Genomic DNA, 72,089 nt, shown 5'->3' on the forward strand with positions numbered 1-72,089 from the left:
TAGAGTATAATATAAGTAATTATATTTAATTAAAAATAAATAATCTTAAAACTATATAAGTAAATAAGAAACTAGATTTTAAGTAGATTAGTCCTTTTAAAATACTTTATAAAATTAGATATTTATATAAGCTAGACTTACCCTTTTTAATAAAGTATAGTAAAGTATTTTATATAAAACTCCTAAAGAAAAATCCTAATAATCCGCTCCCTAGATAGATTAACCTAAAGCCTAAACCTATTATTATTAATAGTAAAAAGGAATATAGTATAAAATATATATTATAGTCCTATTATTGAAAGCTTATATCTAGTTCAAGGGTATTATATTATTCTTTTCTAGAAAACTAATTAAAGTAATATATATATAAACGCTAATACTATTAGTGTATTGCGCAATACGCTATATATATAATAATTGCCCCTATTAAAAAAAGCTTGGCTATAAGTGCAAAAAACAATATCGAAGTAAATATTAAAAATTCCTTTTAAAAGGGTTAATAGTATATTTATTTTAGGAAGTTAATAGTAAAGTATTATTTGCAATAAATAGTAAGAATTCTTATCTTTTATTAATTAAATATATTTTCTATAGGTTTATTATTATTAGGTTTAGCTTTAATTATTGTCCTAGGTTTTTACTAGTATTTAAGTTTATTTAATTTTTATAAAAGTAAAAATAGTAGTAGTAGGTTATAGTTAAATTATAGTAGCTATTTTTAAATAGCTAAAGATTCTAGCTAAAGGTTTTATTTATTATATTCCTTTAATATAAACCTAAGCTATAGAAATTTTTAAATAAATATTTTCTTAGTTTATAAACTACTAGCTTAATTTTTTTATAATTTATCTAAATAATTATTAAACTTATTTTTAAAAAGATACTTATAGCTTTAAAAAAGCGTTTTAAAATTAGTATTTATAAAATTATTAAAGTTTATTCTTATTATATAATTATTTACTCTGCTTCTATCTATAGCCTTAGCTAAATATCTTATTATACTAAAAAAGTATTAGATTATTCTAATTAACTTTTCTCTATCTATATTCTAAAACTCTTTTATATTATAAATAGAAATAGTTATAAATTATATATTCGTTGAAAACTCTAAAAACTTTTTTAATAGAAATTAGGACTTAATAAGACTTTTACTTATTAAAAACTTTAGAAATCCTTTTAAAAAAATAGCTATATAAGAATTTTACGCTAAAGGAGTTAGAGAATTATATTATATACTTATAGCCGCCTATTAGGGTACTAATCTTTATTAAAAATATAGATTTTATCTTCCTAGAAGCGGAGGATTATTAGATAGAAAATAAGATATAATAAAATCTAGATTTTTTAATAAAAATTAAAAAACAAAATACTTTAAAACTAAATAATTTATAGCTGCTTATTAAGGTATTACGTAGTCTATATATTTAAGGAATAAGCTTTAGCTTTTTTAAAATAAAAGATTCTGCTAATATAATATTTCTATATTTTATAATATATATTTCTAAACTAATTATATTTTATTATTAGAATTTATAAAAAATAAAACCTTTAACCTATTTATAAGATAGTAGTTAAACCTAGGGTTAGTTTTTAGTAAATTTGCAAAAACGGTTCTATTAATTATATTATTTATTATATTTTCCCTACTTTCTAGGAAATATATTAAGTTATTTTTAACCCCAACTTTTTAACTTTTAAAATAATTAAAAGGGAAAACTTTTAATAGGTCTAAAAAAGTAGCTTTTTTTTTATTCTAGCAGTATATATCTTTAGGGCTAGTTTTTAATAAGTCTATAAAGGTACTTTTATTAATTATATTATTTATTATATTATTATTGTTTTTTAAGAAATATATAGGGATATTTTTAACTATAATAAAATTTTCCTATATTAATAATATTTTTATTAAAATAATAATTGCCTACTTAATTTTAATTCTTTTTTTATTTTTTTTCTTTATAGTATTAATAGTAGTTACAACTTCTATAGCTAAAATAATATCGAGTTTATAATCTAAGTAAAACTATTTAATTAGTATATATAAAAGTAGGGGGCATTGTACTATATAGTATATTTTTGGCCAGATATTAGCTATTATATTAATATTTTTATAAAAAAATAGTTATTTATAATAATTTTTTAGCTTAAGTATTTTTATTTCTAAAGTATTAATAAGTATTATAATAGAGATAGTACTATATTCTATTTGCTCCTAGTGCTTTAGCTATATAACTAATACTAATAAAAAGTTTAATTAGTATTAGTCTATTATTATTATTAAATTAGAAGTAGTAAATTTTTCGAATATTAGCTAAATTATATATTAAGTAATAAACTATTTAATTATTTATTAAAATATTATAAAACTTATTAATAATTTCTAAGCCTATATTTAAAACTAGCTAGAACATAAGTAAAAGCACTTTCACTATTTTTATAGCTTTTATTTATTTCTTTTTTTAACTTTTAATTCCTTTAAAATATTTTTAAGATTTTTAAATAAAAAATAATATTTTTTATAGTTAATATTATAAAGATTTAAAGTTATAATAATATTTACTTGCTAATAATACTTTAATATTTTATTATAATATTTTAAGAAATTATTTATAAATAGCATTAATTATTTAATAGCGAGCAGTAGAAGCTTAAAAAAAACTACTATTAATATTATTACTTATTCTTTTTAATAATATTAATTTCAATTTTCTTATTTATTAAAAAAAGTTTACTTATATTTTCCTAGCTAAATAAATTTATAATTTAATTATAATATAGCTACTAATTAAAGTAGTTAAAATATTTTAATAAAGTAGAATAGCTAAAAAAGGTAAAGTAGTTAAAACTTCTAATAACTTTTTAGAGCTTAAAATATATATAATTATTTTTGAAAATATTAGATTAGTTTAACTAATAGCTTTTTCTTAATTAAAACTTTTATAAAATTTTTACTTTAGCTTTTTTTAATATTTACTTTCTAATATAATTAAAAATATTTTTACTTAGTTAATTTTAATTATTATAATTTATAGCTTTAATAATAATTAATATTTTTTTATATTAGTATTTACTTATAAGTATAAAATATAAATTTAAAACTAGGTTTAAATTAGAAATATTATTTAAATTATTTTTATTAAAAAAATTAAAGTTAAGCTAATATTAAAGTTTAGATTTTATAATAAAATTAAAATTATTAATATAATTTTATAAAAGCTTTACTTGCCTATTCCTATTTAATTGCTTTTAAAGATGTTTAGCTAAGTATATTTAGCTTAGTAAAATAGTAAAAAATTATTTTATAAATAGTTTTTATAAATGATTATTTTTATTAGAATTAATATTAATTTTATAACCTTTATATCTAAAATAGTTAGACTATCTCTAAATAATAAATATTTAATATAATATAAGAAATTATATAGCTTCTAATTTTATTAAAAGATTTTTAGTACAAAGTTTTTAACTAGAAAGCTAAGCTTCCCTAATATCTCTAAAAAGCTTTTTTACTTTAAATTAAATTTTTATTTTTACAAAGTCTTTTAGTCTAAAGCTTATATAATTATAATAAGTAAGGGGCTTATTATTAAATAAATATTTTAAATTATATATTAAACTTTTTATAATATTAGTTATTTAAACTTTATTATTATTATTATAATTTATAAATATATAAAATATTAGAAATATATTAAATTAATAATTTTTAGTAAAGTTATTATTTAAAAATAATAATAATACTAATAGAAATAAAAAATAAAACTAATAAAAAAGTTAAAAGTAATAATTAATTAAAATTATATTAAATTTATTTATTAAGGTTAAAAAATAGTATTTAGCTTTAACACCTTTTTTTAAAGCACTTAATAACTTAAAAAATGTTTTTTTTTAACTTCTAAGTAAGTTTAAAAGTTATTTCTTTATAATTCTTCTATTTTACTTTATATCTATAAATATATTTTTGCTTTTTATAATAAAATATTTTTTCAATAATATAGTTATTATTCCTATCTATTATAATAGGTTTAAAAGGAGGAATTTCCCTTTTATAAATATTGTTATAGGCTTATTTAAAATAAATAACTAAAATAATAAAGTATATTTATTTTATAGAGGGGGAAGCTTAAGTTAGTAAACGAGTTTTTCTACCTTGCTAGCGATTTTAAAAAGCTTACTTTTTTTATTAAAAATAAAAAGGAATATAAGAAATAATATCTAAAGGTTCTAGTCTTTGCTAGTTTAATATATACTATGCCTTCTAAATTAAAAAACTTATATTTTTTATTAAATATAATTACTATTCTAGTTTATATTAAATAAATAGTAAAATTAATATTTTTATAAATTTATTAATAATAATATAAAAAATCTTTTATTAATTTATTTATTGCTAAAGCTAATAAAAAATTAAGCAATTTATAAAAAAAAACTTTATAGAATATCTTAAAAAAAGTTATATCTATTATAAAGCTAATAAATATATTAAAAATATATTTAACTTCTGCAATATATTTATTCTAGTTTTCTTTATACTACTTTATAAATAAATAGTATAGCGCTATTTTAATAATTTAATTAGTTCTTTTTACCTAACTATTTATAGATAAATAGTATATTACTATTATGCTTAAAGCAACTTTATATTTCTTAAATAAAGTTTTCTAAAATTCGCTAATAAATTTTAGATTTTTATTAAAGAAAATTCTAGTAAGCTAGCCTTATAATTTATAAATATATTTTTAGTATATATATATTTATTTTTCCGCTATTTATATTTCTTTACTAAGAACTAATTTAATAAATTTAAATATTTTATCTATAATATTAAGTATTATATTATAGTTTTTAAAAGTTAAAAGTAATTTAATAATAAAGTCGATTAAGATTTCTTCTAATAGTACTACCGCTTCACTAATAAAATAAAGTTATTTATATAGGAGCTTTTTTAATATTTTAAAAAGTTAATATAAAAAATAACTTTTAATATATTCTTTAATAGCTTTATATAGTTTAGGGAAAAAACTAAATACTTAAACTATTAATAAGTGTAGGTAACGCCCTTATAAATATAAAAATTATATTTATAGTTTAAAACTGATTTAACTAGTTTAGCTAATATATAAAAATAATTTAAGTTTCTACTAATATAGTATAAAAGCTTTTTCTTAGTATCTAATCTAAAAAATTAATATATAGTCTAAATGTTGTCCTTATTATTAATAAAAGTTTTTGCGATTTTTTCTAATTTTTTATATATTTTTAAGAAAGTAAAATCTATAAGAAACGCTTCTAATACTTGCGTTAAAAAGTTGCTATTAACTAAAATAAAATTTATAAGAAAAATTTATATAACTATATTTTCTAAAAGATTAATAAAGAAATAATTATCTAAAAAAATCTAGGAAAAGCTATCTATATTTTTATATAATTTTCTTTCGTAATATATTATTTTTATCTAAAAGTTAAAAAATAATAAGTAAAGCGCTTATTTATTTAATTTAGTGCTTTTTCTCCTAGTAGTCTTATTTTACAATATAAACTTTAAAGTAATATAATTTATAACTATTATAAAGTTATTATTATTAAAATATTGCAGAAGCTTAGAAAAAGCTTAAATAAGAGCTCCTATTTTAAGCTTAGTAGCTTAATATCTAGTCTTAGTAGAGTTAAAGTTTCTAAAAAGATAAAAAATTAGTTTTTTAATATTATTTAAACCTTTTTAATATAATACTATACTATAGCCTTTTTTTTTATTATTATTTATATATAAAATAAAAAGCTTATTAAAATAAGAAAAGCTAAAGTTAAGGTATTATATAACTTTTATTTAAAGAAATCCTATACTTTAAAGTATATAAAATTAGCATTTAAAAGAGTTTTAAATTAAAAATTATCTTAAGTTTTATTATTAGTTAAGCTATAGGCGTTATTATTTTTAAGCTTACGAATTTTTCACTTTAGTAATAAAGAAAATAATTTAAAATAAAAGCTTTAAATAAATAGTTTAATTTTAGTATAATATATATATTTTTTTTAGTAGTTTCTCTTAATAACAGTATATTTAAAACCTTTAATTTTAAGCTATACTAATAGTCTAGCAATAAAAGCAAAATAATATATAAATTTCCTATAATACCTAAAAAATCTTATACTAACTTCTAATTTATAAAAGGTCTTAGGAAATTTTATTTTTTTTATAGCTTTAATTTTCTTTTCTATTATACTAAAACTAAGCTTTAATATATAATAGTTTAATATAATAATACTAAAGTATATAAAACAATATTTATTTAGAAACAATATAATTCCGCTTTTTTTTAGGATATTAAAAATATTATTAAAATAGTAGAAATATTTTTTTATTAAAAAAGACTAAATAATAATATTATTTATATATACTAATATAAATTTTTATAAATAAAAGGAAAATAAGTCCTTTATTTAATACTAAAAAATCCTAGCATATTTATAAGGCTTATAGTAGAGATAATAAGCTATTCTTAACCTTTATAAAGTATAATAAATATAGTTTTTTACTAGTCTAATTTTTTAGTTAATTATTAGAAAAAGCCTTTTATTAAGTTAATTAATAAAAAAATTATTAAACTATTTAACATTTTAAGAATAGTATTTTACTTAAAGAATAGGTAAACATTTAAATAAAACCAAATATTAATCTTTTTTAAATTAACTACTATATATAGTTTACTATTTTTCTATACTATAAAAGTAGGAGAAAACGTTAGGGAAGGTATACCTAATAGTACTTTTTCTACTTAATCTTATTTAATAAAAAAGTTAAAAATATTATTAATAGCTTTGCAATTATATATTAATAGCTTATATAAGTTTTGTTTAAAGCCTTCTAAATTAGACTTATCCTAGAAAAAGATTAATATTTTAATATTATTATTAAATTTACTTAATTTAAATCGAAAAAGTTTATAATATTTATTTAAAATAGATTAAATATACTAGGAATATTTTTTACCTTAATATAATAAAATATCTGCTAAAACTATTAGTAATTCTAGGTAATTAATAATATAAAATATATTTATTTTATCCTAAAATTTTTTAATAAAAATTTTAATAAAATTAAAGTTAATTAATATCTTTTTTAAATTTTTTAAAAGAAATATTTAACTAAGGAACTGCTTTTTATATATTTTTATATTATATTTACTAAAATTTACTAGGGGGACTAATTATAAATTATCTAAAACTATATTCTATATTAAAAAATAAAAAATATTAATAGATAAGTCTATTAAAAGTATAAAAGAAAAGAAATATATATTATTTTTTATTAAAGGCTTATATTTAAATAAAATATTTATATTATATTCTATTAATATTATATATACTTATATAGTATAGAAGTTTACTTTTTTCCTTCTAAGCTAGCGGCGAATAAATAGCTTAATTAGCAAAATATTAATTATATTTTCGATAATAAATAAAAAAATATTTAAAAAAATTAATTTTTAAAAAAGGTAAAATCGATAATAAAGCTTAAATTAGAATTCTTAAATTTTTGCTTATAAGAATAAAGTTGCTATTATCGCCCTATAATATATATAGCTTATTTAGCTTAATAATATTTATTCTAATTAAAAAGCTATATAATAAATAAAAAATAATATATAATTCCTTTATAATATAAATTTCCTTTTTATTATTTATTTTTAAATTAATATTTAATTAAATATATATTTAAAAAAAATATATTACCTAAGCTTATACTTTAATATTAGAGTCGCTAGCTTTATAATATTATATATAGCTTAGCAGTTATAAAAAAGTATTATAGAAAGTTTTTAATACTAATAATACTAGAAAACTAATATTTAAATAGAAATTTATAATTTATCTATTAATAGTATAATATTAATAATAAATATTAAAAAAGTTTTTAAAATATATTCCTAGATTTCTAAATAAAAGTAGCTTAGCTATAGATATTTTTATAATAAAATTAAAAATACTAAAAACTAAAGTAAATTTATTAGAAATAAGTAATATAAAATTATTATTACTAATATTAATAATTGCGGGGGCTATGTTAGCTAAAATCTTTATACTACTTCTTTTTACTAGTAGGTTTCCTCTTTATTAATAAAAATATTTTTAAGTATTTTAAAGGTTTCTATATTATAAAAATTTAGTTATTAATCTTTTATATCTATATCTATTATATCTTCTTTATTTTGTAGTTTAATTTAAAATACCTTTTTAGTTTCTAGACTTATATAGTCTATATTTTAATAATTTTTTTTATATTTACAATAAAAATAAACTAAAAGTTTTTTTATTTAAAATACGCTAATAAGCATTTATAAATTAGTAGGTATTAGGCTTTAATTATATTAATAATTTAGTTTTAATTTATAATCTAAATTACGCGAATAGTATAAAGTTTTTTTTTTAATAAAATCCTTTATATTACTATTAAGTTGTTTTTTTTAATAAGTTTATACTTATTAATATAAAGTTAAAAAAGCATTATATATAGTTCTAAAAGGGATAATTCTTTTAATTAGCTAAAGCTAAAGCCTTTTAATATTTTAATTTTATAAAAACCCTTTTTATTGCTTTTTTATTTTTTTTATATAATAACTAAAACTTTTAATAGTATCGAAATTATTTATTAAAATAGCTAAGGCTAAATTTATATCTAATCCCTATTAAAAATATCTTACTACTATATATTTATTTATAATTCTCGCTTTAAATAAAAGATTAGTTTTTTATAAAAGATATTACTATAAAAGTATATTACTTTTCTTAAAGCTAAAGCGAAAAGATTCTACTTTTTTTATACTTTTAAAGCAGTTTAGCTAATACTCTCTTAATAGTTCGTCTTTTTAATATACTAAGCTAGAATTTAAATTATAGTAAATTATATTAGAAAAATTATTATACTATTTAATTACTTAACTTTAAAAATATAATAAAAGAATGTAAAAAACTATTGTATTTCTTTCGATTTCCGCTATATACCTAAAGCGTTAAATAAAAAAATTTACTCTATAGCCTTTTATATTTAAAAGATCCTAAAGTATAATATTAATAAAGCGGAGCGACTTTTCCTACTAAGATAAACACTCCTTTAAAGGTTTTCAATTATCTACTTAAGGAAATTACTTAGATAGTAAACATTAATAAAACTAATAGAATTATAGATTTTCTAGTTTTTTGTATTGCGGCTAGTAGTTATTTAAATTTAAAACTATTTTAAATTTTTAGTATTTTCTAAAAATTTCTAGATAAAAGTCTAGCTTATAAGCTTGCTAAAGATTACGAAGCTGAATAGAAAGTAGCTTTCGCAATTATAGCTTTAGCAATTATTACTTTTATAATTATTAAAGCTAATAAATCTTAGCATCTTTTTCCTTAAAATAATAATATAAAAGTACTATATTGTCTATTAGGAATACTATATTAAAATAGCAATAATTAGTAATTTTAGAGTATATAAGCGCCCGTACTAAGCTATATATCTTTGCTTTTAGTTTTCAATAGAATAATTTAGAGAATAATACTTTATTGTTTATATTATATTCTTTATCTCAAACAATAGGTTGCTTTACTTTATATATATTATAAAAGCAGTATTATCTTTTACTAATAATAAATATATAAACCCTAAGAAAATATAGGGCAAGATTCCCTTTTTAAGTAAGTACCAATAGAATTCTAGTATTTTATAGAGGCAAAAGTAGTATTTATTAGGACAAAATCGCCTAAAAAAACTTTTAACTAAGCAAAATATTATCTTTTTACTAACTTTATAATACTAGGGGCAGAGTTCAACTATTATTTAACTAAATATATAATATTGTATTGCTATTAATATTAAGATTTCTAAGTAATATATTTAAGCCTACTTAAAATAAATTTAACTAGCTATCAAAATCGATTTCTATATAAAAAATATAGTTAAAATATTTTAAAGTTAATAAATTATTTATAATAACTTAGCAGTAAGTTTTTCTTTTAGTTTTAGCTATAAGCTTATAGAAAGATTATATACTATAAATATCTAGTTTAATAATATAATAGAAAATTTAATAGTTAGCTAGTAAATTACTATTTCTAGTTATCCTTAATAAAAATAGAATATAAACTATATTTTTTTAATAGAAAATCTTTATATATTCTACTATTAAAGTAGTTTTCTTTTTAATTATATTAATTTTTTTTAAAATATAGTTAATAGTATTCTTTTTTTCTCCCTATAGAAAGCTTTATTCTTTAGTAATATTTAATAATAAGTTTATAAAAAGCTAGAATAAAGGCTTTATACCTATTGCTTTACTAGATTCCCTAGCTATATTTTAACTTTAAAAACTAAGAGTATAAAAGTATATAAAAAACTTAAGAAAATAAGGTGCAAATATATATATAATAAGTAATAGGTTTATTAATAGATAAAAATATAATAAATTTAAGCTTTTAAAGAAAATAAAAATCTATAATTATTTATATTTAATATTATAGTAATTAGAATAAAAAGGTATATAGCTAAGTAGGAAAGCGCTATATAGCTATTTACCTCTAATATAATAGAAATTGCTAAATAGAAATAGTATTAAAAATGCCTTTAAAATATCTACTAATATAGTACTCCTTTATAGTCTTTTTTTTAAAAATATCTACTAGTTAAAACTAAGAAGCTACTTAAAAAGGTTCTTACTAATAGGAAAGTTATAGCTAGCAGGAATTCTTAATTTATAGTTAGTAAGAATATTTATTTAATAAAAGGTTTATTCTACTAAACAATAAAGTAGAAGCTAATAGTTATAAATAAATATAGTATATTAAAAGTTCCTTCTAAGCTATAAAACCGCTATTAGGTATTAGGTAAGCTATAAAACTACTATTAAATATCTAGTAAAAAAGGTAGAAAACTATTAATATATTTTCTTTTAGATTTTATAAAACTATTAATAGGTTTGTAAAAGTTACTATTAATTATTAAGAACTTATATCTAGTTTAAGGGTATTATATTATTCTTTTCTAGAAAACTAATTAAAGTAATATATATATAGGCGCTAATGCTATTAGCGTATTGCGTAATACACTATACGTACAACACTTATTATAGTTATAATATATTGCAATATTATATTAAATAGGAGGATATTAAGTATAATAATTAGTAGTATAATATATATAGCTTTAATTATTTACTTAAGCTAGTAGTAGAGTTCTATTATTATTACTTTATAGCTATAAGTAATTTTAATAAACTACCCTACTATTATATAGAATGCCCCTAAAAATTATAGTATTCTAATTTATACTATTTTTAATTATATATATATATTATTTGCTTTACTAATACTCTTTACTAATAATATTATAATATAATAAAATAAAAAGTAAAAAAAGAAAGTAGTTCCGCTAGGATTTAAACCTAGGGCCTCTTTTTAAAGAATAGGTAGCTAAAGTAATAGCTGCCTACTATTAGTATAAATTAGTTTTTAACCTAGCTTAAGCTGCTCCTTCCTTAAGAAATATATTATTATTATATTATAGGACTTAGTAAAAAAAACTAGTAAAAAAAAACTTATAAATAGTAAAAAAAATAGCTTTACTAGGATTTAAACCTAGAATCTATAAGTTCTATAGACTAGGATAGTAACTACCTATTATTAGTATAAATTAGCTTCCTATTAAGTCTAAGTCTTAGAACTATATATATATTACCGATTATATTATAAGGCTTATTATTATAAAAAACTATAAAAGAAAAATATATAAAATAATTTCTAAACCTAAAGTATAAAAGTACTTAATATATATACTAATAAAAGTTTAGTTTAGCAATAGTTGTAGCAAAGTTTATATTATAGTTCTATTTTTCTAGACTATAAAAAAGTAAAATCTTAATTATAAAAGTATATAAGCTAAAAAACTTAATAGTAGTATAATAATAATAATAAAGTCTTAATGTTCCCTATTTATTATAATTATAAGCTTATTACTTAATAACTTTCTAATATAATTTTTAACTATTTCTAATTAACTTAAATATTACTCTTTTTGCTAAAGCAAAAGTATAAAAGGGATACTAAAATAGAAAGAAGCTATAATTAGCTTAGTTTTAGACTAATTTTCTTTAATAAAAGATTAATTAGGAGACTAAGCTATAGCTATTTCTAATATTAATTTTAAATTAAACTATCTATTTTTTATTGCTATTAAAAAAGCTAATACTATAGGATAGAACTTATTAACTTTGCTAGGATTTAAACTTAGTCTTCTAGTCTTAATTATATAAAATATTAATTAATAGGTATTCCGCTTATAGGACTAGGATATAACTATATATACTATAGGATTACTTAATAAAACTAAAGACTATTAAAGAAATATTTAAGCTAAAAAAAGAGTATAGTAAAACTAGAAAAAATTATTTATTAAACTACTTAAATATAACTCTTATTTTAGCTTAAATCCTCTAGAAATATAGTCTCTACAATCGATAATAAAGCTACCTAGCTATTCTATTAAAAAACTAGAATATAGGAATAAATTATATAATTATTAAATTTTTAATTACTATTAAAGAGTTTAATTCCCTAATTAATATAAGGTATTACTTATATATTAGACTACCTACTACTAATATAAGGATATATTTTAATAAAAGGGGGGTACTATTATAATCTAGATTATATCCCTCCTAATTATATAGAAATAGCGGTATTAAAAGCTTAATAAGTATTGTAAACTACTCTTATATAAGGGTAAATATATATAGACTAGAAAGTCAATATATAGCGATATTTGTTAGGTATATAAGTAGGGTTTTCGCCTAAGATAGAGCTAGTTCTCTATCTTAGTTTTCCTTGTCTTTCCTAGGCCTTAGGAGCTAGTTTTCACCCCTAAGTAGACTCTTAACATTTTATTAATATTATTTTTTAATTTTAAAGCGCCTAAGCTTTTTAAAAGTAGCTATAGATTAAATTTTTTAACTAGCTTATTAAATTTAAATAATATTCTAGATTTTTTAATATTTTAAGAAATTTTAACCCCTATATTATTTTAATTTTATTTATAGTTATTACTAAATTAAAATAATTAATATATTATTTAAAGATAATAAGTAATAAATAACCTAGATAAGATTTCCTAAAACTAAGTATAATTTATAATTTCTAGTAAAGTAAGAAAAACTAATAAAAATAAGCTAAATATTTTTTGAATATTTTAAAATATATAATAATATTATCTATATATACTTTTATAAATTTTTAAAGTTCTTTAAATAGTTTATTTATCTACCTTTATATATAGAGTAGTAACTTTTTATACTTTATTAAGTAAATATTTAATTATTTCTAATTATAATATAAAATAATTATAAATTTATAATAATTTTTAAATTAAATAAAAAATTAATAAAACTATACTAAAGTATTAATAATATTAATATATAAATATTTTATAATAAGATTAATAATATTAAACTATAGTAATAGTAAGTAAGTATTAATTTTAATAATTTTATTTAACTTATAAATATTAATAATAATTCTTCTTTTAAAACTATTTAATATATTACGCTATATAATAAAGACTAAATAGCTAAATTCTATTAATTAATTTAACTAATTTTTTTTAAAAAAATAAAATTTATTATAGGTTTTATTAATAATTTTTCTATTTTTTAGTTTTAGTAAATAAAGTTATTATAGTTTTAAATTAGTGCTAAAAATTAAAAGCATTAATATATACTTTAGTTCTAAAATATTAATTATTTAATTTTAATTAATTTAAATATTAAAATATTTTTCTACTACTTTAGAGATTTATATTATATTATTAAATAAGCTATAAACTTTTATACTATTAAGTAATATATACTTTAAAGTTAGATTAATTAATAGTATTAATTATATTAGTAATAGATTATTTATTATATTAGAAAGTACTTTTAATAATTCTATTAACTATATTATATTAGAATTAAGTAATATTAAAAAAGCAACTACCCCTATAATAAGTTTTACCTTTTAGTTTATTAGCTTTTTAAATATCTATAAATAAATAGCTAAAAAAAAGCTATTAATAGCTTAATTATATAATATCTATTTTATATATATTCTACTACTAATCCTAGTAATATTTATTTTAAGATAATAATATTTTAAAGTATAAAATTTTTTATTTATATAAAAGAAAATAATAAATTAACTATATAAATATATACCTTTCTATTATAACTTAAATCCCCTTTTATAATAGCTTAAATAAAAAATTTTATTTAATTAAAATTTCTTTATATTAAATAAAGACTAAAACTATTATTATTAAAAGAATAATTATTTTTTCTTTAGCTTAAATTCTTTAGTAAATAGCTAGTATTTTTAATATAACTATTATTAATATAATTATATTTTAATAAGCTTTAATTTTAAGCTAGCTATCTATAAAATTAATATATATTTTCTATAAAATAATTATATTATTATTAATTAAAATATTAATATATAGTTTATTAATAAAATAAATTTCTATATTTATTTATATTTAAATAGAATATTTATTTAAATTACTATTAATAAATAAAAGAATATTTATATATTTTTATAATTTATATATATTATTTTTAATATTATAGATAAGAATTACTAAAAGAAATAATTTAATTTTAGCTTCTAATATAAGCTAATAAAATAGTTTTTTATTAATAATAATAATTCTATATCTAGAATTAAAGTAGGTATTAAAAGTACTTTTAGCAACAATTATATTTAGCTTAGCGCTAAATTTAATAGGACTACTATTAAGAGTAATATAGTTTTCTTTCTTAATATAGCCTATAAAGTATTAGTATTTTATTCTAGTATTATTTTAACTTAAATATTATTCCTAATTACTATTCTATAAGGAAAATAAGCATTTTATTTATTATATAAGTATTAGAACAAAGTATTCTTTATTTTAAAATACTTTAAATAATATTAATAATTATTACCTATTAGTAGAAGGCTAACGAAAAACATTAATAATTTATATAAATTAGTATTTTTATTAATTACTTTTTTAGTATTTTAATTATAATTATATTAAGCCTACTTATCTTATAATATTTAAAAATTAATATTATATTAATATAAACTTTAACTCTTTTTATAATTAATACTAATATTATACTAGTTTAAAATATTTTTATTTTAAAATTCTTTATAATAGACTTTTAGACTAAAATTTAGTTGTTAATTTTAATTAAAATAAAGACTTTAATTTTAATATTTTTAGTTCTAGTATCTTTAGTTTAAATTATTAAAAGTATTAATATTTTCCTAGAATAGAAAACTAAACTAATTTATAAAGCTATTAATAAATAATAGATAATTTATTAATAATAGAAAAGAATACTACTACTATAGTATATTTAAAAACTAATTTTAACTTAGATAATAATTTCTTTATAAATTTTAATATAGAGGGCTTTAATTATAAGGTTTTTTATATTAATTAAAATAAATATTATTTTATTTTAAATAAAAATTCTAGTTTATAGAATAAGAAAAATAAAAGTTTTACTAATAAAGCTAATTAAAAAATAATAGTTATTTTAGGTAATACTAATTAAACTACTAAAATATTTTAGTATTTCTATTTATTTAAAAATAATTAATTAATAGTTAAAAACTACTACTTTTTATTATTTTTAATATATAATTTTATTAATTATATTTAAGTTTATTTATATTAGTTAAGAATATTTTTAAACTAATATTATCTTGCAAGTAGTAAAAATTAACCTAGAGTTCTATATTAATATTATTATAAATAATATTTAGCTAATTCTAAATATTATTAAATTTAGCGTTTTTAGCTATATAAAAAATATATTAAATATATTCTTAAAGCTTTTAACTAGCTATTATATTATATAATAAATATTGTTCTTTAAATAAGCTATTTATAGCGATATTAGTTAGTTTATAAAAATAATTAATTAAAATATAGCTTTATTTACTAATTTTTTTATTTAATTAAATAAAGTATTTTATATTATTATTTATTTCTATTAACTACTAAGATAATATATTACTTTTTAAATATATTTAAAAGTTAATTTTAACTATTTTTATATTTTTTATATTAATAATATTATTAGTATATTCTAAGAATAAATATATATTATAAAAATAAGTTTCTTTTCTAATATACTCTATAAGTAGAGATCCTTTTTTAATAGTTTTACTATTATATTAAAAATTGAAAAAGCTAATATTAATAGCGTTCTAATAATTATTATAATAGTATAGAATTCTTTAACTATTATTTTCTCCTAAGCTTTAAGGACTAAGTAGGCTAAAGGGACCTAGTAGTTTTAAAAGAGATTAGAAACTATAGAAAGTAGCTTATAAAAAATTAAAAAATAATTTAATATATCTAAGCTTAAATAGCTTTATTTATTTTAAAAATATTTTCTAAAATAGATAATAAATATTTATAATATAGACTAATTAGTTTAAAATAAATCTTTTTTTTAACTAAAATTCATTTATATATTAATAATTAATAAAAAGTATTAAAAGTTAGTTTATTCTTATTTAAATTTATTAAAAATAAAACTATTAATATTAAAAATAGTTAAGTTAAAAGGTTATAAAGATTCTAAGTCTAATATATAAAAGTCTAAAATATTTTTCAAAATACTAGCTTATTAACTATTTAATCTAAAAGCTAAGTAGGCTTAGATTTAATTAATTTAAAATAAGCTTTTTAATTATAGAAAAATAATATCTTTTGCTATTCTCTTAGAAGGTATAATATATTACTATTAATATATTTAAAGATAGAATTTATAATATTATTAAATTCTAATAGGAAATTATTATTCTATTAGAAATTATAGAGTTAAAAAGCAAAAGTAATAATATTATAATTAATATATAATAGAGCCTCTATTAATAGTATACTAGAAGCTAGCTTATAAAAATAGTAGAATAATTAATTAAAAATACTTTTAATAAATAAGTATATTAATAAATAACTTAAGTAATAAATAATTAATTAATTAATAGAATTAATATTTAATATAAAGTTATTATAGTTATAGTAATAATTATTACTAGTATAATTATTACTAGTATAAAAAGTTCCTATTATAAAAAAAACAATATAAGCTGTCTTACTTACTTACTACTAAAGGGTGAAAAGGCTAGAAAGCAATAGGCTAGAAGATATAAAAGCTAGATAGCAATAATATAGTATAATAAATATAATTATCTCTTTCTATTATATAATATTTCTACTCTAGTTTTTTAAAAGGCAATATTTATACTAATTACTTTAGCTAGTTAGTTAGCTTAGTAGGCTAGTATTTAGCTATTACCTAGTCTAAAAGGTAGAGGGGCGTTAGTTAGTGCTTTTTACTTAGATAAACTAAGTATTACTACTATTAATATAGTATAGCAAAATATAGCTTAAAATAAACTAGTTATAAACATATTATCTAGAATTATAATCTTATTATTATCTTAAAAAACTAAGATCTAAGATCGATCTAAGATATAAGCTTAAAGCGGAACTAGTTCTAGACTACTAAGCTATAACTAAAACCGCTCCCTATTAAATATAAGTAACTTTTTATTAATAGTAGTAAATATTAATATAGAAAGTTATAGAAAATTTATAAATTTATAGAGCTTTATATATACTAAAAAGGGGCTGCCAAGGCGCTTATTTTATTATACTATCTCCTAGTATAGAAGATGTTGTCAAAAGTCCTAACCCTACCTACTAGACTAAATTACTTAGCCTGAAATTTTAGCAATACTAAAAATCTGGGGGGTAGGATCCCTAAAAGGCTCCCCTAGAGCGATCTTATAGGCTGGGCTTACAGGGGCCTATAGGGGCCTCTTATAGGGACCAGTTTTTAGAGGGTCAGAACTTTTGACGGCATCCTCCGTAGGCTGTGAACCTAGTTCCCCTTTTCGGATTGGTACGCTTGGCTTCGGCCAGGGTCCTGCTCATATTCTTCCTCCGCCCCTTCAGCTCAGCTCAGCTTGCTGCTGCGAAGACGATCAGAAAATTGTCAATACAAGGAAAACTTCCATCATGGCCCCTGCTGCATTCTCCGACATTGCAAAAGCCTCGAATGATGTGCGTTAGCCGGCGGATTGCTCTGCAGCCGAGCTTGCTAACTTTTTCTCTCAGCTGCTAAACAAAGACTTCTACCACACTGCGAGGGGTTTGTACGAACGCCTAAGCTGAGAACGATGTCTAACGCCTTGAAGCGAAGGTCGACGTCAAGTCAAAAGCTCCGAATGGCGTGGCTTTCAACGCAAAAGGCCTCTCTGCTCACGAAGGCTCTACGAGTACATCCGTAAGCTTCTGACCCATGCCAACAGCATTACCATGGGATGTACACTTTACTGACTACACGAAAATAGCTTGAGGGGAAATATGCGGATCCATCTGCTGGTAAACCTCTGCAATTGTCCCTCGTCGCTCGGTCACCTCCCATCGCGCCATATGACCCCCTGGGATTCGTGATATTCATGGACGCCAAACATGCATCTTTGCTAATGAGAATCCGAAATGCAGGTCTGACGCTTACTGAGACGTGGAGCAACAATAATCTCCTGACCACGAAGGTGGAGCTCGACAACAACATTGCCAAGGGTTTGAAAGCTGAGGCAATCTCGGTATGTTATCGTCCTATGTTGAACGGCGAGACTTCGCGGGTTTGACTTAGTCAATTACGTAGGATTTTGTTCCATCTTCCAAAGACTTCGGGGCCAAGTTGAATCTCCATTTCAGACAGCCAAACTTTACAGGCCGAGCTTTCTTTGACTTGCTGAAAGGCCCTACTGCCAACGTAGATGCAGTATTAGGCCATGAGGGCTTTCTAGTGGGTGCAGAGGCAGCTTACGACGTACAAAAGGCAGCCATCACAAAGTATTCTGCCGCCATTGGCTACTCCACCCCAGAATACAGTGCCGGCGTCACGGCGACTAACAGCTTGAGCGTTTTCGCGGCGTCCTATTACCACAAAGTGAATTCTCAAGTGGAGGCTGGAGCAAAGGCCACGTGGGATTCGAAGAGTGGGAACAACGTCGGTATGGAATTGGCTGGCAAATATCGTATCGATCCTGTCTCATTTACAAAGGTACAACCTGAATGCTGTTCGCTCCATTTGAATATTCGCTAAGGCTGTGGCAGGCCAAAGTAAATGATCGTGGAATTGCGTCTTTGGCCTACAATGTCAAGCTTCGACCCAGTGTCACTCTAGGCCTCGGGCTGTCTCTTGATACGCAAAATTTGAATGAATCTGCACACAAGGTTCGTCTTTCAGGCGCCCCTTTCCAACATATTGCTGAATATACTTTTCCAAAAGATCGGTGCAAGCTTAGAGTTCGACGGTTAGAGTGGGCTTGTCTTTGAAGAATACTCTGACTCCCACATGGATCTGCCAAAAAATATTCAAATGTACCCTTGAGGATTGTACGCCTTTCTTGGCCCGTCTAGATGCATTGCGGTCCACTGCCGGTGTTCAGTGATTTGAGGCGCAGGCTTCATGTGAAATCATTCAATGATTAGCGTCTAGCGATGGGTCTTTTTTTTAATTAGATGGACCTATAGCCTTTCCTCGGCCATAACTTCGTCTTTGTCCATAGGCCCACAATGGCACGTAAGCCAGGCCAACAATGCCACTGACTATCAGAAACCTCATTGCTACATCGGCTGCTCCACCTCCACCATATTCTGGAGTATCCTCGCGTTTTCTGTTTTTCCACCTTTGCTCGTGTGACTGCTGGGTCCTGTAATGGCCGAGCTGGTCAAAATGTGGCACATCGTTATTCAGCCCGGCCTGCCCTTGACCCACACCAAAGCCAACTGGGGGACGTGAAGATGTGGCCGTGGGAGCACTTTCCCCATGAGCCTGGGCTTGTCTTCGAGCCCCGTGCGCGCCCCAAGCCCCGTTCCTGTAAAAGCTGGGCGGGGGACCCTTGAACTGGGTACGCCGTCTGCTTAAGCCGCTGGCTGGCCGCGCACCAAATGGCCTCGAAGAACTGGAATGAGTGCCGCGAGGCACAGGATAGGGGGAAGGCTGTTGAGCCCCAATGACATCTCGATCATAGCGCTCTCGTTTTTCAGAATTGCCTATGATTGCATATGCCTCGGATATCCTCATGAAACGCGCCGCTGCGTGGGGATCATCTGGGTTGCGATCAGGGTGGTGAGTCTTCGAAAGCGCATAAAATTGTCTACGGAGCGTTAGAGTTTAATAAATATATGTTCTAGAATGGAAGCTACTTTTTGATCGCTCCGTTCGATGTTCCAGGCTCAAGACCCAGTACGTGATAGAAGTTGTCTTCGAAACATGCAATAGTATTATGAAAGCTGCGAACCATTTGCGGAAGACATTGGCGGTATCGGAGGCTTGTAGGACAAATTGACGGGCGAATGGTGATCATGCCTCATGCTGAAGATTTCAGACCAGGTCTTGCAAGATTGTGAAAGCTGCTCGCCAAAGAAACGATTTTGCTGAACGAATCGGCCACATCATTCTGTCGATTTAATGACGCAACTCGTGGACTTTTAAGTTTCCGCACTAGGCCAACCCACTTCTCCCCTTTCAAAACATCTTCACTTAACAACAGGGTCTCATACTTTAAACCCGACCATAGTATTCATCTGTGGCTTAACATAAGTCCAGCTCCACTAGTATTTGTGAGTACTTCCCGAAGGTAAGTCCATATTCAAAGTGGCTCCACAATAGACATGGCTATATCCCCCCAACCATGCCTTGTTTTTATATACTGTTTCAACCGCCTTGTTCTGTCCCAGTCTTTGTCTCTCAGACCTCTGGAAATTTTCGCTATAAGTGCCTTAATTGAGCCCTGCTGCTCTTCGAATTATGACGAATTTAGAAGATGAAACTTCCGTCCGATCCGGAAACAGCTGCGGGCTGCTGAGTGAGCATTCTTACCAGGAGAAAAGAAAGTCGCGAAGCTGGTCCCGAAATGAGCAGCCTGCGAAGAGTGGAAAAGGAACCCACACATCGGAAGTGACAACGCAATGGTTTTGGAAAATCGTCTCGCTCATTCGCAACCAGTGCTTTTTCGTTGGTCTGAGCTTCGTCCTTGTGGTAGCCTCACAGGTCCAGGTTCCGCTAGCACAGCAGCAACTGAAGGAGACTGTGGTCACATACCTTTGTGTATCTGTCATCTCCTTCGTGACTGGGTGCACCTTATCCTTGGACGTACTCCTGCAGGACGCCTCACGATGGCGCCTCCATATATTTTGTCAATTTCAATCTTTCATTCTAAATTCTGCGATTGTCTTCGGTGTCGTCTCTGCGTGTGCTTTGAATCCCGAATTCATGGACGCCGAAATTCTGGTCGGCCTCATCTTGACTGGTTGTATGCCGACTACGATTGCATCTAACGTAGTGATGACGAAGCAAGCCAATGGCAACGAAGCTTTGACCGTTGTTCAAAGTATCATAGGCAATTTCTTGGGGCCCTGCCTAGCTCCACCTCTCATCTTGATGTATCTCAAAAGCGGTGCCTGGTACACAGACTTCGTGCCCAAAATAGACACTGGGGATTTTAGTGATATGCTCAAAAGAGTATTCAAGTTACTAGGGCTGTCTATGTTTTTACCTTTGGTATGCTGCCCTCGAAAATGGTCTAGTATCAATCTGAATGTGTCTGCAGTTTATCGGCCAAGCTCTTCGCTATTCTTTCCCAAATGCAACAACCAAAATTTTTACAGACTGGAAGGTCTCTAAGATCGGCATTGTAGCTCTGATACTCCTTTTATGGCAGACTTTTGATGGAGCGTGGGCCACAGACGCTTGGAGCACGGTGCCCCGAAGCAATACGATATTCATGATCTTCATATCAATCGCATTTTATCTAGTCTGGACGGTGATATGTTTCTGTTCATGTCTAAAAAGGTGTAGTAGGGAAGAGGCAGTCGCCGTGGCCTATATTGTCCCGGCTAAGACCCCCGCAATCGCTATACCATTGTCTGAAGCCATGTTTCCCGATATCGGATACAGGGCTGCGTCGAAATTGCAGCTTCCCATCGTTATGACCGCGGGTGTCCAGGTCATTTTGGGTAGTTTCCTGACTTTTTTATTTCGCAGGTGGGTTGAAAAAGGGCGTAGGCAGAAGGAGGGAGGTGTGGAAGACGGTACCAATGAGGGTAACGTAGAACAAGATAGAAGAAGTAGATAAGGGTATGATGAATTTGGGATGGAAACAAGCAATGCTGATGAGCTTGACGATGTTTGAGCTCCTTGAAGAAGAGACAATATACCGTGTGTATCATGTCTACAGATTTACTTACCGCCTTGTCTACGTTTCGACTTCTATATATGATTGATGGTAAGATAGAGGTCGCAGCTCGAATATCAGCGGAGAAGCGAGGCGCAATACTAGGCTTATCATAGAGTATGCACCACAGCCGCGATCAGTGTGTTTACCATGTCCTTCGAAGCGCCAGCCTTGAAGTTGACCATTAGTCGTACATACTGTCGAGTGCTTAGGGGGTTCTTTTTGTGGATCGACTTTTGATTTAGATCATCTTACACGATTAATAGAAGTTCTAGCCCGCCTCGCCCGCTTGGGTGGCACTCTAAGACGAATTCACCTATCGATAAGAATTAAATGTGGCTATGCAAATATCCTACAAAGCGCTAAGGAATGAACGCTTCCTGATATTGACGTTTTTTGATCATGGCTGCAAAGCCTGCAGAAGCAGTCGCGCAGCTATCTTGTAGGGAGCTGAGGCCCTAAGCCGGCCATTTCCCTGACTGACGGTTCATAGTAAATCACGGGGATCAAGAAAACAGGCATGACGAAGGTTCAGCAGCGAAAGCCGAGAAGGAGGACTCAGATGACGAGGATGAGTTTGTAGGACCAGATACTATATCTTCGGGTAGCAAGCAAACTCGAATTCCCTGACATCTGCAAGTTTGACAAAGTTGCAGCAGTAAAGAAGAAGAAGAAGCGAAAGCCCAAGAAAAAGAAAGCCGTAGGCAAGACGCAGACATCCCCTCCGCGACTAGCTGTTTCGGCTCTCTTTGCGAATGGAGAGTTTCCAGAAGGCGAGATATCAGAATACCAGAACGACAACAGCTACCGCACAACAAGCGAAGAAAAGCGTCACCTCGATCGGCTGAACAATGACTTCCTCCAAGAATACCGCCAAGGTGCCGAAGTTCATAGGCAAGTCCGCCAATGGGCACAAGCAAATATTAAACCGGGACAGACTCTGACTGAGATTGCGGAGGGCATCGAAGATAGTGTCCGCGCCTTGACTGGACACCCGGGACTAGAAGAGGGCGACAATATCAAGGGGGGCATGGGCTTTCCCACGGGGTTGAGCATCAACCATTGCGCAGCCCACTATACCCCGAATGCGGGAAACAAAATAGTTCTTCAACAGGATGATGTAATGAAAGTCGACTTTGGGGCGCACATTAACGGGAGAATTGTGGATAGCGCATTTACGATGACTTTCAACCCGACGTACGATAACTTGTTAGCAGCAGTGAAGGATGCAACGAACACTGGTGTGAGACAAGCAGGTATTGATATGCGAGTAGGCGATATTGGGGCTGCTATACAGGAGGTGATGGAAAGCTACGAGGTGGAGATTGCGGGTCAGACGCTACCTGTCAAGGCAATAAAGAATCTGAATGGGCACGACATTGTACAGTACAGCATTCATGGCGGAAAAAGCGTGCCGATCGTGAAGAGTAGCGATCAGACGAAAATGGAGGAAGGTGAGATCTTCGCCATTGAAACTTTTGGCAGCACCGGTAAAGGTTATGTGCGAGATGACGTGAGAGCCCGAGCAATCCTAAAGAAGGTCTTTCGTTAATGTCTTACAGATGGAGACGTCTCATTATGCCAAGCGAGCAGATGCACCGAATGTAGCCCTGCGGGTTTCGTCCGCCAGGAGCTTATTGAACTCGATTACAAAGAATTTTGGAACTCTACCTTTCTGCCGAAGATATCTTGATCGGCTTGGTCATGAAAAGTATTTGCTTGGGCTCAATAACCTTGTCCAAAGTGGTATTGTGGAGGCTTATCCACCTCTCTGCGATGTCAAGGGATCATATACGGCACAATTTGAACATGTAAGCTGTCTCGGCCATCACTTGGCATGTAAGCGGCTGATCTGGATTCTAGACGATACTGCTTCGGCCGAATGTCAAAGAGGTTGTTAGCAGAGGCGACGATTATTGAAGCCGAGGTCTACTTTGTTGCGGTCAGGAATGCTAAATGCAAATTCTGCTGTCATGATCCATACAGTGGGAGGTATCCTTTGCACCATAGGCACGGATTGCCAGTTTTGCCGCCAATAGTGTTCCCAGCATGTGAAGTCTGGTAATGATAACGAAAGTCAAATGAATCATCATATCGTCTTTTGGTGGAATGCTGGGCGAATATTATATTTTATCTTTGTCTATCGAAGAACTTAGAAAGCGGCGACATTACTTATGGCAAGTCATCATGGATATCGTTCCAGGGCCTGATACTGGTGGCCACCTAGTCTAAGCGTTTGTGGTCATTCTACTTGAGCTCGTTCTTAAGCTCCTTTAATTCATCATATTTAGCAAGGTGAGTTGGAATCACTCTATCGGTGTCTTAGCAAAAGCCAACGGTCACGCGGTGGAAAACATACCGTCCGCTAGGATCACTCTGCTCCGACCACGTTGGTTTCCATCTCATGACTGTTGAGGCACAGTGAGCAGGGAAATGTTCGTCGAACATCAACCTATACCAGTAAGCCTCTTTACTATCGGGAACATCGGACCCCCATTCAGGTCTGGGGCTTTTCATCATTTCGTCCGAAACATGGACTTCTGCATTGTCTTTTAAAGCATCGATCCAGCCATAGCCAACGCCATCACTAAACTGCTCCTTCTGTCTCCACAGTATGTTGTCTGGAAGATACGCTTTCGTACCTGGCTCATCTGTAGTGTCAAACGCTTTGCGAAGAATGTATTTCTCCATGCGGTCCTTCGTGATTAGTTTATCTGAAGGGTCGACGCTCATCGCAGCTTCGAGAAACTATCTATATTAGTACGATATCCTTGGCCGGTTGACACTACGTACCTCTTTGTCTAGGAATGGCACCCTAGCCTCCACGCCCCATGCGGCTGTCGATTTGTTTGCTCTTAGGCAGTCAGCGAGATGTAGATTCTGGATTCTGCGGATTGTCTCTGCGTGGAATGCTTCTTTGCTTGGAGCGGCGTGAAAATAGAGATAACCCCCGAATATCTCGTCGCTTCCTTCTCCACTTAGCACCATCTTCACACCCATAGCCTTGATCTTGCGACTGAGTAGAAACATTGGGGTTGATGCGCGGATAGTAGTCACGTCGTAAGTTTCAAGATGGAAAATGACATCTTGGAGGGCGTTGAGCCCATCTTCAATGGTGAATGTGAAATCGTGGTGCTTCGTCCCAAGATACTTTGCTACTTGCACTGCAGCCTGCGTATCTGGCGCACCTGGTAGACCAATGGAGAAAGAATGCAATTGAGGCAACCAGGTAACGGTAGATAACTCGTTATCATCATCGATACCTACGAGATCCTCGGCTGACTGTTGTTCATAATTATTGACGCCATTGTCTCTTCTCATTGAAGAGGCCCGTAGCCTCAACGTTTCTCTCTGGGCAATTGCAGCTACCAAACTTGAATCAAGACCGCCCGACAAGAGTACGCCGTACGGAACTTCAGCCATGAGCCGCTTTCGAACAGATCGCTCCAGAGACGTTCTAATGCGTTTATAATCTACGGGCGCCGAAGGAACCTTTGTTGGATCCCACCATGGAGGTTGAAAGTACCGGGTCATCTCATCAGACTTCGAGTCATAAATGTGTCCTGGAGGAAATGTAATAATCTTATCGCATACCGGATGGAGACACTTCAGCTCGGATGCAAAGTAGACTGCTCCGGGCGTCTGACTTGACCACCCCTGATAGAAACTTGTAATGCCTACAGGATCTCGAGCTGCCACTGTGCGGTCATTGAGTTTATCGTACAGAACCCATGAAAACATGCCGTCGAGATACTTTGGAGCATCAATTCCATGCTCTGCATACTTACAATGGTCAGACGATAGACAAATTATACTTGAGAGCATGACCCTACCAAAGGTATTATAACCTCACAATCAGAATGAGTTTTGAAGTTGTAAGGCTGCTTCAACTGTTTTCTCAAGACTCTATGGTTATATATCTCGCCATTGACGGCTAATGCCAGTGAACCGTCGTCATTCACAAGGGGCTGAGCGCCAGTATCTGGCAATCACTTAGTCGCGCCCAGTATTTGGGCCGCAATTGTACTTGCCGACGCCAACGATGCTCAATCTTTCGTGAGCGAGGACTATGCTTGATGTGAGTATTACAGCAAACTAACCAAAGGAGCGATAGGACCTGTATTGACTGCAACAAAGTTTCCACCTAGCTCAATTTCAGCACACTGTCAATGACAGAGATCCATTGTCGCTACTGACTCCAATCTGGACCTCGGTGTCGAGCACTAGGCCACTCACGTCAATGCATCATGCCAGTCAATTTGCTGAGCTGAGACGTACGCCTTGGCCATCCGCAATGCGGTGGGTTTAAACTTTTGGACATCTGGGTGGCTTAAAAAAATTAAAATCATTGCTAATAATGTGGGGGCTGGTGTCCTCTAGCTTACGAGTGACAAGCAAATATCCCACACATTTTAAAGAACAGGTGAGCATTTAGAGCGTAAGTTGTTGATGGTTGGTGTGTGATGTACGTCTAAACAGGTGTGTTAAGAGTCACATTAGCCGGAACCTTAGCGCGAGCTATATTCCGTTCATCACAAGATGTCGTTCGATGTGACAAGACCATCGATCATTCTTGTAAAGCCATTCTGCATGCAATCTTTGTAACAACAGTGATGGATATGTACTATTGACCTGAATGCAACAAGACTTTTGCATTAAAAGTTGCAAATTTGCTGTTATCTACAACATTCCTGTGGTTGTTGGTAGGATACCGATTTCATTAAATGACTAATTTTTCAGTCTGTTCGTGTGCTGCGTCACTCTGGTGATGCAAAGTTGCCGAGACTCGAGTCAGGTTACGGACAGGGTTCTCACAGCTATAGTCATCCTCGCATCCACCTTCGCAGGAGCAATGTCAAAATGCATGCCATTCGCACCCTTCCTTCGGGTGCCGCTCGTTATTTCCGTCAATTAGTCGCTCGTGGGCGTGACATCGAGCTTACATCTAATTATCCACGTTGCCAATGGCGTGCCCTTGCGCTTCAAAAATCCTGTGGCATCCTCACGGAGCTGGATTGTCCTTGACAATGCTTCTCACCCTCTTCTCATACCCTGCACGGTCCTTTTTGAATAGGTTGTACGCATCGGCCTGCGCGGGCGACTCCGGGTTTGGCTCATTCAGCAACTCCTGAACGCCGAGGAGGATTTGCTTGATGGTGATGGCTGGTTTCCATCCCTCCTCTTCGTTCAAGATTGACAAGCAAACAGTCCCGGAAGGATAGACATTTGGATGGAATAGCGGAGGAACAAATTTACCTTAGCAATAATGAGTATTCGGCGCGGAATTACATTGAAGGGGGCAGCACATTTGGGGGGCTTAGTAGGATACTCTGTTAGATTAGGTTAGCAGATGGTATTGCCATTCCTACCCTGAATTTACCATCTGGGAAAGTAACATCCATTTTGAACAGACCTCCTTCCCAAAGTGTCTTGTCTTTGCCAGGAACACCACACTCCCATTTCTTTAGGTCTAAGACCCCTTGGGCGTTGCGAACCGGACGAGCGTAAAAGCCAAATGGATGATCACGTCGCCACTGTTTTCTGCATGACAACACGCGCCTTAGTACAGCCAGATCGCTTGAAACATTCGCTTTGCTTTACCTTTCCTCCCCCAAACGGTTTTGACAAAGCGACATTATTTTGCCGGGATCCAAGGTGGGGGAAGCCTCGAGGAGCCTTTGAATTCTATGCACTCAAGGAAAAATTCGAGCTCGTCGTGAATCACGTCAATTGTATCTGACTTGACCAGCTCAAAGCAATATTTTGTTTAATCTCGAGGAGAAGATGGAGGGTGAAGCTTCTTTGCCATTGCGAACCTTTATAACAATGTGGAACGAGGTGTGTGAATGAGGAATTCTAGATGCCCCACGCGCCACTAAGGTACAGCCACATCTTGGCGTCGCAATCGACACCCACCTCATTCAAGGACCCTCCCTCACTAGTAAATCTGGGCTACCACGCAATGATCGGCAATATTTTCGACTTTCATGCTCCGTACTATGGACTCGAAAGAGAATGGAGGAGGCGGCCGCGAGGCAACGAAGGCTTTCTCGGATGAGTCTGATAAAGATGCACCTGATCCGGAGGAAGGTGATTTGGACGACCTGGATGGTGTGTCTGATCTTGAAGCCATAGCTATGTTGTGTGGCTGGCTCATCCCTTTACAGACATGCTCGATGAGTTCTCCACAGCAAAAGCCAGCCAGTTCCAAGATCCTAACTCCGAGCCCATCCCACATCCATCTGATAAGGAGACGCCAAGTGAGAGTGCTGCCGAGACGAACGCCTTCAGCGAGGATCTGCAAGAACAAATGGCTGCACTTTTAGGCGAAAGGAACAAATCGCCAGAGGTAGAACAAGGGCTCGAAGCCATGATGAGAAGTTTGGGCTCCGCCAACAATGCCAGCGAACCTTCTATCAGCGACAAGACACCCCTGAATGCAGAAGAATCGTTCCGAGACACCATTCGTAAAACGATGGAAAGAATGCAGACGTCAAGCGATCAAGCCGGCTCAGCCGGGCACGGAGATGGAACCGATGACTTCATGGGTCAGATGCTCAAGGAGTTGTCGGGTGGTGAAGTGCCTGCCGATGGAAATGAAGAGGGCTTTAACAAGATGCTGCTAGGGATGATGGAGCAGTTGACGAATAAGGAAATTCTTTACGATCCAATGAAGGAGCTGCACGACAAATTTCCGTCGTGGATCGAAAGAAACCATAATAACATTGACCCCCGGGACATGAAGAATTTTTACGAGCAGCAGAAGCTTGTTGGTGAAATCGTAGAGAGATTCGAGCGACGAACATATTCAGACTCTAATACTGCAGACCGTGAATTCATCGTAGACCGAATGCAGCAAGTCAGTTTCCGCAGCGACGTCCCACATGCTTTTATCCACTAACACAATCAAGATGCAAGCTGCGGGAAGCCCTCCGGCAGATTTAGTTGGCGATATGGACGCTGCAGATACTCTGAACAGTATCGATACTGGTTGTGCTCAGCAGTAACACATCAAAACTCATGTTCGGACGCACCTTGACGCATATTTGCTAATGCGTAATTGATCCGCCCGATGCGTGATCCTAGTAGCACAAAACTACAATACTGTTCTTAGGTGTAATACACATCGAGCCCTGACCTGCGTTGTCTACCCTGCGCTGATGTCCATGTCCTGGCTGCTGCAACCTTCACATAGGCTGGCATTCTTGTCGCTTGGGTCACAGGCCATAAGATTTGTAAGGAGCTGATCTAATTCTTCATCTTCATTGTCAGCGGTGTCATTCCCGAACTGATTCCGTTCCTCTGAGGAAGAAGTTTCAGCCCAGAATATTAGCGACTCCAGAGCTTCACGCTCTTGACGAAGCGCATCGTCTGCGACAGCTCCTGAATCTGCGTATAGTAAGAAAATGTGCGAAAGTACGAATTGGGTCGGATCCAAAAGACTGACCAGAATCAAATGAGTCACTGTGATGGTCTTCCTTGTTATCTTCATCCCAAACGCCGTGATCATCAGGAGCAGAAAGTGCTTTTTCCAACTCCCATGATCTTCTTTGATCCACATACTGTTGACGGAGAATCTGCACATTTGTAAGATGAGGTCCCGGCGGTCAAATATCTGTAAAAGAACTACCTGGTCACTACGCTGGGCCCAGCGGTATTCTTCACTGACATGGCGGACTCTGTCGAGGTACTTCTGTCGACGAAGTTCCTGTGCATTGCTTGCGTGCTGCTGACTCGCATGTGGATTTTGTGGGGATCGTCGTTGGACATGCTTGGGCGGCGGACTAAATTCGATTTCTTTCGATGTCATTTTTGGTGATGGAAAGAGTTGGACGTTAGAGTCGCGCTGCGCAAATGCATTTCTTCCAACCCAAGGAGAGGAGGAATAAGCCGCGAGAGCCTCTAACATTCTGCTGAGTGATGTGCGCGCAATGATCAAACACCAAAGCAGATTTGGTAGACGCGTGATCGCGTCCAAGGTCAGCCCTACGAATGAGACGGCACGGACGGCTCCGAAGTCCCGAAGAGTAATGATACCTCTACCATAGCCCCGAAGAGCCCACTACGATACGAGGTCGACATTAACGGGTGTAATGCTTTAGGGTGGGTGAGATCTTACGTCTAGCTGTCAACTATTGTCTATTTCATTCGTAATTCAAGATTTTTTCATCAGACCGCCCCGTGTCTATGCTGCATTCGTCCCGAACGATTTCGAACTCCATGATGCCGCTTGCTAATTGATAGGGAAGGAAATACGACGACTAGAAATTCGATGCGGTATTAACAGGCGCATGAGTCTGATCCAGATGCGAGCGAAAAGGATCACTGACGCTGCTACGCTTCTCCCTGCCAGAAGATCCTGGTTGGGATACCGTCAGGTCGTCATCGTCTTCCGCGTTGTGGCCCCTCCTTCGACCCCAGATTCTCCAAGCCACTACTGCCAGGCCACCAAGTAGGACTGCTCCTCCAATACCACCCACAACACCACCAATGATTTTCTTCGAAGAAGATGATAGCCCGGGGCTGCCTCCATTTCCATTGCTGCCGTTCAAGGCTGGTGACGACGACGCCGATGCTGCAGCAACAATCCGACTAGATGTAGCTACACTGCTGATGACGCTTGTACCACTCGTGGAGACAATCGTAGTCGTGACTGCCTGCGTAATACTGCCAGTAATTTTAGAGCGAGTTGTTGCCGTGGCTGATCCCGAGCCACTCCTGGCATTCGGTGAAATTGTCGAAGATTGCGTAGGGGATAGAGTGGTAGAAGTGGGACTCGTTGATGATATATCCACTGAACCTGTGGAGGCAACGCTCGATGTATCTGGGGAAGAGCTGATAGAGTCTGTAGAAGGTTGCGAGGTCGTAGGAATTGGACTCGAGCTCTGTGGCGTAGGCTCCTGTGACGGACTTGAAGCGCTTGTTGGTGACGAACTGGCGCCTGTTCCCAGAGGAACGATTTGTCGGGGTATGAGTTTGTCGATATCAACAGCGGCTGAGAGAACTGATAGAGTCAGGAGTAGGAGCCATACTGAGTGGCCCACCCGAATCATGACGGATCGTAAATACGTTGAAGGAAGCGGGTAAGGGCGGCGGATGATTCTAGGACGATAATCTATGCGAAACGGATTGTTCCAGTAGAATTCCTTTGGAGATTATGTGTTCGATCGTTGTAGGTTTAGGGTCGTGTGAGGACAATGAGGAGCGGTCTTTGAAGGTTATTTCGATATTTTCTAAGGGAGGACAAGAACACGAGATTTCGGGTGGCTCAATCATAGCGTCTTGGCGGCTTCATATTATTCTAGACTCCCGTCTTGCCGAGACGCCCCCCTTTTCCTTAGACCTTAGATTGGCCTTTGTTCGCGGAGCTTGAGCTGCGCCCTTATGCAGGTCGACTTTGTACCTGCGTAATCTTTATCCAAATCTGCGCGTCATGCTAGAGGACTGGCACGCTCTACCTCTACACGAGGCGTTGTCTGGCGCGAGTGGCAGTGTTTCCCTTGCTGCTTGGATCTTCGTCCTAGTCAGTCATGCTGATGGATTGCACACCTCGTCGCTATTACTTATCATCTGGGGCAGGTACCACAACTGATTGAGAACTATCGAACTGGCAACGCGGATGCAGTCTCGCTCATCTTCCTTGCGGTCTGGTTTGTTGGAGATATAACGAACCTACTTGGCGCCGTATTGTTGAAACTCGTCTCTACAGTCATTGCTTTAGCAATCTACTTCTGCATTGCTGATACCGTTTTGATAATCCAATGTTTGTACTATAGAAGACTGAAACAACGCGAAGTTCAATCTCAACTGCATGACTCGCCGGACGACAATGTGCGCGAGCCACTTCTGAGTAATATCGGCCTTCCTGGATCAAGACATAATTCCATGGCTTCTCCCAAGCCCAAAGATCTTTCAGCTAGGTCAATTAACTCAGTCGTCTCGCGAGAAGGGAAGTGGCTCGCTAGCGCTTGGACATCGAATTTTGTTGGAATTCTGGCGGTCTGTCTTGTTGGCGTTGCTGGATGGACCATTGCCTGGATCGTAGGATTGTGGCGGCCGACTCAGCAGATGGACGGAAACGATGTAGCAGCCGGACCAGTCGGGGCTGTGGTCCTTGGGTACGTATCAGCAGTAGCTTACTTGGGGTAAGGTTCTCCTGACGTTGTCTTTTGAACTGGAAGCTCAATTGTCTAACGGCTAGGGCGCGTATCCCTCAAATTGTGAAGAATTATCGGGAGCGATCCTGTGAAGGTCTTGAACCTTCTTCTTCTTCTTCACATTCTGACTAAAGAAGCTAAGATGAAATTCAGGACTGTCTCTATTGTTCTTCCTCTTGTCTCTGCTTGGCAATTTGACCTACGGTGAGTTTTGGAGTCATAACTCGAGTGACAAAAGGGTAGTGCTGACTCCGATTTGATAAAGGTGGCGGGGTAACTTTAGTATCGGAACTGCTGCCTCGCAAATTGCTAATGCGTCGCAGATACTCTTTCATTCCGTGTCATCACGCTATCTGCTACTCAATCTTCCCTGGCTGATTGGATCGCTGGGTACGATGGGTGAGGACGCCTTGATCTTCGTGCAGTTCCTTCTCTATTCCAGACAGGGGGATTCTTCTAGCGAAGCAATACTAGATTGATCAGTGATACCCAATTGCAGGCCCTGCCCACGAGATACAAGAAAGGCTTCTTCAACAAGGGACTCCTGTTAGTATGAAGGCACGTAGTGCATACCGTGCGATGCGATCCGCACTCAACATTGCCAGGTTATGGAATAACAGGCTGAAGTGTCAGGAGAGACGTTGGGCCACGGGTGGATGCTTCGATTGTCAGGCGATGGGTTTCAATTAACGGCTGCAGAAAAAGCACTTTGAACTCGAAGAGCAATGCTGGCTACATCAAGTCCGCCCATATGAAAGGCGTCAATCTTGTTCGTACTTATCGTATGTCATGTATTGATGATGAGACGTCCTCCCTCAATCGAACAGTCCAAAGCCCATGTCCTCATCTGACTCCTCCTTCTCCTCTTCCTTTTCTTTCTCCTTCTCTGCTGGAGCTTCACCTGATGCAGCTCCGCCTTCGCCGGCTACAGCAGCTGGGGCAGCCGCGCCCCCTCCACCGGATCCCACATTCAAAAGCAAATCCTTAACGTTCTTGCCCTCAAGAGCCTACGATCGATTAGCATTTGCGCGCCCAAATTTGGAGAATGGGTCGACGGACTTTTGCAAACAGTGTTGTCCATATAGCCTCCACATCGTCGACATTCGCGGCTTTGATCAACGTTTGTAGCTTGTCGGCCTGCCAGGTGTCTAAGCTTGCTTCAATTCTGTGAAAGGGTTGTACATACAGTGATGTCAATATCTTCGTCTGCCAGTATCAGCGCAGCATATGAAGCTGCTAGCTCTGATTGAGACATTGAGCCGTAGAAATGTTGTAATTCTGCGTGAAGAAAACCGGGAGTGATGTACGAGGCAAGTGGGTTCTCTAGTTAGCTCGCTTGCGATAGGACTGAGTGTATCTTAGCGTGTATTTAAATCGTCCTCATCTTGGCACTCTAGGCACTGTGAGGTCCCCGCGGTGGCCCGCATTGCACCCCTCCGTTGCTTACCAGCGTTCCATCTTCCATTAATGTTTGTCCTCGTAAAAAAGAATCAAAGTCGTCTACTCCCTATTCTTTACCCTGGTTCCTGGCCCATCTGGTTGCCATTGATTCAATAAAGGGTCTAAGATGACGGATTCACCTGCTATCCAAGCACCTTTAGACCCTAAAGAGGAACCAATACTTGCTCGCGTGCTCGAGCTTAGAGACAAGCTCTCCATTTTGAAGCAGGATAAGTCAACATACGTCAAGTCTCAGGACATCATACCTATCTACGAGCAGGTCATAGAGCAGGTACAGTCCTTAAATACCATCAGGACCGACCATGGGAAGCCTTTGGAATCAAATCGAGGTTGGTTGTTTCGCGTCGTTCAAATGGAGTAGAAGGCTCATTTGTACTCGCCATAGTTGATCGGGTTTTGGACGACGCTTTCCAGCTGATATCGCTGTTCTTTCTCACCATTGGACGTAATAATGATGCTCCTGCAGTGTTCGTGAACATCCTCATAGAAGAAGAAGCTGAACTGTTAATGCCTTCCAGATACTCCTTCACCTCCACTATTCGAGTAAATCGATTTCTTCCTGATTTGTTTCACGTATATACTAATCAAAGTCCAGCGTCTTCTAGATCATCTCAAAGAAGCCGCTTTTTTCTCTGCCAAAGATCTCGAATCTATTGGCCACAATTTGGACAAGATGCAAGACGTTATAAAACGTGGGAAGGAGCACCATCCACCGCATCTATTGACGCTCCTTCAGAATCGCATGGACATTTGTTGGAATATACTCGCGGAGCTGCGCGACTCATTAAGCAACCTCTCACCAACCTTGACTCCAATTCATGAAAGACTGGTGTCCATACTAAGATCAATATCCGCTGCAAACACTCGATACAAGGTAAAAACTTCCAAAGACTAGTTGACCCGTTTAACTGACCGACTACCAAGTTTCCGTCGGGCGAAGTAGAAGGGTTTCGCAATCAGCTCAAGGAGATCAAAGCAACAATGGTCAATGGCCAATTTCTGGGGGAAGATAGTACGGCTCCTTCAGGTCAGGATATTGTCACGACATTGCTTGATCGTTGTCTTCTATGGTCTGATATCGTACTATCCAGGTGTGTATTACTCAAGAAGGTGACATCAATTTGTTAATCACAGCGCTCACAGACAGGGTAAAATTGATCAAAGGTTCAAGGAGACTTATGAAAAATTGTCAGATATACGAAATCAGCTCGAACGGCTGAGTCTGACGCAAGCCTGGTCTCTTCGAGAAACCGACCTCTATAACTTTCAGCGCCAACTAGACCGTGTAGACGAAAGTCGTATTAACGGCAACTTCGAAGACGGAGGCGGCAACCTAGCTGACCTGCATGCGCAAAGGGTACTCAAAGATAGAATCTTTTCCTCTACGGTAGATGATAGCTGACATGAGCGCCCCAGACTCTGCTCTATCTTTTGAGACGGAGCTACGCGTATATATACCAGCTCATGATATCATCAGAGCCTGTTTCGGAAGCTCTTCTTCCTATTTTCAATCAATTGCAAACCTTGCGTCGATGTTTAGTCGAAGTCAAACGATCGGGAGGTGTCACTTCAGCGCGAGAGTTATACCCCTATAGCATGAAGGTAAGCCTTCGCTCGATCAGATGCACTATTGTGAGTCCAGGCCTAATTATTGTTTACAGCTGTCATCTATTGATAACATGCGGGTGGACGGAAAATTTATGGTCGGCACGGATATTCCAGAAGGACAAGGAAGTGTTAGTGTGCTTCTGGCCGAATGCTTCGAGCTGCAACATGATCTCAAGATCGAGGCTGAGGAGCGCGAAGCAAAGGTCCCTGGAAAAGACGACCAATAACTTCCTTTACTGCATATCATCATGGGGTCTTAGCGATGGTGTTGGTACTGGTGCGGAATTTCTCAAGCTCGCACTAATCAAATGCAATAATAAACGTAAGACAAGGCTACGAAGCAAGAATGTGTGTCAAGTATTTCATTTGAGTGTTCGTGGTGTTTTCCCGTCACGACACATTCATCAAGGCGTTATCTGAGCAGACACAGTTGGGCGATCTAGGACTTGCTGCCCCAACGGTAATTGTGAACATAGATGCCCATGTTCTCTCAACGCATGAAGCCTGGCTTGCCATCTCCATCGGCATCCTTCTTCGGGTTGATCTTGTCAAAAATCGAGGGCTTCTTCTTCGTTGCCGTTGTGTCTGAAGCGTGACTACCAACAGGATCCATGCCACTGCTACTACCAGTGTGATGTGTTGGTCCTGTGCCGGTCATTGGGGTGTGGGTACTAGTGCCAGCAGTACCAGAAGTTTGGGCCAGGCCCGCGTTACGTGACCCATCTCGGTCAGAATCAACTGCGCATGAGGTCAAAATACAAATGTTTAAAAACATTCTTGAACATACCTCGTGGGTCTAATTTCTGCTGAAGCTTCGACTCTTGACCAGGACCAACACCAGCGCCATGGCCGGTGCCGTAACCTGTACCATGACTTGAACCGTGACCCGGGGTTGTGCTTATAACCGCATCATTTCCGGTCCTGGAGCCAGTCGGGTGTTGTCCCGTGTGATCACTATGTTTGGATCCTAAATCCATGGCAGTACCAATAGCCTTAGGTTCACCCTCAAACCCATCAGAGCGCTCCTCACGACCAGTCAATGCTCCACCTTGCTTCTTGAAGTCGGCCATGCTGATAGCCGGCAGGGCAGATGCAGCATGGTGCTTCGCGTCATTGTGATGGACTTCATGGACAGGAACAGTAGTGTGCATCACAGAGGGCTGTATTGTCTCCTTCTGGACTACGGGTTGAATGGTCTGTAGCATTGTCAGTACGATTGAATGCGGTGAAGTTCTGCAGCACATACTTCATGAACATGATGGTGAACATGCTCTCCAGCGACGACAGGGGCGACTGAGTGCGTTTCTTTAGTGCTTCCTTCCACACGTGTGTTCTGGAATTGTGTTCTCTCATGTTCAAGGTTTCGCTTCAATGCATCGACATTCCCATGGTGATGCTCGCGGTGCTCGACGGGAATAACACGCTCGTGATGCTGCTCTGGTAGGACTTCACGATCCTTGACAGGCTGAACGGCGGTGTGATAATGGTCCTGATGAACTTCTTTGTCGATAGCTGTAGTAGTCTCTTCATGATGGCGCTTCTGAATGGTCTCGTTCGTAACAGCTGGGGCTACCTTCTCATGGACTGTTGTGTCTTTAAAAAATTTAGTTTATGTGATCAATTATATCTTCTACCGTTGGAGAAATAGGAATTCTGACCATGGTGACCTGACTTATGTCTAGCAGAAATGTCAGCGGATCGCACATCTAGATGAAGAGTTGGTTGACAAGATGATAGTTGCCAGTTCATATGGAAACAGTGAAGATATGTGTTGCATCGATCACAAGAACATGAAGAAATTGCGTTGGTGCAACAAAGGAAGGAGAAACAGAATCTTACAGGAAATCCGAAACTGAAGCTTTCGCTTTATCCATGCTGGAGGTGAGCAGTGCAACTGTATGAGTGATCAATAATAGGCGTATTGCTGAGGGTAGTTTGAAGAGTGTGGGAATGAGATAGAGAGAACAAATGCGGAGAACACAGGGCAGCGACAATATAAATGGGCGGCAGTCGATCTAGCTAGATACCGCAAGAGGGAGGGGAAGCTGGTGAAGGGGTAACCGGGTAGCCGCAGGAGCAGAATCTTGATTGCAAAGGAGTCGACGTTACTCCACGGAGGATTGCCAATTGCGTTTCTAGTGACAACTCAATACGCCCCCACGTGTACGATCCGACCCAAGGCCTCCAAAACAGGTTTGACAGGGCCTACTCGTATAGGCTATGGAAAAGCACCAAAGTCGATGAAATGTCGTCATGGTGGGGAGGAACGTTCGAATGGTGGTGACGGAGGGACTTATTTACGTCAGAAGTCACGGTCTAGGCTCGCTCCAATCAGGTTATCGTACCGCGCTAATTATGCATCTAGGCGCGTCCAAGCCACATGCTGCAGTTTATGACGAAAAAGGCCCGACGGGGCCTTGGTGTCCACATCCTCCGTTCTGAAGGAGCAGCTTTGCTTTGCCTATTTCGGACCACGGTAGATGACCGATTGAAGCGTGAATCATCCCGCTGTAACGTCTTAGCTGTTTGGTGCTTCCTGGTTTGTTGCCGCATTGAGTTAGAGCCGTACAAAGGAACTAGCTAATCCACCAACACATCCATCTCGTAAGTCACCAGTTGTCATGATGAGCCCCTAAAATATTAGAAGACGACTTAAGGGCGTTGTTTCAGCGACGACGTTGAATACTGTAGCAAGACTCCTGCGCCATAAATCGTCAAAATGGCATCGCGCATCAAACGTCTATTGCACCGTGACCAGAGGGGGAGTAGCCCTTCAAACAGACGTTCTCACGATGACGAGCGTGACTTTCAGACGGTGCCTTACGGGTCAACATCTGAAGGCCTGCTACCGAGTAGCCCAGACTCGATTCACGACCAGGACCGCGCCAGTTTTGATAGAAAGAGACTGCAAGCTACGGATCGCATACACGACAGGGAGAGGCTTCTTTCCGACCCTTCCATACAGCCACATCCTTACGCTGGTCAGCCGGCTGATCTCCCTGCTCGGAAACCGGTCAGCAAGGTGTATGTCGAAGGCAACAATCGACAGTCCGGAGTGTCGACGATCAAAGTCGTGAAATCCGCCCCATCACCCACGGATCTGCCTTTCCGCCCTTCAAGAAAACCAGCAACCCAATCTGACGCAACCACGACTGTTGTAGATCCTACTATTGGGGCACAAAAAGTCATAGACCGCGCCAAGAGCAGCTCCAACGAGACTCATGTTACTACGAGTATTGCACCAGGTACGGAGACTCGATATTGATACCAAACTGTATGACAAGACGTAGACTGAGTTCGTGTCTAGCTGTAACGCATGAGACGGTCCATCGTGAGATGCGCCATGTCCGTGAGGAGCGAATCACACGCGAGGTCCACAATCACGAGATCTATCATCGAGTACAGCCAATAATTGATGTCGAGGTACTTCCGACACGACATTTCTTGCCGATGGGGAACGGTGAATTGTTAGAAGTGAGTGGAGACGATGTTCCAGGGCGTGAGAAAGCTTGGGTTATTGCAGAAACAGCATCGAAGATCGCGACAGACGATCCAAAGCCCACAAAGCCACCTCAGTTCACCGCGCGGACCTTCGCGAATGGCGAAGGTGATGACCAGAGGTATATTACTTCTAAAGGGTACGAGAGGACAGAGCAGACTTGGATTCATCCACCTAATTATTCAACACAAACCTAGAACAAGATTAAATTAAGCTCTTAATATAATACTTATTTCTAATCTTTTTATAACTTTAACTAAGAAAAGTAAAGAACTATAACTAGTATAATATTAATTAATAAGTAAATAAACTATTATAGTTCTAGAGTACTAAGTACTTAATATATATAAAATAAATATTAATAAATATAAGACTTATCTTATTTCTAGCCTATTAGTAAATAATTCTAATAAATTAATTTTATACTATATTTTATTTTATTTACTTATCTAGTTTATAATACTTTAATAGTAATTATTATACTATAGTTTATTATATATATATAGAAGTATAAATAAGTAATCTAGTTTATTAAAGAGTAGAGAAATATTTTAAAAACCTATTACTAGAGGTAAAAGAACTTATATTAAATAATAAGGATCTTTACTTTTTTATAATAAAAGTTAGTTTTTCTTTTATAGTTTTTCTAAAATATTTATAAAATTAAATACTTATTAAAAACCTATTATAAAATCTAGTAAAAGCCTTTTTTAATTATATTTTTAATTATAATAGAAAGTAGCTACTAGAAGTAGAAATATACTTAGTAAAGGAGATATTCCTTAATTTTATAATAAGTTATATAAATAGGTAAAGGAACTCTTTTTTATTATATAGAAGTTATATATATATATACTAAGACCTCTTCTATAATAGGTACCTATTAAAGAAAAGGAAAAGTAATACTTTTATTACTATATATATTTAAAGATATTATATTAAAAACTATATAATAATATAAATAATAAATTAATCTTATTATTTTTATATATATAATTATTTTAATTAATAAAGTTCTTTAATTAATAATATTTTTATAGTATTAGTTAATACTATAGCTATAACTATAATAAGGTTTTATAATTTTTTTAAATAACCTTAATAAGAGCTTAAAGCTAATTAATAATAGTATATAATAAAGGCTTAGGATTAGTAGTAATAGTAGTAGAATATACTATTTATTATAGGCTAGTATAGGTTTAAAAGTATTTTAATTTATTATTAATAAAAAAGTAATAATAATTATAAATATTAATTAAATTTTATAATTCTAAGAGTTACTTAATATTATATTAAAGATTATTTTTATAGTTATATATTCTCTATTTAATTAAATAGTATAGAATATTTATAAATATTATATAATAATTAATAAAGGCTTTAATCTTAAAAATATCCTTATTTAAATATTTATCTTTAATTACTATAGAAGAGTATTTATTTAATATATATTTATAAGAGTTAGGAGATACTAGTAGCAGTTTAACTATGTAATTAAAACTATTAAATATATATATATTAGGAAGAAGCTCTAGTTTATAGGCTAGGTTATTAACTTTTTTAAAAATCTTAAAAAACCTAACTTTCTATAGTTTTAACTTACTATTAAAAAGGCTAGGAATAGAATAGCTATAGTAAAGTACTATATAAGCTTTATTACCTAGATTAAGGGTAGTAAACTAATATTTATTATTATATTAATATTTTATTATAATAGTACTAAATACTATTATCTTTTTAACTACCTTTTATTTTATTTATTTTAAAGTTTAATAGTCCTTTACTAGGAGGTCTACTAGTACTATAAGATTATTATATACTTAAAAGCTATAGATAAGTTTATTAAGTAAGAACCTAATAATAGTATTAAATAAGTTATTAAATATAATAGTAATAAAAGGTAGGAAAGCTATTTAGTTATTTACTATATATTATAATATATAGAACTATAAAGCAATTTTAATAAATTAGTTAATATATTTTAATTATTTATTTATTTAAAGATAATATAATATAGAGGTTAATATTTTAATACTTAATTATTTAAAGATTACTTTCTAGAATATAAATATAATTTATTTATTTCTATTAAATATAAAAGTATATAATATACCCTAGTTATAATAAAGGAATATTATTAATTACTTATTTAAAAGCTTTTTATATATCTTTACCTAGTATTAAAATAAGTTATTTAAAAGATTTATAAATAATAGTTACTAGTATATTAAAGCTATTAGTAATAAGTAGTATTTCTATTATAACGTCTATAGTAATAGTATAAAAAGGTATTATTACAACCTTATTATAGCGGAGTAGTAATAAAAGTAAAACGATAATAGAATATAAAGTTTAGAACTAAAAAGTCTAGAATTTATTAATAATTAATTAAATTAAAACTCTTTTAAAAAACTAGAACTATTACTATTATAAAACCCTTACTTATTATATAGTATTTCCCCCTATAGGGAAAGACTAGTACTCCTACTTAATAAATATATTCTAGAATAAGTTCTCTACTATATAATTATATATAATATTAAATAATTATTATATATTATTATTTCTTTTTAGAATTTTTATATCTAGATACTTAATTAATTATAAAAATAAAAGAAGTTTAAAATTATTAAATAATAATAATAAAAGGTAGTATTATATTTTTAGTTTAAGATTTTAATCCTAAGCTATTATAGATTTTATTAGCTAAAATAGAACCTTAATTTATTATAAAGTTATTTTTAAAACCTATTATAGTCTTTTATTATTTAGTTTTCTTTATATAATATATTGTTTTATATTTTATATTACTATATCTTAGTAGTATTTTTTATATTTAGTATAAAAGATCCCTTTCTAATACTTTATATATATAATAGATTAAAAGGCTATGTTAGCTTAGTTTAAAATAGTTATAATAAGCTTATATCTAAGGCTTTATATTTTTATAGATTAAGTTCTAATTCTAGTTATATCCTAGTATATAATTTAGTTATTTACTTCTATAATTTAGTGTTAAGCTATAACTTATATAAGTTCTTTAAATATTTTTTTATATTTTTTAATTATTAGATTTTTTATTTAATATATTAATATTTTATATTTTAGTTTTATTTATTAATTTAATATTTCTTTTTTAATTATTTATTATTTAAATCTTTTAATATATTAAATTTATAATTTTAATTATTAAAATTAAATATTTTATTTTATTAAATATTTTATTAAATATTTATTTCCTAGGATTTTATTATTTCAATTTATTCCTTTATTAAAATATATTTAAAGAACTTTTTAATAATAATTTTATTACTATATAAGTAGAATTAGAGGTTACTACTTATATTTTTTCTATTTTTTTTATTTTTAATAATTAATAATTAATTTTTTTTTTAACTTAAGGATATATAATTTAATTTACCTAAGTTAAAAATCTTAGAAATATATTCTAGTTATTATAATCTATAATAAAAAGCTTATATAATATTAATTTCTAAAATTTTTAATTTATTTTTTTAGGCGCCTACTTAGGGTAATATACTTATCTTTATTAAAAAATATATTAGCTTTTTAGCTTTTCTATAATATTTTTAATAATAGCTTTAGTTTATTAATATTATAAGTCTATTAATAAAACTAAATATAATTAACTATTAGAGATTTTTTAACTATATTATAATAATATTTTATTAATATAATATTTTATATTATTATATTTTCTATTAATATAAAAGACTATAATAGTATATTTTTTTAATTATAAGTTTATTAATTTAATAGTAATAGAAATATATTTAAGAATTATAGTTTAATATATATATATATTAACTTCTTTAAGCGCTACCTATATTTTAATTAGTTTATTTTTTAAGTTTTTAAATTTTTTTTTTACTTTAAATATAATTATTAATAAACCTTTATCTAGTTCTTTACTTTTATTTAATATTAATATTTTTTTATTTTTACTAATATTTTAAAATTTATTATTAATAACTCTAGAATTTAGTACTATTATATTTCTTAGTTTTTTTAATATAAAATATATTTTTTTTATTATTTAGCTTTTTAATCTTATATTTAATTTATACTTATTTAATATATTTTTAAATAAAGTTTAAATCTATTATTTATTTAATAATATAATTTAAAGGCTTATCTACTATATAGTTTATATTCTTAAATATATAAATAAGTATAGAACTAAATATTATAATTTTTTTAATTTCTTTTCTTATATTTATAGTTTTTTATTTTAGTTTATAGCTTTAGAAAATAAGGTTTCTTTTTCTATAAATATTTTAAATTATAATAATATTATTTTTCTTTTTTTATATTTAACTTTAATATATTTTTTTATTTATATTTTCTTTAATTAATAAAGTCTTTATTATTACTAATATAATAGATTATAATAATATTTATATTTATATTTTTTCTATTTTTTTATATATAGCTTTAGCTTTTTAAGTATTTAACTTTTTTAGCCTAGTTTTTAATATCTTTTAGCTAGTATCTACTGCTACTAACTTCTTTAACTTTTTTTCTAATTTTAATTTTTTTTAATAGTTTTCTTTTCTTTTTTTATTAATAATATACTATTATTATTAATAATAGCTATTAATATACTAAGACCCTTTATTTTAATTTATTTTATATTACTTTTTTTAGTTATAATTAGGCTAGCTTTCTTTAAAATCTAGACTACTAAACTTTATAATTCTTTTTAATATTTTTTTTATATTAATTCTATTTATTTTATTACTAGCTTTAATATTTTATACTTAGTATAAGAAGCTATATAATATAAATTCCTTATTAATTATACTAAAATACTTTTTCTTTTTTATATTTTCTTTAGTACTAATATAAGGCCTACCTTTTAATATATATATCTTTTTTAGTTTTTTATTTAGTTTAAAATTAAAAAGCTAATATATAAAAAGCTCCTTTTTTAAAAACTTAGACTTATTCTTTTAAACTACTATTATTTAGCTAGAGTTATAGTAGTAGCTATATAGTTTTATTAAATTTTTTATTTTTAGTAAAAGTAGTTTTTTATATAATAATAAAACCTATTTTAGTAAATTAATATTAAAAAGTAGATCCACTTTATAGATTTATAAAAAAATATTTTTACTTCTCTATATAATTAGCTATTTATAGAATTTTAAGTTAAGCTTTTTCTCTTTAACATAATTAATTAATCTTTTCTTATATATTATTTAAAGTTTTAATTTTTATTCCTTCTTCTTAGCTTAGTTAATCTAATTTCCTTAATAATTTATTCTTTTTTTCTTTTTTTCATTCTTATTTAACTTTTTTTTAACTAGGTTTAAAATAGTTAAGAAGGTCTAGATTAATAAGATTAAAAAGCTATAAATTAAGTATATTAAAAATATAATTATAGGCTTTAGTCTAATTCTTTATAGCTTTAAATAATAAAGTTATATTATAATTTATTATAATATATATATAAAGTATAGTTTAAAAATAATTCTCTAAATAATAATAATTTTATTATAATTATTAAGTTAAAGCTTAAAAGTTTAAAAGTAAGTATTAACTTAAAGTATTATAATATTAAGTAAATTATATTATTAGCTTATAATATTAAAATAAGAAATTAAGAAGTTTTTACTAATATTTTTTTATATATAATAAGTTTAAATAATTTATTTAATTTTAATATTCTTTTAAGTTAGTTTTATATTCTACTTAAAAGTAAGTATTATATTTCTTAAGATATTCTTTAATAAGATCTAAAGTACTTTAAAGGTTTTTTTCTTTATATTAAATATTATATACTAAACTAAAGCTTTTCTATTTTATTAAATATTATATATTACTTTTTTTTTATTCCCCTTATCTCTAAGCCTTATAACCTTATAGTTTAAAAGGGCTTTAATTTTATCTTTTTTATGTCTATTATTATATTAGATTAAAAGAAATAGTTTATTATTATAAAGTTAATAAAAAAAATTATCTTTAAGTAGGGTAAACTTTAGTATTATAATAAAAATAACTAGATAAATCTACTAGTTAGTAGATAATCTAAATATATATATATTTATACTTATTAGTTTTAGTATTTTTAAAAAGGCTAGTATATTAATTAGTTTATTTTTTATTTTTTACTTTTTTTAAATTATATTTAATATAAAGCTTAATAAATACTTAGTCCTCTAGTTTTATTTTTAATAGTTTATAGTTTTTATTATATTTAATTTTATTTTAGGCTACTATAAAAATAAAAATATTTATAGCTTTATAATAAATCTAATTATTAGCTTTTATAATATTTATTTATTAATAATTATTTTTCTAAATTAATAGCCTTTTATTTAATTTTATCTTATAAATAATCTTATTAAAAGCCTTTTTACTAGTCTATATTTAAGTTAACTATTAAATAATAATATAATACTATTTCTAGGAATTAATTATTTTATTTTAATTATATATTAGTTTATAAATAATAAGTTATAAATACTAGAAATCTTATTTTAAATATTTTAAAATTTATTTATTATAAGTTAAATAGAAATTTAAGGTCTTAGTTTAAGATAATTACTATTAAAATCTTTTAATTAGATATTTTTTTAAGAAGGCTATAGCTTATTATTCAGTTTTTTAAGTATCTTTTCCTAGGACTCTTTTTAAAGCTTTTAAAAAACTTATAAGTAATAAATATTATTATATTATTATTATTAAATAGTATTAATAATCTTAAAATAAAATTAATTATTAAAGTATAAAAAATATAAAAAAGTATTATAATTAGTTAAAATTTTTTATAAAATATATATTTTTTTATTTAATTTAATTAGTAACCTAGATAATAAGTAATATATAATTTAAATTAATATATTAAATAATAGAAATAATATTTTTCTATTAAATACTTATAAGCTTAATTTATACTATAATAGCTATTTTTATTATATACTAAACTAAAAATCTTTTTTTTAAACTTTAATATAGTGGTCACGCTATTGCAAAGTAAAAAAAAGACTAAAAGTAAAAATAGACTATATTAAAAGTAGTTTTTTATATTATTATTATATTGTCTTAAGGAAAGTCTATTTCTTAAAATCTACTTTAAGTAAAGATTACCTATTAATATATAATAGTTGCCTCTATTATAAAGATTAATATATCCTTGCAATCTACCTTTAGCAATATTCCCCTATAATTGACTATTATTTATAATAACCTATATAATATTTTACTTTAAGTAATTATAACTAAGTAGCAACTTCTTTAATCTCTTTTTCTTTAGCGCTTTCTTTACTAAAGTCTTTTTTTAGCTCTTCTTTATTAAGTTAGTTTAAAATATTTATAGCCTATATTCCTTATTATATTATAAGCCCTATGCCTAGATTAAGCTTATTATCTATTATTATAATATCTTTTATAGTTAAAGGTAATATTTTCTAAGTACTAATTTGGTTTATATCCTTAAATATATTTAGACTTTAGAATATACTTATTAGTAAGTTTAATTATATTATCTTTTTTCTTATTTAGTTCCTTTCTATGTTATTTAATTTTACTTAATATAATATTAATTTTATTTAAAACTTAAGGTTTAGCTTAAGCCTTTTTATTACTACTAGCTTATTTATATACTTACTTATATCCGCTAGCCTTTTTAATATACTTTGCTTTTTATTACTTTTAGTAGCTAAATAAATAGTATAAGTAGAAGTAGCTTTTATTTTTTACTAGTATTTATAATTTTTTACTATAATTTTTATTTTTATATCTATTTTAAATTTTATATTATTTACTATTATTCTTTACTTATACTTAATTTATTTCCTAGCTAAAGTATTTTCCCTATTAATTTTTCTTTAAGTTTTAATAAGTACTATAATACTAAAATATAGGCTAAATTTTAATACTATTCTTTTTAATACTAGCTTTTAAAGTTTAAAGCATAGTATATTAAGGCCTAATTATAATACTAGTACTCTTTATTCTAAATTACCTCTAGTACTTGCGCCTTTATATATTATATACTTAGAAAGCTTTATTTTTTTAGTTTAAGTAACTTTTAGCTTTTAATTAACTAGCTACTAAGAATTTTTTACTAAGCTAGATACTAGCAATATTAAAACTACTTTAAATAAAATTTACTTTTATTTTTTTCTAGCTTAAAAGCTAGATACTATTTCCAAAGTTTTTTTATTTATTACTTTATTATTATTTAAATCCTTTATTTTTTTAAAATATTATAATACTAATTTATCTTTATATTAGATTTTCTCTTAAGCTGCTTGCTCTTTATTTTTTATTATAAATAATTATAAATAATTATAAATTATATTTAAATACTATTATTCTCTATTAATTAATTATATTATAAAGTACTTTTACTTTATACTTAATTACCTAGTTATTAGTTATTAATAATTTAAAATCTTATATAAAATAGCTTTTATTAATTTATTCTATATTTTCTATAAAAAATCTTTCTTAAAAAAACTTTATTTTAATTATAAGCTTTATTTTAGCTTTTAGCTAATTTTAATATTCTTTTATACTTTTAAACTTTTTATTAATTAAGGTTAAAAGACTAAAAATATTATTATCTTATAATAGATTTTCTAGCTTTTTTATTATTAACTAAATATATATATCTTTTAAGTTCTTACTTTAATTTAGGTTAATTATTCCTCCTTTATTATCTAGAACTTTATAGTTAGGTTAAAAGCTAATAGAGTTCCTATATTATACTTAAGCTTTTATTAAATTTTATATTATATTAAAATTTATATATATAATATTAAATACCTTTACTAAGTATATAAACTAGCTTTTAGCTATTGTAATAGATATTACTAATAAATATTTCTTTTATTTTTTTTATTTACTTATAAAAGTAGATAAATAATAATATAATTAGTTTTAAGTAAATTTATTTAAAAAAACTAATCCTTAATTTTAATAGTAGTTTCTAATTAATATAATTTTAAAAATAATATCTTTTTTACTAAGCTTTAATTAATCTTCTATAGAGGTAGTAATAGTTCCCTCTTAAAAGCTATAAAAGCTAAGCTTTTACTACTTTTATTAAACTCTACTATAGGCGGCAATAACTCCCTTTTAAAAGCTAAATTTACTATAGGCGCATTTTCTATAAATAGATCTATTTTTATTATTACTTTTATAGAGATATTAAAAGATATAGCTTTTATTTTATTTTACTTACTATCCGATTTAGTTCCAATATCTGCTAGCAATTTCTTTTTCTTTCTTTTATTTACTTTTAATTTATATATATTTATTTATAAAGTAGTATTATAAATATTATATACTAGGTTATTCTTGCTATTTAAATTAATAGGGTTATCTATTAATACCTTAGCTATATAATCTATATTATTTTTATAATACTAAACTTTATCTACTCTAGCTTTAGTAAAATTATATAGACTATATTTTTTTAGGACCTTAGGTCCTTAGCCTAGGATATGCCTAGTACTTTAAGTTTTAGTTTTTATTAAGAAAAAAATATTTAAAGTAAACTTTTTATATAAAATTCTATATATTATATATATATTATTTATTATTATAAACCTTATTAGTTTACTTATTATTATTTAAGTAAAATCCTAATTATATAGATAATAATAAGCTTTTAGCCCCTTTTTTTATTTAAAAACTATTAGATATTAATTAAAAAGATCTACCTTATTAATATTATTTATTTAAAAAGTTGCTATCTATTATAATAAGAGGTAAAAGCTTTTAAATAGCTATGTTTTTTTATTTTTTAAGTTAAAGCTAAGGATATTATTATTGTAATATTATAAGACTTACTTTAGTAAATTTTTATTAAATATTAAGTTGCTTAAGTTAATTAATATTTTTTTATTTTTTAGATAATACCTTATAAACAAATTATTAATATAATATAAGTACTAGCTAATAGTACTTTAAGCTATATTTAGATATTAGTACAATTTTTCCTCTATATTTTAATTATTAGCTAAAAATTTATCTATAAGCTGTTCTAGGTTTTCTCTTTTAAACTAGATATCTTGAAAGTCTTTATTATCTAGGTTAAAAAAGGTAAAAATAATATTAAAGTTTTTAACTATAGAAAATCTAGTTTAAAAAGTATTTACTACTTATAATATATTATTTACTAACACTAAAAGCTAATAAATTATAAAATAAAGTAATGTTTTAACTATTATATATAAAATATTATAAGGTAAGGATCCTGCTAACTTTTATATAAATTAAATATTATTATTATTAGTTAATAGTAAATAAAATTCTAAGCACCTTATATTAATTTATTAAATATTAATAAATAGAAGCTAAATTAATAATACTAAATATATAAATACTTATTTATAGTCTTAAGCTTAATTATAAAAACTAATTTTTAATAGCTAACCTATAGTTAGCTCTAAACTCTAATTATAATTACTTATTAAATTTCTTAATATAGTTATTAACAAGTTCTTTTATATTCCCTAGGTTATTTTTATTATATTATATATTATATATAAGGCTAAACCTTTTCTATTTTATAAAGTATTATATATGCTTTTTATTTCTTCTTCCTTAGCCTTAAAATCTTATAATTTTTTAGTTAAAAAGAACTTTAATTTTATCTTCTTAATTACTATTTTTATATTAAATTAAAGGTAGAAGCTCCCTTTAAGTTTATTTAAATAAGTCCTTACTTAAAAGTATTAACTTTAATATTATTACTAAAATAACTAAATATATTTTCTAAATTAGAGATAGCTTTAATTTATAAGTATTTTTACTTATAGTTTAAATAATTTTAAATAATTCTATTCGCTAGTTAGTAAATTTTCTATTTTTAATTCCTTTAAAATTATATTTAGAATATAATTTAATAAAAGCTTTTTTATTAATATTTATTTAAAGTAGCTTATAGCTTTTATTATAATAAAGCTTAATTTATATAGCTATAAATATAATTATATTTACTACTTCCCTATATATTCTAGCCCTAGTATTTATAATATTTATTTAGAGTATATTATTATCTAAGATCTATAACCTTTTATTTAATTTTATATTATAGATAATTTTATTAAAGGATTTCCCTATTATAGTATTTAAAAAGTTATTAGCTAAGCTAACTATTAGTTTATAGTTTTAATTTTATTTAGTATTAAAGTTAATAGTTAAATAATAGTATAAAGCTATTTCTAATATTTAATTTATTTATTTAAATTAGTTATCTATTTATAGGTAGTAGCTAGTTAAAGTAAATATCTTTATACCTAAGATTTTAAAAATTAACTTCTAAAGTATAGCTATAATTTTAGGATTATAATTAAATATTATAGCAACTAGTATTCCCTAGTTTATAAAAAATAAAAGTAGTACTTTTACTTATTTTTCTATTGTTTAAGTATCCTTTTTAAGTATGTTTTTAATTATTTTTATAAATTTATAAGTTATAAATAAAAATTAATTAAAACTATTTAATAGAATTAGTAGCCCCTATATAAAATTAATTATAATTATATAAAATACACGCAATAGTATTAATATAAGCTATAATTAATTATATAGTATATATCTCTTAATTTAGTTTAATTAATACTAAAGATAATATATAATATATAATTTTAATTATTATAAAAGATATTTAATATAATATATTTTAATAATTTACTTATAGTTATAAATAAACTTATAATAATAATATTAATTATAAGCTTAATTAAAAAAATTTTTCTTTAAGCTTTAAAAAATATATAGTCTTAATCTATTATTACTTAAATCTTAGTAATAGACTAGATTTTTTTTTATTTAAAACTATAATAACTTTTCTTTAAGTTTTTTATTCTCCTTTAATTTAAAAGAATTATATATTTTATTTTAGCTTAAGTCTTTTCTATATACTTTAATTAGTTTCGCTTTAAGTTTTAGAGCTATTTTTATATAAATAAAAATATTTTCTAAGACTCTATTTACTTTATTATTTTTAAGTATTAAACTTTTATTTCGTACTAAGTGTAAAAGCATATTTAAAATAGTATTTAACCTACTAAAATACTAGTATATATTTAATTTATATTGTCTAATATATTGCCTAGCTTTTATAAGGTAAAGGTTAAGCTTGTTTATAAATAATAAAGTTAAAGTAATTACTTAGTAAATTTTTAATATAGCTATATAGTCTATATAAATAATAAGTAGTTTATCCTTCTTCTATTTTATAAAATAGTTAATTTTTCTTAGTATTTATACTAGGTAGGCGACTTTAAGTTCTATAGGCTAGTATTACTTTTCTACTTTATTAAGAAATTTAAATAGAAATAATATAAATTAAATATTAGCCTTAGTAAAAGTGTTGCTATCTAAGTTACCTTTTATATAATATAATATTACTATAAACTTATATTATTTTAATATATTAATATCTATATATAACTAATATATATAATCTTTATACTATAGATATTTTTTTAAAGTTATAGCCTACTATAGTATTTTAAATAAAATTCATTCTTTTTTTATACTCTAGTATTTTATCTTTTTTAAGTAAGTTTTTTTTTCCCTACCCCCTTTATAGGGTATTTTTTAAATAGCTTAGTCTTATATTTAGTAAGTGGTTCTATTATTTTAGAAAACTATATAATATTCTATTATAAAAAATTAGTAAAGCTATAGTATAACTTAAGTAATTCTAGAATATTAAGGAAAGCTATATTTTTAATAGCTTTAATATGCTCCTCTATTATATATAAACTAAAATCATTAACTAATAATCTTAAAAGTATTATAAAAAAGTATTTAATAAAAGATTTCTTAAAACTAAAAAATATATATAGCTTAGTAAATAGGGAAAACATTAATTTAAAATATTCTAAATATTTTAATAAAGTTTTTAAAAAAATAATAATATTATTAATATAATATTTTACAAAATCTTACTATAGTTATAGCTAATTATTTATCTTTTTTTAAATACATAGAATAGATTTTTTATAACTTATAAAGGCTATATTAAAATACTTTAATCCTTTATAGGAAACTACTATTATTTTATATTATTTAGAAATTTTAAGCTAGAATAAGTAGAATATACTACTACTATCTACTATAATAATATATTAATAGTTTTATAGTAAATATATAATCTCTTCTTATTATAGGAGAGAGTAGCTATTAGTAAAAGCAATTTTATTAAGCTTTTAAATATCTATAATAATTCTACTTTTCTAAGTTAGCCTCTTCTCTAGCCTTTTATAAACTATTTTCTATATTATAAAAACTAGGAAGCTAAAAGATATAGGATATTTAATTTAAGATATTTTATTTTTTTAATATATTTAATTATATTTTTTATTAATTAAAGCCTTAAACTCTATATTCTATAAATAGACTTTATAGCCTATTTTAGCTAATAATACTTCCTAATTTTTAATAAAAAGTATTTCTATTTATTTATTTTCTAAGATATTAATAATATTGCCTATATCTTTAAAAATATATAGAAATATTTTAATTACTATTAATAACTACTTAGCAGTATTATTATCTCTATAAATAGTAATATTGTTATCTAATTTCATTTTAAGCTTAATATTTACTTTACTTTTTATAATACTACTTTTTAGAATATTATAATTATCTTTCCTGCCTTCTATATTATTTTAAACTTATTTTTCTAAAGTCTTTTTATTAACTAGGTATATTTTTTAATCTTTATATTTAACTATATATTTAACTTTTCTTTAAGTAAGGATAACTATAAGTTTATTTATATTATTATATACTATAATAAAGTTTATCTCCAAATCTATAAAATAATAGAAGGCTCTTTATATTATAAGTTTAAAGAGAAAATTTTAATTTAGGAGAGTAGCTTTCTTTTTTAAAGCTACTAAAATATAACCTATAGTATATAAAGGAATAATTTACCTTTATTTTAAGTATAAGGTTTTATATACCCTAACGTTATTATAGACTATAGAATATATATCTGCTATTATCTTTTAATAAGTATTAAAAGTAATATACTATTCTAGTACTTTAATTATAGCTTATTTAAGACTTAAGAAATCTATCCCTAGGAGTATATTTACTTTAAAATTATCTACTAAATAGAAAATTTTTAAGAATTTAATATAGACTTTATTTCCTTTTAGTACTCTTTTAATAAAGAATAAGAATAAAATATAATTGCTAGTAGAATAGTAATTAGAACTAATATTTTTTAAAGTTATTAAATATCTATACTTTAAAATCTTTAAATTAAATATATAAAGTTTAATAAAATAGTAGTCTATTAGGCTTATCCTATAGCTTATATTAATATATACTTAGTTACTACTCTTATTAGGAGTAAAATAAATAATAGCTATAAAATAGTACTAGGTTCTAAAAGCTAGTCTATTATTATAAACTTAAAAGGCTATAAACTTTATAATTTTTAAAGCTAAATTAGAGTTTACTTTTTTTTGCTTTTTTTCTATAAAAATTATTTATAGCTAAGCTTTAATTTCCTTTAAATCTTAACTTTCTATTTTTATAAAGCTTAAACTAGATTTAGATTTCTTAATATATTTAGTTTTATATTAGTGTCTCTTATCTTTAATATAAGTATATAAAGTATTATTAAACCTAAACTTAGACTATATTATCTATATCTTAGCTTATATTTAAATTTACCTATAGAAATATAATAGCTAATTACTATATCTTTAAAATATATTTTTACTTTTAATTTTTTAATTAAAGCTAAAGACTTCTTTATTTTTCTAATTATATTATTATATAAAATTATCTTTTATATTTTTATAATTTGCTATAGCTTAAAGTTAATTTTTATTTATATTTATTTTAGTATCTATTTAATATAAGTTTAAAGCTATAAAATATATAGTTTCTTATATAGTATAATTAGCCTAGGGATTATTAAAGTAAGCCTTCTAAGTCTAAAGCTATTAAAGTTAATAGCTTATATTTTTATTTTAGTAATTTATATTCTAATAATACTAATTCCTATAATTATATTAATAGTTTTACTAATATAAAAAACTACTTTATTAATTACTTATATAGCTACTACAATTTTAATTAAGCTAAGTATTCCTAGCTATAATTATAAGAAACAGCCTATTTACTAGTAGCTTTTTTTTTACTAGCTATAGCTATTATAAAATAAAGTTTAATATTAGTTATAGTAAAACTAGTACTAGTAAAAGTAGCTAAAAGCCACCTTAAACCTAATAGTTTAGATATAAGTAAGTTAATAATATATTTAAATAAAAGAAAAATAAGGGTTATTATTATAAAAGATTAAGTAGTAGTCTATTATAATAATAAAGCTTTATTAGTATATTCCTACTTCTATAATAAAGTAACTTTAAATTAGGCTATCTATTAAAGGCAGTTATATTCCTTAGCGCCTATTAAAAGCAAAATAATTAAGATAGACTTTATATAGGATACTTACTATATTATAGTTTTTTTTCCTTTTCCTTTTTATAATTATCTTTTTAATATTCTTTTTATTATAAATTATATACCTTTTTATATTCTTACTTATATACTATTATAATATAATAAAATAACTTTTTCCTATTATTAAGCTTACTAATAAAAGCTTTAATACTTAAGCTACTTTTTAGTAAAGGAATTATTACTTAGAGCTTAACTACTATATTAGTTTAGGCCTAAGTATATTAGGCAAATTCATTTATTATACTAGCCTACTCTATAAATTTAGAAACTAACTATATATATAATATAGCCTTTTTTTATTCTAATATATTTTCTAAAATATAATATTGCTCTTATAATTTTATAAGTACTAATAAAATAGCTAGCTTAAATTTCTTTTATAGTCTTATAAAGAATTATATTAGTTTTAAAAGTAGCTATATAAATCCTATATATTTGTCTTTAAATAGGGTATTAAGCTAGAAATTAAGCGCTAAGCCTTAAAAGTATAAAGCTATATTTTCTTTAATTAAGTCTTTATTTTTAACTTAAATTTTATCTTTAATATAGTATAATTAGGTATAAATATCCTAATATATTAGTTCCTTATAAATATAAATAATATTTCTATTATTATATACTTTTTTATAGTTAAGCTAAAATAAGCTTATATTAGCTACTTTAAATAGTCTTTTAGAAGTTCTAGTTATAGGCGCTTTAGCTATAAAATTAAAAAAAATTTTATTATTATCTTCCTTATAAGTATTTATATTAATTATATATTAATTTATAATATATTTAACTTAATCTACTGTTAGGGTATCTTAGTAAACTTATATTATAGTATAGCTAATTACTTTCTTTAAGGTTTTACTTAATATAATTAAAACTTCTAGTTATATATTCTAGCTTATAGGCTCTTAAATATTAATATTTTAGCTAGGGAATGCTACTCTCTAAGTATTTTATTAATTTTAACTAAATATCTCTAAATTAATATTTAATTATATATTACTAATTAGTACTATTAAATTATTTAGTTATTTAAATAAAAGGTTATATAAAGATAATCTAATATTATTACTTAATATTTTAGTAATATAGCTTTCTTTTACTTATATTAAATTTTATCTTAAAAAAAAAAATTCTATAAACTAAAAAGATTTTAATTAAGTAGCAGTATACTCTTATTATAGATCTTTAAGCTATTTAAGCTATAAATAGTATATACTTTTATTAGATAACTTAAGTATCTTTAATATTAATCTTTTAAGATAAGTTATTATAAACTTTTAACTAAGCTTTTCTAAAGTTATAAACTAAATATTGAATTTAAAGATATTAAAGTAATTTTCTAATAACTAATCCTAAAAGAAAGTTATTTATAGAAATAATATAATTATCTTTTTATAGTTGAAAATTACTTAAAGTAGTAGCGACCTTATAAAGTTACTTATAAGCTAATTTTATAGAAAGGTAATAGGTTTTTAAGTTTATTTACTTAAAAGAGATACTTTATCTAATACTAAAGTAAATATAGACCTTATTTAATATACTAATAACTAGTTAGCTTTAAAAATTTCCTTTAAAGGTAAGTAAGCTAAGACTACTAGTTCTATAGCTATATAAAAATATAAAATAACTTTTACTTAAAACTATTTATAATTATAGTATCTTAGACTATTAAACTAATAAGAAAGTTCTATTGCCCTTTAAAATAGTTTTAGTCTTTTAATATTTAAATATAACTTTAGTTTTATTATTAAAGGATAATAGATATAATTTTTAAAATAAATAAGATAAAGGTAATTATTATTAAAGAAAAGCAGATTATAGGTATAGTGCTCCTTCCTTATATTTATAGGCATAAGCTATATAGTAACTTAAGCTTATTTAAGCTATATATATATAGAGCAATAGTAAGGTATATTTATTTAAAGGTATTAAGAGTCTTAATTTAAGAAATATAGGCTATATTTAACTTAGTTATATATAGCTCCTAGCCTTTTCTAATAGAAAATACTATTATTTATAGTATAGTATTAATATTTGCTAATTATAGCCTATTCTTATACCCTACTCTTATATTAATCTTAAAAAGTAGGCAAAGGATATATAATTACTTTTAATAATTATAGCTAAAAACTATAATATTTATTGTCTAATAAGTTTAATAAAACGCTAATAAGTGCTCCTAGTATAGAAGAGTTAGTTTAGTATTAATAGGCTTTAAAAGAAATAGATCTAGGCCTCTAGAAAGGCTAGTACGCTAGTAAAAACCAAGTATTGCTACTAAATATAGCGGTTACACTATTGTAAAGTAAAAAAAAAATTAAAAATAAAAATAGACTATATTAAAAATAGTTCTTTATATTATTATTATATTGTTTTAAGGAAAGTCTATTTCTTAAAATCTACCTTAGGCAAAGATTGCCTACTAATATATAATATTTAAGGTATATAAAATTATAATTTATTATTTCTTAGATCTTAATAATTTATAAAAGAAATTATAAAATTTTCTTCTTTTTTTTTTTAAACTTTAAAGCTTTATAGATCTTATTTTAAAGTTTATTATTTTAGTATTTTCTTATAAAATTAATATAAAAGTTAAGTAATATTTCTATAAATATTATAATATAAATAAAAATATTATTTAATATATTTTCTTTTTTATTATTCTTAGTAGTAAAATCTATAGTTATAAGCTAGGATAAAGTATCTAGTATTATATTTAAATAGCTAAACTACTAATATATATCTAACTTATATTAGCTAATATATTATATTATATAGATAAGCTTTAAATTTAGTTTATTTAAAGAAGAAGAAGTTAAAATAGTTAGATTATAAATACTTACTATAATAATATAATTTATATAAATAATAAGATATTTTCTTTTATATTATATTATAATATAGTTAATTTTTTATAATATTTAAATTAAATAAACTATTTTTAGTTTTATAAACTAATAATACTTTTCTACTTAATTAAATAGTTTTAAAAAGAATAATATTAACTAGATATTAGCTTTTAAAAAGTTATTTTTTAAGAGAATCTTTTTTAATATAATAAAGTATAATTTTAAAGCTAAATTTTTTTAAAGGATTAATATCTATATAAAGCTACTATATAGGATCTTTATAAAATAAATACTTTTTAAAAGTTAAGGCTTTTTATAAAAAACTAAAAAATAGCTTTTCTTTTTTAGTTTAAATAATTTATTTTTTAATATATTTTACTAGAAAATCGCTACACTATATATAGTATATATAGATTTTTTTAAAATATTTTTATTTTTAAAGTTTTTAAAAATTAAAATAATTTAATATATATAATAATATATTTTATTATTTAATTTTTATATATAATATTAAATAAATATATATTTAAAGATTTTAAAAGTTTTAAAAGTAATATATATATTAATATTTATTTTTATTATTAAAATTAAAATTTTATATTAAAAAGTTATTTAAATAATTAATTTATTTATATTTATATATTAAATTATATATAACTTAAATAAAAGTCTAATAAAGAGTAATATTAATAAAATTTATAAAACTTTAAAAATTATATAAAAAATAGTATTTTATATTATTATTATTTAGTTTTAATTTTTAAAATATTATTATATAAAAATTAAATAGAATTTAATAATATTTAATATATATATTTTAGTTTTTTAATATATTTATATTATATAGCTTAAGCTTTTTAAATAATAATATAATAAACTTTAAATTTAAAAAAATTTACTTAATATAGCTTAGTGCTTGCGTTTTTTAAGTATATAAGTCTATTTCTAGCCTAAAATAACTTAATTAAAAATATTTTATTTTAATATATATATATTTAAGAATTATTAATTTTTAGATATAATTATAGCCTAAAACTTATTTCCTATTAAATATTTAATATTTAATTAAAGTTTTTAGTATTATTTACTACTTAATTTTAGGTATTTATAAGTTAATTATATTTTAGTAATATTTAGTTTTATTATTAATTTATAGACTATTATTTAAAGCTATTAGCTCTAGATTAAAAAGATTTAAAATTAATTTATATTCTTTATAGGTTTTCTTATATTATACTTAGTTATACTTAAATTTAAACTTTTATTAACTTTTCCTTTTTTCCTATTTTTAAAACTAAGGCTAATTTAGCTTTAATTAGAGGCTCTTAGAAATCTATATTAAAAAAAACTTTTTTTAAACCTAGCTCTAAAACTACCTTGCTTGCTTTTAGCTCTAATTTAAAAACTTTTAAATTTAATAGTATAGACCTATTTATTTTTAAAATAAATTAATTATAGTAAAAAATAGTATATTCTTTATATATTAATATTAATTACTAACTTAATAAAATAAAAAAAAATTTATTATTAATTAAAACTAAATATAAAGTATTAAGTATATTTAAATATAAAAGAAAAACTTTTTAAAAGATTATAGATTTGCTTACTAATACTAATTGGACCTATAATATACTTATTTAATAGTTAAAATCTTTTAATAAAATAATAAAAATAATTTATATTAAATTACCTATATTTTTATTTTAATAGCTACTAATTAAATATATTTAAAACTAAAACTATAGTTATTAGCTTTAGTTACTTTTAGCTTTAGGCCTAAAAATACTCAAAGTTAAAAAAAAGCTATATATTAACTATTTAAACTAGATAAATCTAGGTAGTTTTTAGATAGAGTATAAATCTTATAATATATTTATAAAAACTTATTTTAGTTACAAAAATAGTAGGAATTATAAATAATACTTTTTTTACTTAGAATATCATTAGTATTTAGTTATTTATATTTAATCCTATTAGTTAAGCTTAAATTAGAAGTTAAAAAATATATAATAAAAAAATTAAAAGTAAAAAAAAGTATAGTAAAAAATTAAAAGTAAAAAAAGTTATTTTAAAATATATTTTTAAGTTAAAAAAAAAGTATAAGTATTATTTGTTTATTAAAGTTTAAAGCTAATTAGGTTAGACCTACTTAAAAATATTATTAAATATTATTAAAAATTTTATAATGTTTTTAAATATAGTTTAAAGAAACTTAATTAATATTATTTTAATATTGCTAAAAACTTAGAAGTATTAATAAAAAATAAGTTAAAAGTTAATTTAAATATATTTAGTAGTAGTTTAGTATTTAAATTAATAGTAAATAATAGTAATAGTAACTCTTAAATTAATTTTAACTATATTTTTAAGGGGAACTTTTTAAAAATAGGTTTTATTTTTAGCTATATTTTAAGGGTTTTTTAAAGGCAAATTTATATATATAATAATTATTTTTATTAAAATAAGTAGAATTTAATATAAATACTTTTAAACTTCTTTAATTTAATTATTATTATTTTTTATTTAATTTTATAATAATAAATTAATAATTAAAGAGGTATTTATAGTTTATAAGTTATATTTTATTATATAATTATATAACTTTATATTTTAATAAGTAATAAATTTTTTATATTATATATTTTATATATTAATTTAATATATTAAAGAATTAATATTATTATTAATAATAAATATAAAATAAAGATAATAATAATAATTATTAAAAATATATATATATATATAAAATTAATATTAAATAATATAATTTTTAACTTATATTTAAATACTTTATTTAATAATTAAACCTTTATATTTAAAACTAATATTTAAAATTTATATTTTTAATACTTATTTTAAAGCTATATTTTAAATATATATTAAATTTATATTTAAATATTATATTAAAAAATTATATAAAGAAATAATATTTTAAATTTATATTTAAAGCTTATATTTATAGTCTATATTTAAAATTTATATTAATAACTTTAAATTTAAAAATAATATTTAAAAGCTATATTTAATAGCTATATTTAAGAATTATATATAAAAGCTATATATAAAAACTATATTTAAAAGCTATATTTAAAAGCTATATTTAAAAGCTATATTTAAAAGCTATATTTAAAAGCTATATTTAAAAACTATATTAATTTATATTTAAGATCTCTATTTTTAACTTCTATTTAAAAGCTATATTTTAAAAACTATATAGAAATATTATATTTAAAAGCTATATTTTAAACTTTTATTTTAAACCTATATTTTAAACTTATATTTAAAAACTATATTTAAAATTTATATTTAAAACTTTTATTTTAAATTTATATATAAAACTTATATTTAAAATTTATATTTAAAACCTATTTTTAAAACTTATAACTAAAACCTATATTTAAAGCCTATATTTAAAATTAATAAAAGAACTTATATATAAAACCTATAATTAAGATTTATATTTAAACCCTATTTATAAATCTATATTTAAAAACTATATTTAAAATTTAAATTAGAAACCTAAGATTTTAATTTTTAATAAAAATTTATATTTAAAAACTATATTTAAAGTGTATATTTAAGATCTATAGTTAAAACTTATATATAAAGCCTATATTTAAAGACTATATTTAAAGACTATGTTTAAAGCTTATATTTAAAACCTATATTTAAAATCTATATTTTTAATTATTATATAAAACTTATATTTGAAATTTATCTTTAAAATTTATATTTAAAAACTATATTTAAAGCTTATATTTAAGGAATATATTTGAAACTAATATTAAAACTTATATTTAAGATCTATAGTTAAAATTTATATTTAAAATTTATATTTTAAAACTATATATTAAATCTATATTTAAGATCTATACTTTAAGTCTTAATTATTATTTATATTTAAAGCTTATATTTAAAGTCTATATTTAAAGCCTATTCTTAAGACTTATATTTAAGATTTATATTTTAAGTTTAGATTTTTTAAAACCTTTATCTAAAATCTATATTTAAAATCTATATTTAAAATATATTTTTAAGCTTATATTTAAAGCTTATATTTAAAATTTATATTTAAAATTAATATATATTACTTATATTTAAAAGCTATATAAAAAAATTATATTAAAAAGCTATATTAAAAAATTATATTAAAAAGCTATATTAAAGAGCTATATTAAAAAGCTATATAAGAAAACTATATTAAAAAGCTATATTAAAAAGCTATATTAAAAAAAACTTTAATAAAAAAATAAATATTTAATTAATTAATACTTCTAGATATATAATATTTATAATATAGCCTTAATTATTTTCATTAAAAAGAATACTTAGCTAAGATATATTTATAACCCTAAGTAAAGTAATATATAATTAGCTATAACTAAAATAATTTATATACAAATTAACTCTAATTATACTAAATATTTGCCCCTAAACTTTATTAATTATTATTATAAAATAAAGTTAAATTAGGAACTTATTAAAACTTAGATATATAGTATAGAATAGTATTAGAAATATATATAAAAAAGGCTCTTATTAAATTCTAATAGGTTTCTAATAGGCACTTAATTTTATAGATGTTTTAGAAAAACTATAAAGGAAAAACTAACTTTTATTAAAAGAAAGTAAGGATCTTTATTATTTAATATAAAATCCCCTATCTTTAATAGTAAGCTCTAAGATGTTTCCCTTACTTTTTAGCAAGCTAGATTACTAATTTACGCTTTTATATATATAGTAAACTATAATATAATAGTTATTTCCTTTTTAAAGAATGCTATTTTTAGTATTCTACTAAAGTTTTACTATATCTTTAATAATAAGCTATTACTTAGAATTTTATATTTATATATTAACTTATATAAATAGGTATAATAGGGTATATTATAAAAGCATTTTTTCGTTTTTTATAATAATATATATTATTATATAAATAAATATAATATAGTTTTTAAGCCTAGGTATACTACTTTTATATTTAGATTTAAACTATTTATACTTTCTAATTATATTTTATTAAAAATTTTTTAAACTTTATAAAAAAAAAAAAAAAAAAGCTATATATTATTTTACTTTTAAATACTTTAAATATAATATTACTAACTAACTATTTATAGCTTAAGCGCTAATATAATAGCTAGGCTATTAGACTTTATATTTTAATAATATATTTTATATTATAATCGCTATATAATTAAATAGTAAAGTAAGGTTTTTAGTACTATTAAAGTAGTAAATATATATACTATATTATTTATACTAATATACTTTAAAATTATAATATTACTTTATAAAAGTAAAAATTAATTACTTTATTTTTTAGTTTTTTTTAGCTTTTATTTAGCTTTTATTTGCTTTAAGTTTTAGAATTTACTACTTTTCTTAAAATAAATAAAATTCTTTAGTTTTAAATCTTTTTCTTTTTTATAACTATTTATTATAAAAATCTAAAATTATTATTATATTTACTTTAATATAATTTGCACTTTTTAATAGTTTATTATAGTTGCCTTTTAATAGTATACTAATATCCCTTTTAAATAATTATATTAATTTAAAAAAATAATTAAATATTAACTTATATAGAATTAATATTTTTATAAAATCTAGTAATTAAAGCTAGATTTAGATCTATAGTATTATTATTATAAAAGCTTAAAAATAAATATTATATATAGTTTTTATAATAATAAAAACTATAAAAATTTTAAATAATATAAGATTATAAATATTAAAGAATTTTATTTATATTTAATTCTAATTATATAATAGCTACTAATAAACTTAATAAACTATTTTATTCTTTTTAGCTATATTACCTAGGTTTTCTAATTTTTTATAAAAATTATTATAGTTAATATTATTATTAAAACTAAAGCTTTAGATAATACTATTAAAATATAATATAAGTATAAAATTAGGACTAAAATTATTCTATTTTTTAGTCTTTATTATATTTAATTTAAAAGCTATAATAAATCTTGCTATATTAATAAGCTTTTTATTAAAAAAGCTAGTATTTTTAATTACTTTTAATAGCTAAAAAAGGAAAACGCTTATTTATACTAATTTAGTTTATTATTATAGAAGTTTATTCCCCTTTTATTAAGTATTAAATTTAATCTAAAATAGCTTTAAAAAGTATTAGCATTTATTAGTATTAGACTTTTATTAAAATTATATTATAAAAAATACTTATTATTTATTAATAATTATATTATTATTTACTTTTACTTATCTAATAAAGACTTAAATAAAGAAGATAAAAAAAAAGCTATAAAACATTATTATGCCTATTAACTTAGCGGCAACTACTTAGCTTTCTAATATAATATTTTAGGCCCTAGCTTAGGATATATTAGATTTCAACTACAGTAAGTCAATATAAAACTAGCCTTAGCCTATTAAAGTTTTTTTCCCCTATATTTTTAAGAGAATTAGGCTTTAATATTAACTTTAATAATAAAGACAACTTTCCTCTTAGTTTTATTTTTATAGGTTAAGGTAGTTTTACTTTTTATACTAGCTATCTTACTACTTTTTTTAATTATATTAGTTTTACTTTTATTAGTTATAGTAGTTCTACTTCTATTAGTTATAATAGTTTTTTTATTTCTTTTTATAATAAAGAATCTAAAAATATAATTAAACTTAATTATAGGATATAATAATTAAAGCTTTAGCTAGAGCTAAAACCTAAGCTAAAGCCTAAGCTAAAGTTGTTTCTATTTAGACTTTCTAAAGCTAATCTTTTATAATATAATCTTTATATAATAATACTATTAATATAAATACTTTATATTACTTTTACTCTAGTTTATAAACTGCCTTTACTTTAAAAACTTTTTTTTTAAATTCAATAATAGCTAGTAGCCTTTAATACTAGCTTTATTATAAATTTTTTTAAATTAGTTATTAACAGCTAGCTAATTTAGCTTCTAAAACTATTAAAAAAAGAAAAAATAAGCTTTTATAATTTATTTATAATTTTAAGAAAAAGTATTAATTATATAAAGCTACTAAAGTTTAATTCCTAAGTATCTAATAGTTTATACCCTATAATAATACTTTAAAAAGTAGAGAAGTACTAGTATTAAATAGGAAGTATATATTTTAGAATATTATTATTAAAAATATAAAATAAAGTATATTTATATATAAATTTTATTAATTATTTTTTTATATATTGTAATATTAATATATTATATTTTAAAAGCTTAATTATAAAATATTTTCCTATAGCTACAGCTTTTAAAATTATTATACTAGCGGTAATAAAAGTTTTTAATACTTCTTTATAATTTAAATCTTTTTTAAAGTATATTATTATTTTCTTAATATATTCCTTAATATTTAACTATTTTTAAAGCTTTCTCTAAAAGTTTTATTCCTTATTATCACCTTTTTTATAAAGTTCTTTAAATTTAAAACTTTTTTTTATTATATATTATTTATAAGTATTTTAAAAACTTTTTTATAAATTTATATAATTTTTAATAAAATTTTACTAAATTATTATTTTTCTATGATTTTATACTTATAAATAGTATATATAATTAAAATCTAAAATTTTATTATTTGAAAATACTTTTTAGAAACTAATAGCTTTTTAATAAGCTTCTATTAGAGTTTTAAGCTATTTTTTTGCTTTTTAAGTAAAATAGTATATTTTATATTTTTTAGCTAGTTTAAAATTCTTTTTATTATATACTTTCCTTAAGTATAAAAAATATTATAAATTATTTTTATATATTTATTAATTATATCTAAATAGCTATTCCTTTTATTTAATTAAATACTACTTATTATTAATGCCTAGGGAATTTTATTTACTTTTTTAACCTTTAATTAACTTTACTTTATATTTTTCTTTTTTATATAAAAGATTAAATAAAAAATATTTAAAATCAATTTAATTCTTATAAATATAATATAATTCTAGTAGTAATATATAAAATATATTATATATTTATATTTCTTATAATAATATAAACTTATATACCTATTTACCTATTTTTTGCTATATTTTATATAGTTTAATAAAGTATTTAAACAGCTTCTTACTAAGCTTTTATAATTTTAAATTTTTTATTAATAAAAAAACTATATTACTAACGCAATATTTTATAAACTTATATTTTTAATTATAATACTTTATTAATCTTTTTTAAATATTATACTATCTAATTTTAAAATCTTTATAAATCCTTTATAAATTTTATATATACTACTTTACTATAAATATTTTCCCTTTTAAAAAGCTATTCTTAGCCTATATTTTTATTTTTAAATAGTATCTATAAAAAAAGAAAAAAAAGTTTTATTAATTATATTATAAATAAAGTTATTATATATAAACTTAGCTAATAGTAAGATTTTTATTTAGTTATTTTACTTTTTATTTATATATATATATAAATACTACTTAAAAAATTAATTTTATCTTTTTATTTAATTATTTATCTATAAATAAAAGGCTATATTTAATTGCTTTTTAATTTTAAAATTATAATATATTTTTAACTAAAAAACGCTAATAAATAGTAAGCCGCAATTACTTATTATTCTACTTAAGTTTTTATACTTAAGGAATATTTAATTTATAAAAAAGTTTATAAACTTAAAAACTATAATAGTCTTTTTATATAAAAAGTAATAAGCTATTTTTATAAATCTATTTATAATTATAAGTATTATATTATATATAATATTATTATAAATATTTAATAAAAAACTAATAATAAAGTTTAATATAATTTTCTTTTAAAGCTTATCTAGAATAAAAAGTAATTATATTTTATTATATAGTTTATACTTATATACTTTTACTTTTTAATAAATATTATAAATTTTAATATATACTTTTATATTTTTTAAAATATTAAGCTAATTAAAACTCTAATAAAGGAGCTTTAATATTTTCTTATAAGCAAAATACTTAGCTAAAAGATTATTATAGTATTTTATATTAAGCTCCTTTCTAAAAGCAGGTTCTTTTAATATATATAAAGAATTAAAGAATAATAGATTTTTATTAGTATTTATACTCTAATTACTTAGTCTATTAGTCTGCTTAAGCTTTTTTAGCTTTATTAATAAGAAAATGTCTTTCCTCTAAAGCTATTAAATTATATAATTAATAAAAACTAATATACTATTATAAACTATTTTATTTACTATAATTTCTGATATAATAGAATATAGGAAATAATATTTATAATTACTACTCCTAGTAATAAAATTAACCTTATAAAACTTTATTAGAAATATATTACTTAACTATTAGGCAGATACTAAACTATTTTATTTTTTTAACTTTATTATAGAAGATTTTCTAGGTTTTTTTTAAAGTCTACTTTTAACTTTATACTTAATTTTAAAAGAGTATACTATAGTAGATATACTATCTAGCCCCTTTAAAAAACTTAGTTTATTTTATAAAGTTAGCAATATTTTTAATATATTTTAGTTTATAATTAAAGTACTAAGATAATATATCTATTAGATTTATTTTCCCTAATTTATAAAAAATTTTAAAGTTTATAGTAGCTAGCTTTATAACCTAATAATACTATTATTTATTAAGTTTTTTAACTTTTATAAAGCTTTTAAGATTATTATAATTAAAGTATATTTCTACTAAGTAAAAAACGCTTTTAAAGTAATAGCGCTATTGCTTAAAATATTTAATAATTATAAGTAGCTCTTAATTATATATTTTATAGTTTTATTTAATATTAATTATTTTCTAAAACTAGAAGGCTATAAGCTTCTAATAGTTTTTAATATTTTATTAAAATATAATTATAGTTATTTTATAACTAAAAATATTAGTTTTTATTTTAATCTTTTTTTATATATAGAAATATTTTATAAGTAGTATTTTTATAAAAGTATTATAGAGATTCTTAAAGGCAGTATTAGCTTTATTTAACTATTATAATAGCTTAAACTTTTTATTATTTTTACTGCTTTTTAATAAATCTATTAATAAAATTAACTTCTTAGAGTATATTTTAATAAAATAGTAATAAAAGTTTATAAAGCTTAGAAATACTTAGATATTATAATAGCTTTTAAAAATAAGCTACTTTATAATAGCTTTAATTTTTTTAGAATTTATTAATACTTTTTTAATAAAAATAATAAATTTTAAAAGTTCTAAGTAATTAATTATAAATTTATAAATAAAAAATATTTACAAAAACATTCTAATATTCTTTTAATATAGTTCTAATACTATTTTTTAAACTTAGAATATATTAAAATATTATTAAAATATATTATATAAAAAATATCTATTAAATTAGTTAAAACTTAGTTAATATAGGCTTAAAATAGAGTTAAAGTATTAGCTAAGCTAAACAACATAATTATATATTTAAAATAATTATATTTAGTCTTAAATACTATTTTTTATTTATTATTTTCTTTAATCCTAATATAGTAATAAGTGTCTTTTAAATCTATTTTAGAAAGAAACTTTATACCGCTTAGCTAATTAAAAGTTTCTATAATTAAAAATAAAAAATATTAATTTTTAATAATAATTTTATTTAATTTTATTTAATTTATATAAAAATATAGCTTTTTATCCTTTTTAAGTATAAAGAGGATAAAAGCTTTAGTAAAAAAGACTAAATACCTAATTTACCCTTTATTAAAAGTATTATTAATATACTACTGTAATTTAACTAGTTTATTATTTAATAAATTATAAATAAACCTATATAGGGGATTTTATTTATTTAGGTTAATAGTATAATTACTTGCTTTAAGCTTAAGGAATTTACTTATTTCTTTTTTAGAGAAGATATTTTTATACTCTTAGATCTATAATAGTAAAGTAGTTAAATAAAGCTTTTCTTTATCTATTATTCTAATTAATACTAAAGTATAGATATATAGCTTTGCTTTTAAACTTTTAATAAAAGCTTTAAATTTCTAGATATAGCTTTTCTATATATTTATACCTTAATTAAAGTATTATTTTAAATATTTTATATTAAAAATAATAGCTAATAAATATTTAGCTAGTAGTTTAATAAGTAAGTTTTATTTAAGTTTATTTATAGTATAGAAGTAATTCTTATAATATTTCTAGTAATTTTATATATTAATAGCGGCTTAAAAGATATTATATATAATACTATAATATATATATTTCCTATTAAAATTTATTATTAATAGTAGTTAAGAGTTTTTAGATTTTATAAAACTAAATTTAAATATAAATATATTTAAAATAAAGTTTAACTCTAACCTAAAGTTTAAATATATATTACTGCTTCTATATCCTATTCTTATTACTATTTTAATAATTTTAATATAGGAATAAAACTTTAGTAATAAAACTATTTCTTTATTTTTTTATTTTTTCCTAACTTCTTTAAAACTTTATTAACTTTACTTTTAGCTTTAGTTTATATAGCTTTAATTTTAGTTATATTTTTTAGCTTAGGGCATTTATTTAATAAATACTTATATTTTCTATAATTCTAGTATATATATTATAACTTATTACTTTTTTCTACAGGCTTTCTATTAAGCGTTTACTAAAATTTTAAAGAAGCTATAGTATTAAATTTACGCTTCTTTAAATTTAATAAATTAAAATTATTTTAAAGTTTCTAATTTAATTTTTATAAATTTAAGTTAAAAAGACTTAATTAGCTTTTAATAAAGGGATTAGTATTTTCTAAATTTAATATTATTTTTAACTATTTTTTTTATATTACTTTTAAAAACTTTTTCTAAATCTAATAAGAAAATATATATAAAGGCTTTTTAATCTTTTTAATAAATTTCTAAGCTTTAAACTTTTCTATTAAAAAATCCTTTATAAAAGTTTTTAATTTTTTTATATATAAGTTATAATTAAATATAAATTAGTTAAACTTCTAGTAAATAGTTAAATAAATATCTAAAATATTATTTACCTAAGTAAAATTAATAGATTATAGATTTAAAAAATAGTTATAAAACTTTTCCTATATTATATTATTTTTGTATATTTTTCTATAGCTTATATATATTGTTAAAGCTTTGCTTTAAAAGGCTTAGTTTACTTAATAGACTTTTTTAATATTATTTAAATTAATATTAATTATTATAAACTAATTATTAATCTAGTATACTTATTATTTATACTACTTTGCTATAAAATTATTTTTATATAATAGGTAATTATTTAACTTTAGTTTATAAAATTAAGTACTTGTCAGAATCCTATTAGAATTTAATAAAAGCCTTTTTTATATATATTTCTAATACTATTCTATACTATATATTTAAGTTTTAATAGTTCTAACTTTTCCCTATTTTATATAATTTAAAATAAGTTAGAATATAACTTTAAATATATAAGATTAAGCAATAGCTATAGTATATAAACTAACTGCTAACGCAATTTTTATATAAGAATATATATAAAATATAAGTAATATACTATAATAGCAATTATCATACTATTTTGAAGCTAGCAGTTTATTTTAAAGTATTATAATAAAGATGTAAAATATTTATATATAAAATGATAGACTTTTAATAGAATTTTAATAAAATTTTAATAAAAGAGTATTAACTTTTTTAGATAATCTAAATATTAGTAATATTTAATAAAATATTAAAAATAAAATTAAGTAACTTAATTAGGATATTATATAATATAAGTAGTAAGCTAAACTAAAGCAAAGAAATGTAAATAAAATATACTAGTTTATAATTATATTAATAAAAATAAAAACCCTTTTAAATTATTAAATTATAATAATTTAATAGATAAGCTAAGTTCTTATTTTAACTATTATAACTTAGCTAGTAATAGGTTATAAAATAGATTTTTATATTATAGTTAGTTACTACTATTTTTAAGTATAGGATAAATAGGTAAAGATATTTTAATAGTAATAATATTTAAAAAGTAAACTTTAAACTAAAAATTTATCCCTAGTTAATAGCTTACTTAAGTAAAGCTTTTTTATTATTATAAATATTTTAGAAAAACTATAAAGGAAAAGTTAACTTTTACTAAAAGAAAGTAGAGATCCTTATTATTTAATATAGGATCCCCTACCTTTAGTAGTAGGCTCTAAAATATTTCCCCTGCTCCTTAGTAAGCTAGATTACTAATCTACGCTTCTATATACATAGTAAACTATAGTATAATAGAACTAAATACGCTAAAAAATATAAAGAAAATCTTTTTTATTTAAAGTTAATTTTATTTAAAATAAAAAATAACATTAACTATTAAACTAACCCCCTAAAATCTAGCCTTTAATATAATTATAGTAGAAGTAAACTACTATTAAATAGGTTTTATTATAAAAGCTTTTTTTTAAATGAAAATTTCTTAATAATATAATTAAAGCCCTAAATTTTAGATATAAAGCTAATAAAAATAATATAGTATAATTCTAGCTTTAAAGAACTTTAATAACTATTTAATAGGCTATATTTTTATTATTTAAAACTTTATTAATAAAGTATAAAATTTATTTAATCCTATTTATATAGTTGAAGATATATTAATTAAAGTCTAAAATAATATTATTCTTAAAAGCTAAAATAGCGCGCTACTAGAAGAAATTAAAAGTATTATAAACCTATACTAGCTTTATATTAGGCTAGATATTCTAAATAAAATAATTTAAATTATAATATTAATAGCGGATTTAAAGTAATAAATCTATTATTTTAAATAGTTTTAAATTATAGGATATATAACTAATCTATTAGGCAAAGGCCTAATTATTAAAGCTTAAGTAAATATATATATTTTAATAGAATTAAAGTATATAGAATAAAAACTATAAATTTAAATTTTATAAATTAGTATTAACTTAAAATATTTAATTATTTCTTTTAATTATAAGAACTATTTAAATAAAATTACCTTTAAATATAATTAGTATATTACTAAAAAGAAACTTATTAATAAATATAATATTATATAAAATATAACTTATAGCTATAATATTATACTTATACTATATTAAAACTTTATATTAAATGATTAATTTAGCTTTCTAAATTATAGCTATAAGCTAGCTATTTATAAAGATATTATAAATATTAATAGCTAAATAAGAGAAAAAAATTTTAAATTAAAAATAAGATATTTGCTTACTAAAGAGTAATAAAGCTATAATATTAGAAAATATTATATATAGAATAATATCACTCTTAATATAATAATAATAATAGAAAATAATATAAATAAAGGTTTTACTAATACTAGCTAGTTTTTATAAAAAAAAATATATATTTATAAAATTCTAATTAATAGTATTTATAATTATTTTAAAAGTAGTACACTCTTTAAAGTTAAGCTAAGTAATCTAAATATTTAACTAATTAAATTTATTAATAGTATTATAAATTATTTTAGTATTAATTAAAAAGTTTATAGAAAATTTTTATTTTTATTAACTAATAAGCTTTAAAAGTTTAAACTTTATAAAATCTTAATTTAAATCTATAAGGATCTTTTATAGGAAATATAGGCTATAATTATATTTAAAATTAAAAATATTAACTTAAAATAAGAGCTTAAAAATATATAAAAGTAAATTATTACTAAATTGGCTTTAAAATCTTATTTATAAAACTAGAAAATCTATAATATTACTATAAACTAAAGCTATTATAAATAATTTTTATAGGCTTAAACTACTTATAAAAATAATAGCTTTTTAAAAATAAAGAAATTAA

At 25.2% G+C, this 72,089-nt stretch overlaps 9 protein-coding genes across 9 annotated transcripts; 5 read left to right on the plus strand and 4 right to left on the minus strand.

The window, feature by feature from the left end:
- Nucleotides 1-18,094: 18,094 nt before the first annotated feature.
- Nucleotides 18,095-19,406, plus strand: KY384_006924 (uncharacterized protein; the record flags this gene model as incomplete). Its single annotated transcript, XM_044815417.1, has 6 exons — nucleotides 18,095-18,139; nucleotides 18,279-18,362; nucleotides 18,430-18,684; nucleotides 18,747-19,148; nucleotides 19,202-19,321; nucleotides 19,377-19,406. 6 exons carry the CDS (start codon nucleotides 18,095-18,097, stop codon nucleotides 19,404-19,406), a joined length of 936 nt encoding a protein of 311 aa, XP_044667291.1.
- Nucleotides 19,407-20,900: 1,494 nt separating this feature from the next.
- Nucleotides 20,901-23,878, plus strand: KY384_006925 (uncharacterized protein; the record flags this gene model as incomplete). Its single annotated transcript, XM_044815418.1, has 5 exons — nucleotides 20,901-21,653; nucleotides 21,703-22,098; nucleotides 22,205-22,229; nucleotides 22,820-22,905; nucleotides 22,967-23,878. 5 exons carry the CDS (start codon nucleotides 20,901-20,903, stop codon nucleotides 23,876-23,878), a joined length of 2,172 nt encoding a protein of 723 aa, XP_044667292.1.
- Nucleotides 23,879-24,573: 695 nt separating this feature from the next.
- KY384_006926 (uncharacterized protein) lies at nucleotides 24,574-27,962 on the minus strand (the record flags this gene model as incomplete). The annotated part of the gene is made up of 9 exons (XM_044815419.1): nucleotides 24,574-24,637; nucleotides 24,686-25,074; nucleotides 25,120-26,109; nucleotides 26,427-26,470; nucleotides 26,524-26,549; nucleotides 27,333-27,582; nucleotides 27,633-27,656; nucleotides 27,707-27,867; nucleotides 27,928-27,962. 9 exons carry the CDS (start codon nucleotides 27,960-27,962, stop codon nucleotides 24,574-24,576), a joined length of 1,983 nt encoding a protein of 660 aa, XP_044667293.1.
- Nucleotides 27,963-28,325: 363 nt separating this feature from the next.
- KY384_006927 (uncharacterized protein) lies at nucleotides 28,326-29,333 on the plus strand (the record flags this gene model as incomplete). The annotated part of the gene is made up of 3 exons (XM_044815420.1): nucleotides 28,326-28,437; nucleotides 28,494-29,185; nucleotides 29,238-29,333. The coding sequence occupies 3 exons, from the start codon at nucleotides 28,326-28,328 to the stop codon at nucleotides 29,331-29,333; spliced, it is 900 nt and encodes a 299-aa protein (XP_044667294.1).
- Nucleotides 29,334-29,473: 140 nt separating this feature from the next.
- Nucleotides 29,474-30,235, minus strand: KY384_006928 (uncharacterized protein; the record flags this gene model as incomplete). The annotated part of the gene is made up of 1 exon (XM_044815421.1): nucleotides 29,474-30,235. One exon carries the CDS (start codon nucleotides 30,233-30,235, stop codon nucleotides 29,474-29,476), a length of 762 nt encoding a protein of 253 aa, XP_044667295.1.
- A 3,063-nt stretch (nucleotides 30,236-33,298) lies between these two features.
- Nucleotides 33,299-33,738, minus strand: KY384_006929 (uncharacterized protein; the record flags this gene model as incomplete). The annotated part of the gene is made up of 3 exons (XM_044815422.1): nucleotides 33,299-33,490; nucleotides 33,543-33,620; nucleotides 33,670-33,738. 3 exons carry the CDS (start codon nucleotides 33,736-33,738, stop codon nucleotides 33,299-33,301), a joined length of 339 nt encoding a protein of 112 aa, XP_044667296.1.
- A 312-nt stretch (nucleotides 33,739-34,050) lies between these two features.
- On the plus strand, nucleotides 34,051-35,779 carry KY384_006930 (uncharacterized protein; the record flags this gene model as incomplete). Its single annotated transcript, XM_044815423.1, has 8 exons — nucleotides 34,051-34,273; nucleotides 34,330-34,411; nucleotides 34,463-34,487; nucleotides 34,540-34,818; nucleotides 34,869-35,054; nucleotides 35,092-35,301; nucleotides 35,361-35,546; nucleotides 35,606-35,779. 8 exons carry the CDS (start codon nucleotides 34,051-34,053, stop codon nucleotides 35,777-35,779), a joined length of 1,365 nt encoding a protein of 454 aa, XP_044667297.1.
- A 263-nt stretch (nucleotides 35,780-36,042) lies between these two features.
- KY384_006931 (uncharacterized protein) lies at nucleotides 36,043-37,258 on the minus strand (the record flags this gene model as incomplete). The annotated part of the gene is made up of 4 exons (XM_044815424.1): nucleotides 36,043-36,290; nucleotides 36,340-36,748; nucleotides 36,799-37,125; nucleotides 37,211-37,258. 4 exons carry the CDS (start codon nucleotides 37,256-37,258, stop codon nucleotides 36,043-36,045), a joined length of 1,032 nt encoding a protein of 343 aa, XP_044667298.1.
- A 1,013-nt stretch (nucleotides 37,259-38,271) lies between these two features.
- Nucleotides 38,272-39,248, plus strand: KY384_006932 (uncharacterized protein; the record flags this gene model as incomplete). The annotated part of the gene is made up of 2 exons (XM_044815425.1): nucleotides 38,272-38,797; nucleotides 38,860-39,248. The coding sequence occupies 2 exons, from the start codon at nucleotides 38,272-38,274 to the stop codon at nucleotides 39,246-39,248; spliced, it is 915 nt and encodes a 304-aa protein (XP_044667299.1).
- Between the last annotated feature and the right edge of the window lie 32,841 nt (nucleotides 39,249-72,089).

Source organism: Bacidia gigantensis (genome assembly GCF_019456465.1).
Source record: "Bacidia gigantensis strain McMullin 20006 chromosome Unknown contig_255, whole genome shotgun sequence".
NCBI classification, from domain to species: Eukaryota; Fungi; Ascomycota; class Lecanoromycetes; order Lecanorales; family Ramalinaceae; genus Bacidia; species Bacidia gigantensis.